The sequence below is a fragment of the Pteropus medius genome, unplaced genomic scaffold (assembly GCF_902729225.1).
Source record: "Pteropus medius unplaced genomic scaffold, Ma_sr-lr_union100, whole genome shotgun sequence".
Taxonomy (NCBI): domain Eukaryota; kingdom Metazoa; phylum Chordata; class Mammalia; order Chiroptera; family Pteropodidae; genus Pteropus; species Pteropus medius.
In genome coordinates, this window is record NW_024354875.1 from 43189921 (window position 1) to 43243518 (window position 53598).

The 53598-nt window shown below is 36.2% G+C and overlaps 1 protein-coding gene and 1 pseudogene across 3 annotated transcripts; both read left to right on the top strand.

Moving 5' to 3' along the window:
• Positions 1–1216: 1216 nt before the first annotated feature.
• ZMAT3 (zinc finger matrin-type 3) lies at positions 1217–34764 on the top strand. 3 transcript variants are annotated; one of them, XM_039856019.1, is made up of 7 exons: positions 1217–1402; positions 1547–1665; positions 4851–5176; positions 22471–22590; positions 25047–25213; positions 25334–25434; positions 27437–34764. In XM_039856019.1, the coding sequence occupies exons 3-7, from the start codon at positions 4907–4909 to the stop codon at positions 27646–27648; spliced, it is 870 nt and encodes a 289-aa protein (XP_039711953.1). In that variant the 5' UTR covers positions 1217–1402; positions 1547–1665; positions 4851–4906; the 3' UTR covers positions 27649–34764. The 3 variants fall into 3 exon arrangements, with proteins under 3 accessions (XP_039711953.1, XP_039711952.1, XP_039711954.1); XM_039856018.1 differs by lacking the exon at positions 1547–1665 and having other exon boundaries at positions 1218–1402; XM_039856020.1 differs by lacking the exon at positions 1547–1665 and having other exon boundaries at positions 1219–1402; positions 27440–34764.
• LOC120597273 (uncharacterized) lies at positions 8918–9036 on the top strand (annotated as a pseudogene).
• Positions 34765–53598: the final 18834 nt, after the last annotated feature.

Below are 53598 nucleotides of genomic sequence, written 5' to 3' on the forward strand. Positions count from 1 at the left end.
TACATAAACAGGAGAATCAATTCAGATAAATTGTTTTCAACTCAGGCACGACCTGTTATGCGCCCCAAATGGCCTGTGTACACTAGCTGTGTGTGTATGGTTGCTAAACAATCATTGTGTTTATGAAGTCATTTCTGGAAAACAGCCTACCTGTTTTTTTAGTAGTGGCATTGGATGGTGTTTTCAGCCAAACAGCTTTAATTTCCTGTAGTAGTTTGCCCATTACTAGGGCACATCTTGCTATATACTTAGATCTCCTTGACATTTTAACTAACGATTAAAAAATAAGCAGTTAAAAAATAAGCATACAATGTAAATGTACTTAATGACACTGAACCGTACACTTAAAATGATGAAAAGTGGTAAACATTTATATTTTACTATAATACCCCCTCCCTGAAAATTTTCCTATGGGAGAATTTACAAATTAATAGAATTTTAGAGCTGGAATTTCCTCAGCTTATCTCTCAATGTCAACCCTGAAGGTGTCAAAGTTGACTATAAGAGGATGTGACATTCTAGCGTTAGCCAATCTCTTTCTGGTTTTTCCTGTCTTGCACGTGAGGCTTCAGGAGTCAGGAAAATGTCTTCTCTATGTCTTTCCCATGTGAGTGTAGGGGATAGGGCAAAAGGGTGTGTGTGTGTGTGTGTGTGTATGTACGTGCGTGCGCGCGCACTAGTACGATTTGAGACCACTAAGCAGGTAGCCACACTCTGCTTCCTCCATCCTGGGGAAAAGTGCAGTTTAAAGGATCCTGGACATTTTGGGAGCGCCACTCAGCAACTTTAGCCGACAAACAGCAGACTGAGGGCGCGGCTGGAATGAAAAGGCTTTGGATCTCAATGACAGTAGATAAAAGTTGGAATAGCTCTGGCCAGGCTTCTGCTGTGAATCAACTTTCCAGGCTATATGACGAACAGCTCTCAGGACCTGTCCACTGGCGTTGGCGGTGGTGCATTCTCCTTTTGACTTGCACCTTTGTTTACCATTCCCGCCCAGCGCTGCTGAGCTCGCAGTGTCAGTACCTGTCCACCCGGCACCCGGCGCGCCAGGGATGCTGGAGCCTCTGGAGCCGCCGCCGCCGCCGCCGCCGCCGCTGCGCCGCAGAGCCAGCTCCGCCAAGCACATGCGCAGTGGCGACGCCGGGCAGGCGCCTTCAGTCTCTTCTTCCCCCGCCTCCTGGTTCCGCAGTCACTTCCTGCAGCTGTTTCCCTGTGGGTCGGGTTGGACTGACTTTTGAGTCAGCCTTCAGCTGCGGAGAGGGCTCGGCTGGGGCCAGCTGAGAAAGTTGCACCGAGGGAGGCGGGGTTGAGCCCGGCCGAGCCGGCGCGCAGGGCAGACAGCGGCGGGCGTCCCTGGCGGACGCGGCGCCCAGATCCCTGGTGCGTCCGCGGGGTTCCGGTAAGTGCGGGCGATCTGGAGCCTCGGGGCATTGAGGAAGAGCTAGGACCTGCGGGGACTAGCGGTTCCTTTCCGCTGCGATCTTTCCACCTGCCCTTCACGTGACAGGCTTGCGCTGCTTTTATTTATCTGTTTGTTTTTAAGACTTTCACGTGCTCCATTTGGATCATCTAGGCGGGCAGCTGCGTTGGCCCTCGCGCTGGCCGCCCCCCTCTCCTGGGAGACGGGATTCCATCTTTCGTGATGGCATCCTTGAGATTGAGGTGCGTGTGTGTGCGCGCTTGTGTGTATGCATGCACATTTTAGGAATGTAAGGTATATGTGGGCGATGCTGAAGTATGTGTAGCTTTCATTCAATATGTAAGCGAGGCCCTAGGGTTAGGCACCGTTGAGACTGGAAAACATTCGCCAGTTTAGCAAGGCCTCGTCTCCCCCAGATTCCGGCGTTCTTTAGAGTCTTCCTTATATGATATACCTTACCTCAGCTGATTATTTTTCTGTTTTTCTCTCATGCCTTCTGGCTGCGTTCTGATGGCCTCTGAATAATGCTCACCGTCTTTCCCTCATTTCCAAAATTTCCAATTACAGACTTACCTAGTTTGCTGGGGTGCCAGCAACCTTTTCCTTTACACTGTTCTTTTTGTAGATTTCTCCAGATGAGAAAGTGATTGTCTTAAACACAGTATGTGAAGGGTAGGCCCCAGTCCAACCACGAAAACTATGCTATGATCATTATTTTTCTTTAAACAGGGTACACCATGAAGCTTTGATTTTTCTTTATTGTCCCTTCAGACCTTTCCAAACCGGGACATTAGTCACCATAAATCCTTCATTTATGCCATGTGAAGCATCAAATAGATTGGTTTTTATGACCTGAAGAATATTTACATCAGCCGTCAAGTTAGTTTCTTTTAATCTAATGCAGTAGTGAAATGGATCTGAGTCACATATGCTTTGGTCTCTCTATATTCCACCATTCGTGCTTTCACTGAAGGTTTGGGTTTGTTTCTTTTAGATTTGTATTTTATGTTAACTTTTGTTTGCAAGCATACTAATACCTGATATAATTGTCATGCATTCTTTTTGGGAGTTGACATCATTTTGATTGTTGAATATTATAAGAATTTTGGAAGATTTAGCTGTACTTTAAAAATTATAAAGATAAATGCGATAATGGGTAAGTCTGTACCTGGTGAGAATTTTTTTCTTCAATTTGGGGGATTTTATCACCTCTGGAAGAGGGCTTCTTGTGAAGGGCCTTTGATGGAAATCTGTAGGCAACAATGGGAGACATACTAGAATTTCCTCAAGTGGGAGTGAGCTTTCATAAAACAAGTCCAGGCATGTCTAAACAATTGGTAGTGTTAGATTTTCAGTTTATATTAATGATTTCCTTTATCTAGATGTTTTGACACCCTCCTCTACCATTTCACTTCTGAACTGGCAGCTTATTTATGTCAATTTGGTATCAGAGTGTCTCTGTACAGGTAGAATGTGTAGTCTTTCAATAGTATGAATTATTATAATTCAGTAGTTAAACTTTTTGAAAAAAGTGGTCTTTGTCCTTTTAGTTTTCCTTCTAAAAATGTCCATAGATCTGTCTTTGCTTTCTGAATGTGTATGCTTGATTTAATTGAGAGGAATAATACGATTACAGACAACCTGACTTTTCAAATGTTCTAAATCTGTATTGCTTCTTTTTCTGTTCCCAGAGATATGGACAGCAGACTTCTCCTTAAGAATAAAATATTATTGTTTTTCTAAGTGTTATGATTAATATGAAGTATTGTTAAATACTCTGACTAATAATTATGTACTTTGCTCTTGAGTACATTATTTCCTTGTTGCATTGATATCCTCTGCTTCCCCCAAATCCTGAATTTAGTATAAAAGTTGTTACTTGACTGTAATTTCCAAGTGTGTGTACTTATTAAATGTGCTAAAAGAGACTTATAACTTTTCAAAATTTACTTGGTTAATTTTAGTCAATCTGTGCACATATTTCAGATGGCAAATTTCAGCAGCTTAAAATAGCTATATTCTCTTGACCAAGAAAAGAGGTTTTAATAGTATTGAGAGAGTGGAAGGAATATTGGATTTTGACATACAGATTTTAACTTGGGTTAATTAGAATCATGGTAACTCAAAGTGTGTACTGCGGTTCATTTTGAGATATTCCGGGTTAGAAGATGCCATCTGGGTGGGAGGCAGGAGAAATCATAGATAAAATTGAAGAGGGATTGGACTATATTGAGTCTTTTCTGAGGGAAACACAATAGAGACTATCAGTTTAATAAGAAAGGGAAAGGAAATAGCTGAAAGACAAGAACTGGAATTATATTGGGGCTGTGGTAGTGTGATCTATTTCCTCATTGGACATTTATGTGCTACATTATTTTGTACAGGTAATTTACCTTTAGAAGGAGAGGAAATCTGATTTTATAGTGGACCCATGAATATATTCTAAGGCTATAGGAGATGAGATCCTAAACTCAAGGGCCTACGGAGAGCAGAGAAGTAACACGAATACAGGCAGCAGGCTGAGTGGGGATTGAGGTGGCCTGGAGAAGTCAGGCTTGGCTCTCAGGGGCACTACCCTTAACCACTACCTAGCTAATTCTTGCCCATGTAGCACCATGTGCCAAGTGTGCCAGATCATCCTTTGATCAAGAGAAGACACGAATATCTTGATTTTTAAATGTTGATGACTAATTCAATTTAAAAAATGAAAGCAAAACAAAACACTGTATATTCTAAACAGAGCACATCTGTGGCTGCATGGCCTACAGGCTATTTGCTTGCAATGACTCTGCTGTGAGGAGTCATTGGCTCAACTATTTAAGTGTTACTCATTGATCAGAAGGTACACTTTAAAAAAAATTTTTGTCACAGGGTAACTCTGAGTTATTCCTAGAGTTCCTTGGTATTTTAGTTAGAAAGTGCTTTAAGGATTCTGAGAAGTGACACACTTTATTTCATTCTTTTTGATGTCATTTGGATAGAAAGACTAGTTTGGATGGAAAGGAGACATTTACTAAGGTTCTTAGCTGGTTGAATTTTGTCTATGCATGATTATCAAGAGTGTTTAAATGTAAGAGTGCCTGAGGGAAGGGGTCTGGACTAGGTGACCTTTGATGTCCATTTCGGCCATGTGACTTTTAGATTTAATTAGTCATGGATGCAGTACTATTAGTGTTCATGGGCTAGAGGGACCGTGGTTGGAGCTGTGCCAAGCATTATAAGCCAAAGCTATAAAGCAGCTCTCAGTGGAAGAGCGTTATGTCAACGTGGAGTAACAGATAGGGGAAGTCTGCTAGATGAGGCAAAAAGAAAAAAGTCCTAAAGATTGTTTGGGGAAGTAGAGGAAGGGGTAAGGTGGTGTGATCATTTACATGTTATATAGCTGAGGACATATTTTTAAGTGAGTGTATTTTTGCTGTTGATTCAGATCGAAGACCTGACTTCTGCTTGCCCATTGGATTATGTCCAAGGCTTTCGTACCCAATGATCCTCTTGCAACACGCCGGGCTTTCTCTGCCTAAGCGGCCCTCATCCTCTCCTCCTATGTCAGTGGCCACCAGGTCTACAGGAACCTTGCAGCATCCGCCCCAGAAGCCTTTTGGGCAGGAGGCTTCCTTACCTCTGGCAGGAGAAGAAGAGTTACCTAAGACAGGGGAGCAAGACTCTGCCCTGGAGGAGCTATGTAAGCCCCTGTACTGCAAACTCTGTAATGTCACCTTGAACTCAGCGCAGCAAGCCCAGGCTCATTATCAGGTAAGGAAAGAAAAGAAAATCAAGCATTTAGTGGGAGAACATTTTAGGACTTTGCCCATTTTGGAGTTGTCTCTCCAGACATGACTGATTGTGTCTGGAGTAATCAAGATGGCTTAGTGAACAACGAAGTATGAGTTTATTTGACTAAAAGCTTAATGTTCCTACTTTAGAAGAAAGCATCCTTTTTTTTTTTTTTTTATAGAATGTGGTCTTAACCTTCTATATAGTTAGCTGTATGGCATTTGATAGCTTACCTGTCATTATCTGTGTTGATGTACAAACCTGTGATCCTAAGGAGAACAGGTATTTAGAGCATGACATACTAAACTCAGTTCAATGTCAAGAGTGCTTAGAAGAATTAGTCTTATAAATATTCTCTTCTAGCTAATATAGTTTGCATCAGTTCAAGGTGATCTCTGTCTATGAATCTTATGCTTTTCTTTTTTTGATTTCTGACTCTCCTTAAATATCCTGTCACTGCTAAGGACAACACAGATATCTTTTTCTGTGTGAGAATAAAATGACATTGGAGTATTGAGAAATCAGTGTATACCTTTCACTTATAAGAAGTATACACTGATTTCTTTTAGTCTGTTAGTATGAGCTGATAATTATTTCTAAGATTTAAAGCTTTCATCTCTATGTAGAATAGCTAGTGGAAAAGACGATTTTAAAGAGTATTCCTACATTAGAACAAATAGAAAATTAAATTTTGGCTAGGAAGAGAGTACAGTATTTCTTTTAATTCTAGAGTGTTGTCTGTTTAAAATGATAACATTCCATTTTTGGGAGAAAAGAGACCTGAGAAGTAATCAAGGCCAAATGCCACCGAGTAAAAGGGTGTCTTCTGGGTCATCATTGATTTGACTGGTTATTCTCTCCAGGAATATCTGCAGTCATAAGTCAGTATGATAGGAAGATGACTTACACAGCTATTTCTTCTATCATGCCACTATAACTTTCTCCAGCTTCAACTTTTTACTTATTCTGGGTGTAAATTTTCTTTTCTTTTCTTTTTTTTTGTTATGTTTTGATCCTAAAGACTTCATAACTGTATATGTGAAGTATTTTGATGATATATTCTTATCTCTGGGATTTAAGAAAAGATATTGCTTCCCTGGAGTTCCTTTTGTTTGGGTTTGTTTTGCCTTCAGGTGCAAAGGGTTGAGTTACTTAGATCTCCCTGATCTTGGCACATGTCATCATTGTGCCATGTTATATACTGGTTTTGTTATTACATTTTCCCCAACTCCCACTCATTTCCTCTGTACCACTTCCCACCACAGTGGTTTGATACAAGGTCTTCCTATGCCAGTTTAACCATTTGAGGGGAGTCTGTTAGGATGATCCACCTCAAACCCAAAACTTTATGCTACCTTTCCTCTTTATTTATTACTGTGGAATGTTTAGTTTTATAGCCTAAGACTCACTGAAATATCAAACTTGGGTTTTAAAGTTTTGATTTTTAGCTATATAATGCCCCTAATAAATCATTAACTTGGGAGCAAACCTACTTGTGTGCCTTTTAAAGAAGAGTTGTCTACTTTTATGAGGGAAGACTCTTGGGCATTGTGTAATTTTAACATGTATGTGTGGATTATACCTATACCACCTGCCTTTTTTTTTTTCCTCCTGATATCATTTGTGTCTCTATAGACAGTGATGGCTGCTTCTGGTTATGCATAGAAAGAATACAGTTTGAGCAGAGTCATTGGAGTACAAGCCTTAAGGTAGATAAGAAACAGAATCAACATTTATTTAGATTTTTTTATCCTATGTTGTGCATGTGTACTCTGAATTTTTTAGTTGACAAGATTAGTAATTATACTTAATTTCAGCCCTGTTAGTCATACACAGTGAATATATAAATTAGAAAATATGAGAAAAGGGAAATAAAATTTTAGTAAATTTCTCAATAATCAGAATTATTAAGTGTAAAAGTTGGAGGAGAAGGAACAGACTGTCATAGGGGACAATTTAAGCAGTAAGAACTAGGGTAAAGATAGAGTAAAAAAGTAGCAAGTGGTATTAAGAAAGTAGAACCTAATAGAAAATGAAAAGTTTGAGTGTAATAATAGCATGCTTCTAAGATCTTAGAAGCAAAGATTTGAATGAAACCAATGTAATTGGTAATTCTTAAGGAAGGAGAAGTTTTTCATAGGAAGATAAGGCAAGCATTTAATGTATAAAAGTATAGAGTGATTTCATTAGGAGAACAGAGAAGAAAGCTAATCTTAGAAGTGAAATCTGGATTTCAACAAGATAGAAAATGGTCAAGATGAAAGAGTGTGGATCAAGAGTATCAGAATAATAAATAATCAGAGCATGAACATAACCTAGAGGTGAACCAACATAGAAGCAAAGCATAGAATGTTAGCCTGAAAGATGCATCAAAGGCTACATAGAGAGTATGTAAATAGGCAGTGATTCTTAAAGAAGTCCCTTTAACATTTCTTGTAATACTGGTTTGGTGGTAATGAACTTCAGTTTTTCTTTGTCTGGAAAGCTCTTTATTTGTCCTTTGGTTCTAAATGGTAGCTTTGCCAGGTAGAGTAATCTTAGTTGTAGGTCCTGGCTTTTCATTGCTTTGAATATTTCCTGCCAATCCTTCTGGCCTGCAAAGTTTCTGTTGAGAAATCCATTGACAGTTTTATGGGAGCTCCTTTGTAGGTAACTAACTGCTTTCCTCTTTCTGTTTTTAAGATTCTCTTTGGCTTTAACCTTTGGCATTTTAATTACGATGTGTCTTAGTATGGGCCTCTTTGGGTCCATTTTGTTTTGGGACTCTCTGTACTTCCTGGACTTGTATGTTTATTTCCTTTGCCAGGTTAGGGAAGTTTTTAGTCATTATTTCTTCATATAGGTTTTCAATCCCTTGCTCTCTCTCTTCTCCTTCTGGTACCTCTATAATACGAATGTTGTTATGCTTGATATTGTCCCAGAGTCCCCTTAAACTATCCTCATTTTTTTGGATTCTTTTTGCTGTTCTGATTGGGTGTTTTCTGTTACCTTGTCTTCCAAATTGCTGATTCAGTATCCTACTTCATCTAATCTGCTGTTGATTTTATTTAATGCATTCTTCATTTTAGTTATTGTATTCTTTATTTCTGACTGATTCTTTTAAAAAGAAGAAAAAATTAAAAGTATGAGTAAGAGATATCACAAAAACATTCTCACTGACTAAGGTGAACACATAATAAAAGCAGTGGATCAGCTAACACTGAAAGCTAGTACAAAGGTTAAAAGGCAAAAGTGTAGGGAGAGCATGTGTAATTACAACAGTAAATTAAGGGATAAACATAAAACACACAAAAGAAGTAAAAAATAATGCCAAAAACTTAAATGTGGAGGAATGAGTTAAAATGGTAGTGAAAATAGAATATGTTAGAACTTAAGCAACCGTCAACTTAAAATAGACTGCTAGAAACATAGCTTGGTATGTTTGAAGCACATGGTAATCACAAACCAAAAATTGACAAGAGATATACAAGAAATAAAGAGAAAGAAATCCAAACACAATACTAAAGTCATCAACATAGAAGACAGTAAGAGAGTAAGGAACAGAGGAGCTACAAAAGCATTCAGAAAACAGTTAATAAGATGGCAATAGCTATATATTTATCAATAATTACTTTAACTGTAAATGGATTAGGTGCTCCAATCAAAAGACGAATGGATAAAGAAAAAATAGTACATGTGAACAATGGAATATTACTTGGCCATAAAAAAGAATGAGGTCTTGTCTACGGCCATGCTACCCTAAACAAGCCCGATCCTGTCTGATCTCAGAAGCTAAGCAGGATCGGGCCTGGTTAGTACTTGGATGGGAGACCACCTAGGAAGACCAGGTGCTGTAGGCATAAAAAATAAAAGAAATAAGGGATCGTAAGCTGACAAGGTCCTTGCAATCTGTGAGGTCAACCAAGGGTTGCCTCGCCTTAAAAAAAAAAAAAAAAGAATGAGGTTTTACCATTCACAGCAACATGGATGGACCTAGAGGGTATTGTGCTAAGTGAAATAGGTCAGACAGAAAAAGACAAATACCATATGATTTCATTTCTGTGTAGAATCTGAAAAACAAGCAAGACAGAAGTAAACTCATGCACAGATAAAACTGATGGTTGCCAGGTGGGAATAGGGTTGAGGAATTGAGTAAAAAAGATGAAAGGATTAAGAAGTACAGATTGGCAGTTATAGAATAGTCATGGTGATGTAAAGTACAGTTTAGGAAGTATAGTCAATAATTTTGTAATAATGATACATGGTGTCAGGTGGGTACAAGAGTTACCCAGGGTATACTTTGTAAGTTATATAAATGTCTAACCACTATGCTGTACACCTGAAACTAATATAATATTGACTGTCAACTGTAATTGGAAAAAAAATTTTTTCTAATCAACTGACAAAAAAGGCAGTGACCTAAAAAGGCTACTAAAGACAAGGGTAAGAGAAATGAGTAAGACTTACCAAGACTCAGAAATAGGTAGAACAGCAAGGATTGTTGACTAATAAAGTGGTTGATGAGATGGTAAAAGTAAAGTTTTATTTCAACTCTAAAAACCTTCTTTGTAATTTTTAATTTAGAGTGATACCAAGATTGCAATTTATTATTTTAGTTATGTGTGAGATAAAAGGGATCAGTGGTAGCCTGTTTGTAAACTAGAAACATGTTTGTATGAAGTAATAAATCACTGTGATTACATTACTCAAAAAAAATGTTCTAGTTATTTGACACCATTGTTGAAATTGCAAAGTTTCAAATTGCCCGTGGTATTGTAAACAATTCTCAGTCTGGTTTGAGCAGTGTTACACTAGAGTCAGACTGTATCATGTTCCAGTAATCCAGGACACACAATGAAACTGCTCAATAAATGCTTCCCTTTAAAGCTCGCTACCATCTTTCCCTGACATCCTGATGTTCCCAAGCTGGTGCTGCCTGAGCAATACCCGTGTGTGTCTGTGGTCACCACAGACTTACTTTTATTCCCAAGATTGTTTAAACTGGTCAGTCTGCTTCAAAATACCCTTAGCTGTTCTTTTATTTTAAATGCAGTTGCCTGATTTTGCAGTCTCAAAATTATGGTTTTATTTATGTATAAATTTTAAAAAAAGCCTATGGAAGTAAAACATCTCTTCATTTTATTAAAATCTGCAAGCTTCAGGTTACTTAGGGCAAGCCTGGCATGGGGTTACACAACACTTAGCAGCATAAATGCCCAGAGGAAGAACCACTTTAGGATGGAAGGTCATTAACAGAATTTAAAAAAAGCAGAAAGCATAGATAAATTTTGCTAAGGCATCCACAGTTTAAAATAAAATCAACCAATTTATCTGCTAATTTACGTATTTGAAAAAGAACCAGCTACTCAAAGTGCATTTCCAAAATTTGTCATAAACATGGATTTCTATTTGTGATATTTAGTAGCCAAATAACAACCTACACTATTAGATTAATTAGAGAGACAGAACACATTTAAAAAAGTAGTCCTAGCATTATGATGCTGAATATAGGAATTTTTTTTTTTTTTTAAATTTATGTCTACAGCATCTAGTATTCCTAGGTGGTCTCCCATCTAAGTACTAACCAGGCCTGACCCTGCTTAGCTTCCGAGATCAGACAGCGGGCTTATTGAGGGTGGCATGGCCATAGACCATGGACCATGGCTCTCTACTGGGACGTGAACCCAGGATCTTCTACGTGTAAAGCAGACATGCTAACCGCTATACTATGGAACCACATCCTGAGTATAGGAATCTTAATTCATAATTCAAAGAGTGCAATTCGATGTTATGCCAAAATTTAAAGTACTGATTTTGGCACATACATTTGAACATTTATCATTTAGGTTTGGATGGCATGATCAGTAACTCTAATCTCAGCTAGTTTTTATGTTTTCAAAATTCTCTCATCTAGTTGTTTTCCCAATAAACTTGCAGTGAACTGAGATGGTCAAAATATACCTCCTTAAGGGACGGAAGCTCTCGATGACCCTGCTATTAGTAGGATCTCACCAGCTTCCTGCCTTCCCACCTGAGTCCACCTCTACTTTGTTTCTTCTTATTTCAGGATATCTCTTCTTCTATACAAGGCTTATTCTTCACCCTGTACTTTGGATTTCATCACGTGTCATCACTCTGTTCCTCCATCACATTAAAAGCATGCTTTCCATATAAATAAAAATAGCAACAGCAACCTTCCCTTTACTTTTAATCCCTCTTGTTAGCAACCTTTCCCTTCTCTCCTGTCCTTAGAGTTCTACCGGCTATAATTGTCCTCTTCACGTCTTTATTTCTAATTCATTCCTCTGCCCTCTGGTTTCCATTCCAATATTTTACTGAAATGGTCCTTTCCAAGGTCACCCATGATCAGCCAAAACTAGCTCTTTTTCACTTGACCTCTTTGTAGCATTGCCACTGGTACTTTGCTTCCTTAAAACATTTAAGATATTCTACTTAAAATAATGCCTATAGAACAAATGAAAAGCTAATGTCTTCTTGCTTCCTCACCCATCCCCTACCTTTTCTTCTCTATTCTCCTTTCCATCTTGAGTTGGCTATAGTTTTACTTTGACATCATCAAGGTTGATCACGTTTTTGTTTATAATCAAATTAAGTTTTCCATGCTCAATTTGCAGTTCGATTACAATTATTGAAAATCGACATTCAACTTTTGCATTCATAGCAGTAGGGGAATACTGTTCACTACAGAGCTGTTTCCTTCTCTATGTTTCCAGTGTCCTGATTCTGCTAAACAAAAGCTTTCACAGACAAAAGCTTTAGTAAAAGAGTTTATTGAGCCACATGCTAGCCAGGAAAAGGACCAGGTCCCAAGACATGCAGTCTAAACCACCAGCAGCAGGGCTAGGTGGACGAGACAATACATCTGCCATCCTGGGATTGATGGGACTTCTATACAATGAGTTTGGGAAAGAAAGATGTAAGTTGTTTTGAAAGAATTTACATTGGCTATAGATAAGAGGGGCAGGTGAAGGTGAAAGTGAAGAGGGGCTAGTTCTAGGATAGGTGCATAGTCCATAAGGAAGAAATGTTTGCTCTTTTTGGATTGGTGGTGGACATCAGTCCACAAAGTTCTCATGTAAGCAGGAAGTGGGGGTACCTGGTAGATGGTGATGCCTGGCTGTTCTCTTTATATAACTGAGGAAATAGCCACCGGGAAATTAATTCAAAGTTTCAGCATACATTTGGGAATGCAAGTTGTCTTTTGTTGGTTTTTGGCCTGCAGCTGTTAACCGATTAACTTCTCTTGTCTCTTCCTTCAATCCTCTGGCTTGCTGTAATTTAATGTAGGACATCTCAGAATTTTTTTCTTGTCAATTCTGTGCTACTCAAAAGAGATGTTGAAGTAGATAACCCGTTCTTGAATAGCAGCAGTTGCTCAAAATCATGTCCATTTTAGTTTGCTTCGTATGTGGATTATGACTTTAAAATAGACTTGTTTTTCTTTGAGTTTCTGACACTTGAAAAAAAAATAGAAGAATTTTATGCCTTTAAAAAGACCATCTACTAGCTTTTCTTTTTATTGGTTGCAATCCATTTCATTTATCTTCGTGAAACGTACTAATTCCCTGTTCTATTTTGGACTAGTTATTTCACATTTAGATGATGACTTAATTGTGTAGCTTTTTGTATTTCCTAGAGTTTTTCATTGCCTTTCTTCTTTTCCCTTCAATCTCTTATATCCTCATTTTCCCCTTCAAACTCAATCACATTATCTATTGTGTGGAACTCCCGTTTTATCATTAGTCCTTCTGCTTGCTCCATTTTCAACTTGTTGCCTTCTGGGTTTGCTGCATGGCTGTCAGTTTTGGACTTCTCTTCATTGTTCTCCCGCGTGGGCTACTATTTTCTAAATATGCGTGTATATTTATTTATTAACTTTAAATCTTGTTTGTCTTCACATTACTTGAAGGAAGAATATACATAAATGTATATTATAACATATCTCCCTCTTTAAAATAAAGTGAGAGAGTAACGGGAAATAAATTTTTCTGAGCCATTGTATGTCTAAAACTGTTTGCATCATACTTTCATATTTGACCGTTTTGTGGGTGACTTACTTTAATTTTAATTTTAAGCCTTTTTTTCTGGAAGCATTTAGTCTCCTTTTTATCCTTGGTATCTGAAATTTCACAATGTTGGATATGTCTAGGTCTGGGTCTTTTTGCATTTGTCCTTGTCAGCACTAGTATATCCTTTCAGTTTTCATACTCCTGTTTCTCTGGAGCTCTGGGGAATTTTCTTTTGATACTATTTCTTTGACAGTATTGTTCTCTATATATTTTTCTCTCTTTTCCTGGTAATTCTGTTAGCCCCATCTGGGACTAGCTGGATGAATTCTTTATATTGCTTATCTCTTCTCTTATCCTTCCTTTATTTCTTTATTTTAGTTTCTGAGAGGTATTCTTGATTTTAAAAAATTTTAACAGTGATATCTTTAATTTTAAGGATCTTTTGATTTCTTATTGTTACTTTTCCAATATCTGTTTTGTAGGGTATTAGTTAAGAACATGAAATCATGGACTTTGGGGTCAGACTAGTGTTCAAATCGTAGTCTTACTACTTACATGGTATATGATATTGGAAAGATTTCCTAACTTCTGTATGCCTCATGAAGCAGATGATGATGATGACAAGTTAATATGTATAAGATATTCAGAACAGTTTTGGTACCTGAGATATTTTTTAATATTGTAGAGTTTTCTTGGGGTGCACTGGAGCATGATGGCATGGGTTCTGGAACCAAATTGTCCCCAGCTCTGCCATTTACTTGTGGCTTTGGGCAAGATTTCTTTTTCTTTTCTTTTTAATTCGAATAACTTTTAACTTACCATCCAGTTCCAAAAATAGCACAAAAAATTCCTGCAGGCACCTCACCCAGATTCTCCAAATGTTAATATTTTACATAACACAGTGTAATTATCAAAATCAGGAAATTAATACTGATAACAATATTATCTAATCCACAAACTATTTACATTTCACCAGTTGTCAGCCGATGTCCTTTTTCTTGTTCCAGGATCCAATCCAGGATGAAGTTTTGCATGTACTTGTTATGTCTCTTTTAATCTGGGCAGGTTTTACTTTTTCTTTGCCTTTTTTTATGATCCTTGTAATTTTTGAAGAGCTGTTTTGTAGAATGTCCTAATTTGGGTTTGTTTGATTTTTTTGGTGTAATTAAGTTCAAGGTTTGTTTGTTTGTTTGTTTGTTTGGCAAGAATACCACAGAAGTGATATTGTGTCCTTCTCAATGTAACATATCAGGAAGGACATGATGTGAATTTTTTGCATCACTGGTGCTATTGATTTTGATCACCGATTAAGTTGGTTCTCTTTTGTAAAATTATCATTTTTCTTCTCATGCTTGATGAGTATTATGGGTAGTACTTCGAGACTCCGTGGATATTTTATGTCTCATCATGTTTTACCCAGTGATTTTAGCATTCATTGATGATTCTTTCCTGCAGTCCTGCAGTGATTATTATTGTGGTGTTTGCCAAATGGTGATTTTTTTTTCTGTTTTAATCATTCTTTCTACATTACTAGTTGGAATTTTACTTTAAAAAAGAACTTCCCCCTATCATCATCCATCCATCTATCTATGTCTCACTATGGAGTTATGGATTCTTATTTTAGTCTAGGGATATAATCTCTTACTGTCATTATTTATTTTGATGTTTAAATTGTCCCAGATTTGACCTCTGTGAATTCCTTCAAGTTAGTGCTTATGTCCTTTTGACATGTCCCTATAGTTTTGTTTTTGTTTTTTTTTTTTTGGCATACTTCCTTACTTCCTGGCAATATAAAATATTCCAGGATTTTTTTGCACTTTCCTCATGCCAGGCATTTCTTCAAGGAGCCATATTTCTTTTATTGCAGAATGGTATTTAGAAAACAAAATCTGAGTGCAAGGTATGCTCTTTGGTACTGAGTTGTCATTGTTTCTAGAGCCTCTCAGTGTCAGCTAGGAATATATATGTTTATAGATGCATAGTCTTAAGGAAGAGTGTTTGCTCTTTTTAGATTGGTAGTGGACATCAGTCCAGAAAGTTCTTGTGTATTTATCTGTGTACATATATTGAAAACTGAAATCAGACTGATACTTCCAATTTCAATATACCAAGAAAGTGTTCATTTTAACCTTCCATCTTTTCCTAATGTTTAACTCCATTCTTTGACAGGGAGAAACTGGGCTTTAGCTCTCCTCCCCTCCTGCCCCCCATAAAGTGTTTTGGGGATTTATAATCTATATCTCTGTGAAAAACAAATCTACTAACCAGAGGATAACATTTGTGTATTGTTCTTTTTGTCTTTAACATTGCAGTATATAGTCAAAATACTGTTTTACAGAGTTACTTAGGTTACAGAGATGTTGTTTGCCAGGTTTCTCATTTGTAAAGTTAATGTTGTAACGTGCGTGTGTGTGTGTGTGTGTGTGTGTGTGTGTGTGTGTAGTAAGTATCATGGAGGAGATGCTTTAAAACTATGTGAATATATGAAGTTTTTTCTCAGCTCTCTCTTCATTGTGGTTATGTTATTTATTTTTTCATACAGTTAGGTTTGTTTGTTTCTGTTTGTATTTCATTTTGGATCCTTTCTAATCCTTGTTGGCTTCTATTATTTTTTCTAAATCTGTGAAATGTTAATATAGTTCTAAAAGTCAGAACTATGTAAAAACACATACTCAGAAAAGTGTCACCCACCATCCCTTGCAGTCCATTTTCATTCCCCTATTATTTATACATTTTTTACATGGTTTTACTCCCCTGTTTGGTTATTTAATGTTTTACTTTCTGTTTTGTCAATTTTTAATGGTATCTCAGCTAGTGCATATTGTAGAATGATTGAGCTATTCTACTTTCCTCTTTCCTTTTTCTTTTTTTCTCCATTTTTTTGTTGCATTATTTCCATTGTATCATTAACATATAATATTTGAACATTAATCTTTCATCCTCCTCTTTACCTTTCATTTGGTCTTTGATCTACATTACACATATGAAAATATCATCAGCCCTTTTGCTGACATTTTCCCAGTCACTTCATGGTAAAATTAAGGGCCAAGAAATACACATGGAGTACTGAATTCTTTATAGGTTTTTATATTTAAAATATTTTTCGATAGTCTTGACACATGAAATACACATGGAGTACTGAATTCTTTATAGGTTTTTATATTTAAAATATTTTTCTATTTTAAATATTTTTCTATTTCATGGAGTACTATATTTAAAATATTTTTCTATAGTCTTGACACATGAAATACACATGGAGTACTGAATTCTTTATAGGTTTTTATATTTAAAATATTTTTCTAGAGTCTTGACACTTGATACAGGGATGATTGGCTGGATATAAAATTCTTGGTTCACACTTTTATTGTTTTTAAAAAATGCTGCTCCATTGTTGCTTTGTTTTGCAAATCGTGGATGCCATTCAAATTCTTTTGCCTTTTTAATTCCTTGTTCTTCTTGCCTGGAGAGCTTGAAGAGTGTTTTCCTTTTTCTTTGAATGCTTAAAGCTTTTAAAAGATAAACCCTACATTTGATTGTTCTTGGTTAAGTTTCCTGGATACTCGGTATGCCTTTTTTTGGTATTTAGATTCAGGCCTTCATTTACTTTTGGACAATTTTAGACAATTTTGGACAATTATATTTCAAATACAGTTCTGTTTGTTTCATTTTCATTCTTCAGGAACTCCAGTTTTATATGTTATTCCTTCTTGTCTTCTATTTCCATTGCTTCCTCTCTGACCTTTAAAATTTTTCATTATATCATTTTTTTCTTGATTGCTTTTCTGTCTTAAATGCCTCTTATTGCATTTTCATTTATGTCTATTCTCTTTTGGCACTTGTATTTACTCCTCATTTTTAACATAATTCTTTTTTTTCCCTGAGTTTAATTCTTTTCATTTCTCACTATGTTTTTTTTCCATTTTTCTTTGTACATTTTGAATTCCTGATTCAAGGTGATTTTTCATATCCCCAAGTTCTTGTTTGAATATATTTAATTCAATTTGGAATGTTTTCTTAATGTTTTTTTTCTTTTTCATGTTTTTTTTTTGAAGAGAGGGGGCACATTCATTTGATGTGTTGATTTTTTGGTAGTAACTTTGTATAGTTTTCCTCTGTTCATTTTGTGGATTTGGGGTAGTTTATGAGATTTTTAATTCATTGGAAACCTCTTCTGTCACTGCAGCGAAGTTCATTTCTTTAATAATTTTTTTTGGTGGTCAGGGGAAGGTTTGTATGTCCTCCGATTTTTGTTTTGTTTTGTTTTTATCTTGCAGACACCAGCTTTTCCTGTGTTGCTTCTTTTTCCATTCACCTTCCAGTTGCTTAATGGTGTCTCTCCCTTCTTTGCCTTTTTCTTCTCCAGAAGCCAGTTTGAAGATAGCCACTTCAGATCACGTATACATTCAAGCCCCTTTCTAGCAACTGGTGGTTGGATCATGTTTTAGTATTTTCAGACTTAGGAGACTTACTTTTTCTGGCAGTGGTTATAAAGCAATTTTAGGTCTTCTGCTTGCTAGCCCCCTCCTCTCTTCCCTGCAGTTTTTATCAGACTGTTATTGCTTATGGCAGGAGCATGAGTGATTGCTCACTGGGTTTGATGTTTTGTCTTTCTTACCTACCGTTACTTTGAAGTCTGGACATTCTGTGGTGTTTAGTTATGTGAAAGGCATGATTTTGTGTGTAGCTTTATTTGTTTTTCTTATCCTTCTGTATTGTTTGTAGAGGATATATGGGGAGATACAAATCTAGGAAACCTGGTACCCACCTATCTCAGGCAAGTTTTTAACTCTCTGAGCTTACTTTCCTCATATGTAAAATGGCAATAATAATTATACCTGCTAGATAGAGATTTCATGAAGTTTAAATGAGATGATATTTATGAATTATTTAGAATTGTCAGTCATACAAGTGCTCAAAAATTGTTAGTTGCCGTTTAGTACCATTATGTTATGGATGCAATATCTACTTGACTTCTGTGGATGCTGCTTTGAAAATAAAATACCTGATATTATTTATATTTGACCCATCTTAAAGTATTGTGTACCTCATCTTCTGCCTTTTCATGGACTGTGCTTCTGTGGCCGTGCTTCCTGCATCATCTATTTTGTTGCTTTTTTTTACTGACTTCTTCCTGTTGTCATGCAAAGTAGGCTAAGTAAAACCCATCTTAAAAAAAACTTTTACTGATCCATTTCCCCCTCTAACTCTATACCTTAAGATTTCTCTGCTCCCTGTCATAGTAGTACTCTTTTAAAAGGTTGCCTATACTGGTTGTCTCTATTTTCACGTTTCCTTAAGACACTCCACATACCTTTTACCGTCTACTATAATGAAATGGTTCTTACCAAGGTTACTCTTCACCTTTCTCTTTTCAGATCCAAGCATTACTTCTGTGTCCTGACTCCACAGTAGCATTTAATCTGGCAGACCACTCCCTTTTTTGTTGTTGTTGTTTTAAATTATTATAAAATCCTTCAGACTTAAAAAAAATACTGAAAATAATATAGTGAATTTGTGTACTTGCCATCTAGCTTAAAGAGTGAAAATTATCAATTCATTTGAAGCCCCTCATATTCCTTTCCAGCTATATCTTTTCCTGTGTACCCAGGAGTAGCCACTTTACTGGACTGATATTGTTCTCATACTGATTTTGTACTTTTGCTACATATGTGTTTTCTTATATAATATGTAGTTTTCTTATATAATATATAGTTTTGATAACCTCCATATTAAAGACAATTCTTAAATATCTTCTGCAACTTGTCCTTTTTATTCAACATTTTGCTGAGAATCATTCATGTTGCCATGCATGACTCTAGGTAGAATGTTTATTTTCACTACTGTGTATAGTGTTCCATTGTATAAATAGACTACAATTTATCCATTATCTTGTAGATAGCCACTTAAGTTGTTTCCACTTTTCAGCTGTTACAAATAGTCCTTCTAGGAACATTCTTAAAGATATCTCCTTAGATGTGTGTTTCTGTTTGGTAATGCTTAGAAATAGAGTTCCTGTGTTATAATACATCTAACTAGACCCTGCTTTTGAAACACCTTGTTCTAGGCTTCCATGAGACTACAATTGTCTGGTTTTCATCTTACTTCATAGGCCAGGCATTCTCAATCTAGTTTTCTGCATCCGCAGTCTGTATTTTAGTGTCCTAGGGTTTTGTCTCTGGCTGTCTTCTGTATATTCCCAGCTTCTAGCTTTAATTCACTCTAATTTATTCCTTATGCCGGTCCCTGGATGATCTTTATCAAATGCAATCCAATCATACCACTGCTTTGCTTAAAATCCTTCAGGGCTCCCTACTATCTCTAAAGTTCAAGTTCTGAATTGTGGATGAAACCATTAAGGATTGGTTCTCCTGCATATCTCAACTTCTACCTCTTCTCCAAAGGATCCTGAAGACTGTTTCTCCAGCATGCTGTGGGCCTTTGCTCAGACTATTTCCTTCGTTCACAATTTTCTTTCCCCTCACTCCTTAAATACCTGGAAAACTTTTGCTCATTTTAAAAGATGGCTCAAATGTCCCCTTTTCAGAGAAGCCTTCCTTAACACATTCAGGCAGAACTAAGACATTCCTTCTCAGTATTCTAACAGTTTGCTTATCTCCATTAAATTACTGGATTCATTTATCCAACAAATATTTACTGATTGCCTATATTCTAGAAACAGTTGTAGACATTAGGGATAGAACAGTAAACAAGACAGACGAGGTTCTTTTTTTCAAGGAATCTGCATTCCAGAGGATAGGAAAGAGAAAAACAAAGTAAATAAACATTATTATTTTAGATAGTGATAAGTGGTACTATGGTCAAGTAAAATCAGACAATGTGGTTATGTGATAGAGAGCGTGTATATGTTGGGGGGCAGGGGGAAAGTAATGGTTGTGACACTTCAGATTGAGTGAGATGCTGTTTGAATTGATACCTGAAAGATAAGAAGGAACCAGCCATGCAGCCACTTGAAAGAACATTCTAGGCCAAAGGAACAGCAAGTACAAAGGCCCTGCAGCTAGAATGAGTTTGGCTAGAATAAGGACCAGAAAGAAGGCCAGTGAGGTGGGAGCATAAAGAGCAGGGTGAAGAGGTGCTATATGAAATAAAATTTGAAAAGCGAATAGGGCCAGATCATGTAGGGCCTTATAGGTAAGATTTGTCGATTTTAAGTCTAGTGGGAAACCATTGGAAGATTTTATGTGAGAGAGTGACATGATCTGATTTATGTCTACAATTATTACTCTAATTGATATGAGAATTATAGGAGGATAAGAGTGAGAGCAGAGACCAGTTAGAAAGTGGTAAATGTTGGTAGCTTGGGTTACTGTGGCATTTGCTGTGTCCATGGAAAGAAATAGAATTATTTAGGATATATTTTGAAGGTAGGCTGATAGGACTGGCTGACAGATTAGATGTGTTGCTTTTACGGAGGGATGGAGTCAAGAAAAGGACCTCTTGGCTTTTCTTGAGTTACCTGGACATCATTTTCTGACATGTGGATGACTGGTGGTGGTAGCAGTAATGAGAAAGTTCTGTGGGGGAGGAATCAAAAATTATGTTTTAGATTTTTCAAGTTAAATATGTCTCTTAAGACTGCCAAGTATGTATGGCAGGAAGGCAGTTGGAGCGATGGCTCTGAAGGTCAGGGATCGTCTTAGTCTATTGAGACTGCTATAACAAATTATGAGACTGGATGGCTTAAACGGTGAAAATTTGTTTTTGCAGTTCTAGAGGCTGGAAGTCTGAGATCAGGGTCTGCATGGTTGGGTTCTGGTGAGGACCCTCTCCCATATTGCAGAGAACTGACTTCTTGTATTACCACATGGTGGAAAGAAGGTGAGGGGTACTTTTGGCCTCATTATGAAAGGACGCTAATTAGGCTCCACCCTCAAAAACTAATTACCTCCTAAAGGCCTCACCTCCTAATACCATCATATTGGGATTAGATTTCAACATATGATTTTGGCAGGACACAATCAGTCCATAACAGGGATGGAGATAGATAATTTTAAGAGTCACCAACTTATAGATTTTAAAGCTATGAGACTGGGTAAAATGACAGTTTGAGTGTAGGTAGCGAGAGAAGATTGCTGAGGGTAGAGCTTTAGACACCATAGCATTTAGAGAATGAGAGGCAGGGGTGTGAAAGGGAGTTATAGAAGACAATAGAAGCGGGGAGTATCAATTGTGTCATGCTGCTTAGAGTTAGAATATGATGAAGGCACAGAGGTGACCCTTAGATTTGATTCACCGGAGGTCACTGTGACTGTGGTAAGAGTACCTTTAGGGCATTCCAGTGGTCAGAAGGCAGAACTTAACCTAAATACTTTGATTAACTGCTTACATATCTGTGTCCTCCTCTAGAGCATGTACTAGTGCTATTTATTTCTAGGGATTAGCATGTAGTAGATGGTGATTAAATGTTTGCCTACAGGTTTGATTTTTACAATGCAGTTTAAAGAATAATATAATGTTTTACCCTCATTTAGAATGCTTTTAGACCACTGACCCTTCCCACTAGTCCGTATCACTTCAAGAGGATAGTCATGTGAATAACTTAAAGAAAACAGAATGAGAGAGGCAAATCCATTTTAATAGAGGTTCACTGCGTCCTGAAGCCATGCTGTAGTGAAATGGGGCCTTGCTTTGTATTTGGAGGGCTTGCCTCAAGGTCTGGACACTACTTAGCCCTGCTAAAGGTGTTGGTGGCAAGTCCCCCATACCCTCTGGATTATACTTCCTCAGCTGTCAGTGTGAATAATATGAACAAATTCGTCTTACAAGATTTTTGTGAGCAGCAAATGAGCTAAGGCACAAAGTAAAAAGATACTCTGCAAGTGCTATTTTTGTAAAAATAATTGAATTATCCATTTTATTACAGATTTGTAAAGTAGATTAAATGAGAGTGTCATGAAATTTATATTTAGGCAGTAGCATACGAATGGCAACAAGTTGGGGGAGGATACAAGTCACTGGAAAATGTAATACTTTTCTAGAAATATATAGGAAATTAATTTCTTTTGGCTTTGTTCCTTTATCTTTCCCACATAAATTTAATCATTCTGTTTGAACCGAGCAGGCTGTTTAAGATCAGGTAATCAAATCTAGTTAGTGGTCTGTTTACCCCAGTGTTGCATGTATCTGAAACAATAAAATGTAGTTAGTATTCTTCATGTTTTTTTACTTTTTCCATTTTTTTAGTGAATATATCAACTCCACAAATATTCCCCGTAGTGATTATCCATTTCATTTTACTTAAAGGGTAAAAATCATGGTAAGAAACTTCGAAATTACTATGCAGCAAACAGCTGTCCTCCTCCTGCCAGAATGAGCAATGCGGTGGAACCTGTGGCTACCCCAGCTGTTCCAGTCCCTCCACAGGTGAGACACATGTGTCAGGGTGGAAACTGTCCTTTGCGTAAATGGTCATGGATGAAATTTGTCATCCTTGTGCCCTTCAAGATACAGTTGAACAAATACTCTTGAAGGTCCCACTTGGTGCTTTTAAGTCGTTGAATTATAGTGCTGGATTTAATGCATGCCAGAAATCCATGAACCTTGAGATTTCCCATTGGCTTTGGTTGTGATGCATGAAATAATGATACAAATATTGTTTCATGAGTCTTTCTCTGTGTATTTCTCAAAATTCTGGGTTAAATGACCCTTAATGTCTGTGGTCAAGCTAGAATAAAAACCAACTAACCCTGAGAGTTAAACATTTATATCTTATTGCCTCATTCTAGTCCTGGATGCTGACTTCATGAAATGCTTGCAATAACTTAGAGGTATTGGCCTTATTACTCAAAGTCAATCTCATGTACTTTATATTTTGCCTTCCTGCAAGATCGGTTTCTTGAGATTGCTTCCTCTCCCCCCGCCCCGTTTTTTTATAACCTCTGCAGAAAACCTGTATAAACTCCTTTTGGTTGAGAGCAGAGTTTCTTTTACTCTTCGAAAAATTGAACAGGTGTTTCAAACAAAATAACCCCTGAAATATGGATTCTGCTTCTTACTCTGTCTTTGAAGTATTATTTGTCCATAGAAGAATACAGTGGTCAAAAATAATAACTCTAATTGAGTATTTACTATGGCAGACACTCTGCTAAGCACTTTTCATGCATTATTTCATTCAGGGCTGGGACTAGGGTGCAGAGAGGGATGCCCTTGACTTGGGCACAAAATTTAAGGAGGAGACAAAAAAATTAGTAGTCAAAGTAGATATTTAAAACATTCAAAATCAATGTAAAAAAATCAGTGGTCAAAAACTTAGACAGGATAAGTATTACTGATTTTTCTTTTGCCTCTGGTGGCAGTATGGGTTTGCATGGCACTGTAACTGATCCTGTCGTTATTTAAAATTTCGGTATTCTGTTCCTTTTTGATTTTTTTTTTTGCATTAGATTTGATTTGTAAAAATATTCCATTAAAATGTTATTTATCTTGATTGTCAAATTTTTGATGCTCCCTTAAATGTTGTGCCCATGGCAGGTACCTGCCTTGCCTCATTCTAGTCCTGGACCCTGACTTCAGGTAATGCTTGCATTAGAGGTATTGGCCTTATTACTCAAAGTGTAATCCATGGGGCCAGCAACCAATGCTGCTGGAAGTTTATTAGAAGCTCAGGTAAGCTAAGTAACTTGACCATGGAGTTACAAGTTTTGTAAGGTGGTGATGCAAGAACTTTTTTTGACTTTAGACTTCCACTCCTAACCACCATGGTATAATTTTACTTTTCTGTATGTCATTTTCCTAATACTTACAGTGTAGATAGCAATACCAGCTACCCTTCCATCCTCATGAATTCAAGGGTATAAATGAGATATGTTAAAAACAGAATCAGAGAAAAGGAAGATTTCCAGAGAGATCTTCAGGTAGTGTAGTTCTCACAGTACCAATTCCTGAAGGCTACTCCCTGTTGATGACTGTTTTTAGCCAGCTCCATGCTCCTGGATAAACAGCCTTAGCCTTCTTTCATAGCATAGCCTTTTGTGATTTTTGAAGACAGCTATCCTGTTCCTAGAAAATCTTTCCTTCCAGGTAAAATAGTGTTATTTCTTTCAGCTAGTCTTGATATGATATGCTTTTCAGACTTGTGTATTTTATTCTCCTCCAGACAAAAAAATCTAGTTTGTCATTCTTTGTTAACGCATCAATAATTATTGAGTGTATACTATCTTCCAGGCACTGTGTTAGGTTTCCTGTAACTCGTTTCCCAACCTGAATATAATTATCTGCATCTTCTGATTATTTTTCCCTAATTATATCTGTAGCTAATTTGTAGACTCTGAGGGCAGGTGCTCATTTTTAAATTTATGTCTGTATATAGCTTCTGCATTATGTAGCAAGTCCTAAAAACAGTAGGTTTTCAGTACATGCTTGTTGGTGGATTCTGGGAAGACTCTACTTTTTCTGGGTTTTTGAACTTTAAAAAAAGAAAATTTCTTCAGTGGGGATAGCAATGAGCCCATCATCAGTTTGGTACATTGTCGTACAAAAAACTATGATTAAGCATCTCCTAGTCTTTTTCTTTCTCCCTCCCTCTCCCTCCCTCCCTCTTTCTCTTTCTCTCTTTGTTTGTTTGTTTGTTTCTTTTCTCTTCTCTTCTCTTCTCTTCTCTTCTCTTCTCTTCTCTTCTCTTCTCTTCTTTTCTTTTTTCTTTTTCTTTTCTTTCTTTCTTTTCTTTTTTTCCCGGAATGAATTATTTCCTTTCCTTATTGAGCGTTTGTCCTCATGCCATAACCTTTGGTTGTTTTTCAACTCTTAGAAGGAACTTTGAGGAGAGGGAGGGAATAAGCTCCAGATTTTTTTAACCTTGTTTCTTGTGTCTTTGATGTCAGATGGGCTCCTTTAAGCCGGGAGGCCGAGTGATCCTGGCCACAGAGAACGATTACTGTAAGCTCTGTGATGCCTCCTTTAGTTCTCCGGCTGTGGCTCAGGCTCACTATCAAGGGAAGAATCATGCCAAGAGACTGCGGCTGGCGGAAGCTCAGAGTAACTCATTCTCGTAGGTATTGCCATTTTCTCTGAGGCCAAAGTCTTGCGTGAGACTGACTGTCTTTAGAGAGAAAGAGTTAAAAGAGTTCCCTGTTTAAATGCTCACCCTTTAAAATTTTCTTTTCTCCAGAGAATCCTCAGAGGCCGGTCAGCGGCGGACCCGGAAAGAAGGGAATGAATATAAGATGATGCCTAATAGGAGAAATATGTATACAGTGCAGAATAATTCAGGTATCCTCTGGATTTCTACATACTTTGGCTATGTTCTGCAGATGGTCTTCTTTATTTTTATTTCTTTTAATGGTAATAGATAGCCCTGAGAATTTGGGGTTAGTGATTGTTTTGTTTGAATTGGTCTAGTGGCTTTTCAAGCTGGTGTTTATTTCAGGTCTCATTTATTTATTTATTTTCCATTTAGTATGTTATTGATTTTGATTTTCAACTGTAGTTTATGTTGTAAGGTCTCTTAACATAGTCCATTTATATTACTTTTGGTATTTGCCAGCTGAGAAATGTAAAATGCATTATATGGGCTACTTAGGGAGCATTTGAGATCTTGCTTCCCAGCATATGTCATCAGTTTGGCTCAGATAAACTCTTATAAATTTTATTTTTGAATGGGCTATTTGGTTTAAAGTTGCACCATGTTAAATTCCTGTTGGGGAAAATAAAAAACATAATAGCAGTGATGTTTAACCAATATGGTGAATCAGAATTGCCTGGGGAGTTTTTATAAAATACACATGCCCGACTCATGACTTAGAGATTTTCAGTCAGTAAGTTTGGAGTAGGACCTAGACGTATGTGTGTTTTGAAAATGCTTCTTCAGCGATTCTGATATACACCTTCAGAAGTACTAGTTTATAGGAATGTTTTGTACATTTTCTGATTATCTTCAGTAGGGAAAGGAGGACCGAGTAGTCCCTCGTCGTCCCCTCTACCCCAGCCTCTAATGCATATACACATACTAGCACAGGTCATTCATATGAACGGTAAGATAAACAAAAACCAAAGTTAATTGGAAAGGTAAGAGATGCAAGGGACATATAGAAAGCACAAAGAAATGATTAATAAAAGTTTAAACATATATCAGTAATTATGATTAATGTAAATTTACTGAAGTCACAGTTAAAAAACAAAGAGCATAAAATTAGATTAAAAAATTTAGCCGAAATGAAGGAAGCTGAGATAGCTATATTGATAATAGATAAATAAACTTTAGGACAGAAGGCAGTTTAGACTATGTTCTCTGACCAGAGTCAAAAACAAAAATATAAGAATTTAAACCACAAAATTTTCATTCGTTTGGAAATTTAAAAACACTTCTAAATAACTCATGGGTCAAAGAAGAAATCATACTGATATTAAAATTTTTAGAACTATAAAAATATATCAAATTTGTAGGATGTAATGAAAATATTATTTTGAGAAAAGCCTTAAATATTTAGTAGAAAAGATAAGCAGAAATTAATAAGCTAGTGGTGCAGCTTAAGAAATTAGCTATGTAAAATGAAGAAAATAAATTTATCAATAATACCATCACCTTCTACCACCATTTTTGTATGTCATTCTAATCTTTCTCTGTATTATTTCTTTAAAATATAAATGTGATTATATTTTGTGATATTCTTATTTCACTTAATAGCATATTATAATCACATTTTCATGTAGTTAAAGAGTTATTATTTTTAATGACTGCATGGTTTTTCCATTGCAGTCATTTTCATAATTTTTCAAATTGTATTTTTATTTATCTTTTCTCCATAACCACCTCTCCAAAAAAAAAGCTTTTATAAATACTGATGAAATAAATGTCCTTGTTCATAAATCTCTATGCAGAAATTCTCAGTATTTTCTTAGGATAATTCTTAGAAATAAAATTTTTATATTAAAGAGTTAGCATAATTATAAAACTTTTTATATAATGCTTGGAAATTAAATTTTTAAAATTTGTATTCACTTTTTAGAGACATTATCATTTTGACTGTTGGCTTTACAGTAACCTTTTTTTTACAAAAGTTATAGGAATCATCCATTTTAGCTTTTAGATTGAACCTGTATAAAATAAATTATAACTTACAAGATGCATTAACTTCATTTTCATTTAAAGCTAGGAATCTGAATTTTATAATTTGAATTTAGAAATACAAATTACGGTGATCATTGATCAGACCGTTGTCATTCACTTGGTGAATATTGTGAAATGAAACATGACTTTTGTCTCTTGCTTTAGCAGGTCCGTATTTCAGTCGCCGCTCTCGGCAGAGAATTCCGCGGGATCTGGCTATGTGTGTTACTCCAAGTGGCCAGTTTTACTGCTCAATGTGTAATGTTGGGGCTGGCGAAGAAATGGAATTCCGGCAGCATTTAGAGAGCAAGCAACATAAAAGCAAGGTGTCTGAACAGCGATACAGGAATGAGATGGAGAATCTGGGCTATGTATAGTGATTGTTGTATTCAGAGAGAGCAGCTTGTCCTGCCTGTTGTTTGCCTTCTGTCAACATGCCCTGCTTTGTGGTCTTTTTGATATGAGTACATTCCTCTGCTTAACTTTAATACGTGTAACCTGCAGTGGTACCATGAGGTGTCAAACCTGAGGAAGGAAAAGAATGTGCTTCTTGGGTCATGATGCTTTTTCAGGTCCATTGTGTTGAGCTACTTAGAGCATGTGACCTGCCTACCCCACGAGAAATAATTTTTATCTTGACCAAGTTCTGGTCAATTAGTAGCTTGACCACTTAGAGCTTTAACTATTTAAAAATTTCATCTTCTTTTGCAATTTTAGTTTTAGGTACTATTAAGTAAATAATTTTATTGAGTTCTTACTTCAGATCATAGTAAAAGCATGTAAACAGAGATTTTAGTTTCCCAAGGCTTCTTTGGAACTACCATCTCGACTCGATGCCTTGTCAGTAGGATATACTATTACAAACTGTACTAAGGTCTCTCCCAGGACATTTTCCCATATATCATGTCCTCCTATTATTGAAATGTAGGTTTTCTTGGATTCATGCACTTCCAATGTGTTTGTGGACTTCCAAACAGTGAAACTTCATTTCTAGTTATGGATTTCACACATTTAAATGCCACCTACTTCCTTCCTTTTCCCCCCTCCTCCAGTTGAATTAGTTTGTCTAATAAGCTCATTTTAATGCCCCAGCTATATTGTGAGATTGCAAGGACCCACATTTGAATATTCAATGAATTTAAGATAGATATGATGTTTTTAAAAATATATTTTTCAGCTGGTTTTAGAAAATGTACAGATATGTTTGATTTTTCAATTTAGAGTTACTTCATTGATAATAACTTGTACTTATATGATGGTCTCAATCATAAGTTTAGATCTTTGGATATTTGGTTTGGTGGACTTTTTTAGATAAACCTATCCTTACATTTTATTTACATTTTTCTCTATCTTGCTAGTTTGCCAATTTGTCCTGAAAAATACCACTACCTTATTCTTTCATAGATAGAGAAGAATTTAAAAAAAAGTTAACCAAATTTCAGTATCATCATTTCTAGTAGGAAATACATGAACCTTGAATTTATTCTTCATAATTTAGCTTCCTTGAAGATAATAGAAGTACAATTTAGATTACTTGATATTTGATAATTGCAACAGTGTTATTATTTTTGTATTTTGTTTTAAAAATAAAGCTGTAGTGTATGTCTAGATTAATTAATGGAGTACTCCATGAACTTTCATTAACTGTATTTTATCTACTTGCTATATTTACATGAATAAGACCAGTACTCATCCATACTTCTTTTGAAGGGCCACATTGAAATTTATATAGTGCAGTATCTTTGCACTACAATCAATTCACGTTTGATTACTTATATTACTAATTAAAAAAAAACAACAGCCCTGTTTTTCCTTGAGAATTCTCTAGGCAAAGAGATGGGGAGAGGAAAATTATAATCATTATTTCTTTCCTTTAATACTTCTAAACAATTTTTGAACAAGCTAGATTCATATTTAAAATTCGATTTTGTGATTAACCTCTGGTACAGTATCAAGTTATTCTTCTGTTGAAGTGGTGGTTTTTGAAAAGTAGAACTTTTTAATAAATTTCATTTTGTCCTGGAACCAGAAGAATGAAATAATGTTCTGTTGAGATTCCATCTAGACCGGTGACTCTTAGTGTAATAACCTTTTATGCAGTAGTCTATAAAGTACAATTGATTAGTTTGGGTCAATTTAGAGCTTATTTTATTGGTCAATAGATAATTCATTTTGCTGCTAGTACAGTTTTTGGTAGATTTTAATATTACAGTGCTGGCCACTTGGTTCTATGATTATTTAAAAATCTAATTTTTCCTCTGTATATGTATTTCTATGCATATACACATATGCATATATAAAACTATATATATAGTTTTATGTGATACCATAGAGAAGATTTTATTGAATCCTTATTTCAGATCACAGTAGAGAATTGTGGATAAGAATTCACAATTTGTAAAAGTGGCATTCATCCACTTTCAGTTTGTCCTTTGCAAATAAAATAGAAGGAAAGCTTTCCCTCACTCCTCACTTAACAGTTTCCTTATACACATACAAAAAGCAGTGGATTTAAGGCCTTGATGTTTTTCCTGGCCTTGTGTATTCAGGTTTCCAGTCTCCCAGTGCCCTTAATGGATGTTGTGAATGCATAAACGCATTTTCTTTTAAAGAAAAAAGTTAGATTTATAGTGTTATTTCTTACTTGCTATATTTTTTTGCACTGAAAAAAAGAGCTATGTTTTTTTTATATGACACTTTAGATACCATATTGCCTACAATGACTCAGTTTGCTTCTTAATTTCCAAACTCTAGGAAGCCGATAACTTCCATGATTATTTATAGAGGTTGCATACACATTCCTCCCCCAACCCCCAAATCTCTATGACAGTGGGCTGTGTTTTGGGCTTGTTACCTTGCAATGTTCTTTTGTGTTCCAAAGGTAAAACAGAGGGTGACAGAAGTTGTCAGAAAGGAAATGCCTAAATAAATACATCTCTGCATGGTACAATTTCTCACACTTTTGCATTCCTTATAGACAGTTTTTTTCCCTGTCAAAGAAGTTGGTTGTTACTACTGCAGTCAGTAAAATAGATCTCCGTTGATTTCATTTTGTGAAGTCCAGTTCTGCTCTGTAATGTGCTTTAGAATTTGTACGCTTTGCTCCCGAGGAATCACGTTAGTATTTTTTATATGCTGTATACAAGGATGGACAGAGGCCTAAACTAAATGGAAAACCTTTAGTCAATTAAATTAAGTAGATTTCAGTAACCATCTGCAAGAACTCATTGCATCAAAGTCTTTTCTCTGTGAATATCTTTGTGTAAGTTATCATTCAAAATCAATGTTGGAAGATGACAATTAGAAACTCTTCTAAGATATTGAGGGCAAGGAGTTGTAAAGGAAAAGTTCCATGTTCCAATTAAAATATTGGATTGCATATGCCTTTGAAGTGTTTTTTTCCAAAAAGCTAAGCTATAAAACTGAGTGCCATGTAATCCCTTTGACTCCACACTGAACAGAAAACATTTTGTGGTCTCGTATTTGTATATCATGTTCTACAACTTGTAAATATGTGCATGTTGTTTATTACATTTGTCTGCCTGTCTCTTATTGCACTGAATTCTATAAGTGAATAATTTTTTTATATCATCCATTTTGGAAAAGTTCCTCCTCCAACTCTTCCTCGCTATTTCCCCTTCTAATGAGTTGATACACTTAGAAAATCATTTAAGATTTTTGAAACCCTGAGATTGAATGAAGAATCATGGTTATCTGAGGTCATTCTTGTGTCCCCCTGACTCAAATAGAAGGAGGCAGAAGCTCTTCCACTTTATTTTACAAAGCTGTCCTACGGCACTGGTATAGTTGCTATTGCTACCTAGCTGCACTTTGTACAAGGATAAAAAGATATATGTTGTTAAATCTTCCTCTGTAGATAGATTTTAAGGATTAGCTGTGGGATTATGATTCCTTCACTCCTGAATTGGCTGGGACTATGAGCAACAGCAGTTTGAGAACTGTCCAGTGACCTATGTAAAATGAGTTTGCTTGTGTCGGGGGAGACGTGTAACTGTTCGACATAGTATCTTCTATAGAAAGGCCTAAAAATGCTAGATTTGGAACCTACTCTATATTTTGTTTCCTAAATGTCAGAATTTAGGCTGGAAGTACTCTGTAAAGAAGTTGGTGAGGCATATGCCAAGGACAATAGTGCTGCTTTAGAAATAGAGAAATGTTTTGTCAGTATAGACAAAAGTTTAATGCAAGCTGTTGAAGAGATGTTTAAAAAATACTCTACCAACTTTTTTTTTTCTTTACCAGCCAAATCACTGTTCAGGAGTTTCATACATAATGAGTGTTTTCTTGCTGCTTTTTTTTTTTTTTTTGGCAATGGATCCCTCGCATTGTGAGTTATTACTATCAATCTAACTGAATGGACAAATAGCTGTGTAAATAACTTCTCATATGACATTTCTACTGATAGCTGTTTGACTTTTTCTTACCATTATGAATGGGAGGCTCATTTCTAAACTCCCCTTTCTGGGTAGCTACCAAAAAAATACAGGCTTATGGTCCCGTGTGACCCTGTCTCCGTTAAGCCCAGGATATGAGTGCCTTTAGCAAGTTTTAGCATTTCACAGAGAGAATAGATGATAGAATTATTGCTGTTAATCAAATTCATTAAGCAAGAGCTTGGAATAGCAAAGGTTTATGTGAATTCTGTGTTCCACATATTTTTTTTTTAATTCAATCTCTGTTTGTTATCGAGTAAAACTATTACCATCATCGATCGGGAAGATACACCCCGAAAATGAATCCAGTTGTCCCAGACTGGTAACAGTCATTATTTTTCATCTTTATCTGTATTATATTTGTATTTAGTGAGTGGTTGTGTGGTGGATTGGGAGGAGCTTGACACTGATATTTGGAAAAACTTCATCCCACTGGTCTTTTTCAGACTTTTCTGTAGAGAGGAGAGTATTATATAGTTGCAAATGAAGTGTGAGAAGAAATTGTCATGCACCGTAATAATTGTGTTACTTCGTCTACATTTAAAAAAAAAGCGTCTTCATAAATCGGGTTTGAGGCCTTTTGAAGCAAAATTTTCCCTATTTCAAATAATTTTTAAAATTCTAAATTGCTAAGTACTTTAGGTCTTTAAAACATACTAAGTTAATTTTATTGTAGAAATATTAATATTTTACTTAACATTTTATTATGAAAATTTTCAAACATATCGGAGTTGAAAAGTTTTGCAATCTACCTACCACTAGATTCTACAATCAATATTTTACTATATTTGTATTACCACACATTAGTTCATCCCTCTATTAATCCATCAATCCATAGTTTTAAAAAAAAATACTCATTTCAGTGTAAATTTCAGACACTATATTTCCCTTAAATACTTCGATATAGGTGTCATTAACTATAGTTTAATATTTGTTTAAATATCTTTTAAACAAATTTCTTGAACTCATGAAGTTGGTAATCTGAGCCAATTAATGTATATATTTTTTCTCCTGTGGGCGTTAGCCTTCTATTTTTTTTTTTTTTTCCTTTTTGTGCTCAGAGTGAAGGATGACAACTTTTCAAACTAAAGTTTTCTGGTGTTGGTCATTTCAAATGCTTAGCTGTCATAAATTTTAAAGTTTCATGATAAGATTTTTTTCCCTTTGTCTCTTGTTATGATGTATTTTTGCTGAACTATGCAGCTTCTTTAAAAAACTGTAAATTACTGATTGGGGTTTATTAAATCAGCTTATACCTCATTTCAATCTACTGCTGCTTTTTTCCATGTTATCACAATTCCTTTTACTACTCTCACTTGTTCTGCCAGAAAGTCTAGAGGAGCCAAATCCATAGATGATTAGCTGTTTTAAACAACTCTAGAAGAGCAGATTAAGTAGTTTAGGAAGTTAAAACCATTAATTTACCTAAAGCCTTTGAATTCCCTGAGAATGGTAATTGCCCATGCTTCCTCTAGCCATAATTAGCAGGATTGAAAATGATTGTACTGTACAATGAGTTGTCAAAATTGTGAGCCTTAGTGACCATCTTTAGCTTTATTCTAGTACTGTTTAGAAAAAGTTTTTTGACATATGCCTTTATTATGCCAATTTTTTGTGAACAAAGAATTTAAATGACTTTCTCCAGGGCATGAAAGTGCAACGAAGATGTCAGAATCAAAACTTCAGTGTTCTTGATTCATATTCTTGTGTTAGTTTCTTAAGATTCGTGGCCTCTAAAATAACTGAACACTTCCTTCGGGGCCCTTAAAATGAATATGTGTATTTTTACTAATTAGGCGCTCATTTCCAGGCATTTCATGTTTTTTTTTTTTTTAAACGTAAAGATTTTTTTCATAGTTATAGTTCCTCATTAAGCCGATGCAATTGCTAAAAATCTCACTTCACTGTTGAATACTAACTAATAATGCAGGTTTTACCAGATTTGTTTTTGCATTTCAATGACCTTTATGATTCATTCATTACTCTTTCTTTGTAAGTGACCCCCTTACTAATGAAAATAAACGTTCTATATCACCAATTTTATGTTTATTCTCTGCATGATATATTTTTTTAAGGAAAAGTAACCCCATGTGTCAGGATGAATGATATTATCCTAGGCCAAAGCATATATAAAGTTTATTTCTACCCTGCAAATCTGGCGTTTATGGGAACAAAACTCTGTAGGGTGGCTGGTTATTGTTTGCCTTCTTTTGGTACTTGAGCACCTTTTTGTGGTTTTGTAAATCCATGTCATTTTGTAAGAATATGTTGATTCTGTGTTAATTGGTGTTCACCTTGTGGTATCCTCAGCTGTCTATAATAATTATTTAGTTTGGGTGTGGTGTGTTTGCATTGAAATGCCTTAGGAAAGTATGTCAGAATCTGCTCTAAAGTGTTCCATGTATCCTCTAGGACAATAAGGTGCCTCTCTTGGTAGTACTCTCTAGATCCAGAAGCAAAACTGATTTTGCTTTCACTGTTATGGTTGCATTTTAGCGCAGTTATTGTTTTAAATTAGAGAATACAATCCTGGGAAACCAAGGGAGTCTTTAGAACCCTTCATTTAATGGCATGGCAAACTTTTAAGATAGGTTTTGCTATTTTACTAGAACAGTGTCTCTGGTAAAAGGATATGGTTAAAAAATGCCAGCCAAAATTGTATGAAGTTGGGGTTGTTTCCTAAAACTTTTTCTAAATGTCCTACAGGGGTTTAACATCTGTGTATGCGATTGGGGCTAAATTCCAGTCAATGCTTTGGAAATCTGTTTCTGTTCTGGGACTATAGAAATGACAAAAGTGTCATGGGATTAAAACCAATCGACTGTGAATTGTGAAATTGAAATTGCTCTTTTGGTTTTATTTTCTGCATATTGAATATAGAAATTCAAAAGTTATTTAAAATTTACACTGCTTATGTTAATGGCTCATCTTGGCTGTGTATACTCAATTATGTACTGATTTCTGATAAAGGCTTGACATTATTATAACAGGCATTTTGTGTTCAATTTAATAAAATGATTTCCGAGTCTTGTCTGCAAATTGTTTGGTTATGAGTTGGAGATCAAGGAGAAAAGCTACATCATCGACATGGAGGTGTTATTTTTAATGCCAATGCTCGATGGCTGTGGGTTCATTCATCGGTCTGCACATAATCTGCCAAGGACTTCTGAAGTCATGCAGAGTATTGTCAGCTCCTGGGCTTGCAGTAGAATTGACTTAGCTGCCCATATTACCTTACCCGCTCCCTACAATGGAGTTAGCCTGGAACTGCAGTTCTCAATTTTGTTGCTATATTTTAAATTTATCTTCTGATCTAATTCTGAGAAAGGTTAAGCTTAGCAGGACCACAACCATTGCTTCTAGAAATTAACACATGTTAACAGGCATATACCCATTAATCGTTTGGGTATTTCACATATAAAATACTAATAATTAGCTTATATATACAATATATTATTGGGGATTGGTCATTTAAGTACTGTAGCTTACTGTATGCAATGTGCTTTTGAATCTAAATGCTCATTTTAAAAAATAGATGGTAGACCTAAAAGGTACTGTTATGATTTGTTTAATTGGGATGCAAGACACATACACTTAACTGTCGTGGGAAAAATTCTTGTGCCTGCACAAAAAATAATGTTTCTGAATGAGGCAAATAGGTCACACTGACTCTGTGTTTTAAAATACTCAAGGCGTCAGCACATTTTATTAAATCATCTCCAAGAGGTTTTTAGCTTAATAGCCATGTAAATGAGCGACAACAACAACAAAAGTCTTAAACCACTATAGTTCTTCAGCTTTTTTTTTGAGCATTTTTGAGGCTTATTTACTAAAAAAAAATCTATTCAAGATCAAGCACTGGTGTTATCCTTTAAAACTGCCTGTCTGTAAAAGACTAGCAATGAACTTTCCCAACCTATTATAATTGATACAAGATTGCAAAGAGATCAGAAATAAATCTCTTCGTGATGAGTTTTAAGATTTTTATCTATGAGTTGAGATTTAGCCCACCAAGTTGTATGCTTATTTTAGTGGGATATTCATAAACTGTGGGAAATTGGGAACTTAGATGAAGATAGGCAACTATTGTGACATGTAAATATTATTTAATAAGGATATGATTATGATTCCTTACCCAAAAAAATCACCTAAAAATACACTCTATGGCGTGTTTGTGTTCACGTGTGAGAAATGTGAAGGGAGGGATATTGAGGTATGTGTATTAGAAGGGAGTATAGGTAAACATGTTTTAAGATGATCAAATGTTTGTAATGAAGTATGTCCAAAGGAGCAGATGTAAATTTGCCAGTGGAAGAAATATGTTCCACCACAGGCAGTCTATAACTTCTGCCTGGTAATTTTGGATGTCTTTTAAGTATGTAATTGGAACTTCAAATGTGTTCTGGCTTGCAACTGATCTAGAAAGGAACAAGATGTCTTTAATACTAGCTTCAACTTTTAATCTTTGCTGATGCCAGAGGCTCTTCTCTATCTCTGCCTTCTAGAAATAGCTTATTAGGTTAAAGACTTTGACCAAAGGTATCTAGTGCCACCCTGTGGACTCTCTAAATCTTGCAGTTAGCAGTTTGAATGTGATTGGTACACTACCTTTGAATCAGAATCTTTGGCTAAAAACCACCTAGTGGAGGAGAGAAGTTTTTATCCTCAAAGCAAAGGCAGATGTCATGTCTTTAGGAGGTATCAAGGTATCGGCTGCTGAAGTATGCAGAGCGGGAAAAGTGGTGGATTGGGAATCAGGATACATAAATGTATATGTATGTATATATATGCATGTGTGTTTATGATTTTTGTGATGTTTTAAAAATGTCCATTTTGCTTTAAAAATCCATTATTCATACATTTTCGGGTATGTGAACAACAGAAAATGTGGAAACTAAATTAAAATAATGGTCAACAAAAGCCCCAAACTGGAAGGAAAGGACTAGAAAAATCTTTCATCAAAGAGGATTATCGAACATTTAAAAAATTATTTACGGGGGTTAATGTTACCAGACATATAGAAATCATGCTGACAAATATAAAAACTAAACCACAAAATACTAAAGTTTTCCCAAACATAATTTGTTTGGGGGAAGGACATAAAGACTCTGCTTTTACAATAAGCTGGTAGTACAGAAGGAGACATATTTTTAAGTCTTGTATTAACTATTGCAAATATGTAGAAAAAGTACATACTGGGATAATTTGTGCCAGTTCTGTCACCTGTGTGCTCTTGGGCATGTCACTTAACCTCTCTGAAATTCGGTTACTCAGAATTGGGGTATTAGGTGTGAATTCCAGTTATTTTTACCCCAGTCAGTAGTATGAATAATTTAGAGAATCGGTCTTTTAAGACAAATCAGTTGAGTTTTTTGAATAATTATGTTCTGAACTCACTCCTGAACTTATGCTCCTGTTTTCCTCCCCAGAGGTGATCACGGTTTCCAGTTTCTTAGGTATTTTCCTAGAGATATTCTATGCAATATAAATGATGACAGTCCATATACATTTTTTTCTCAGTGACCAGTGTACCTCGGCAATCATTCTATACCAGCACTTGCAGACTTATCTCATTCTTTTTGACTATGTGGTATTCCCTTGTATGATTTTCAAAGTTTATTGATCCTCTATTGATGGATATATGTGTGTGTACATACACACACACACACACACACACACACACATATAGATATAATAATTTTTAAAAATTAAAAACAAATATGGTAAATATATAATGGTAAATATATATAACATTAAATTTATCATTTTAACTTTTTAAGTGTACAGTTCAATGGCATTAAGTACATTCATATTGTGGTGCAACTATCACCACTTTCCATCTCTAGAACTTTTTTCATCTTCCCAAACCGAAACTCCATAACTCATTAAACAATGATACTCCATTCCTCCCTCCTCTCTGTCCCTGGCAGCCACCATTCTCCCTGTCTCTGAATTTGATTACTCTAAGTACCTCGTGTAAGTGGAATCACACAGTATTTGTCCTTTTGTGACCGTCTTATTTCATTTAGAATAATGTCCTCAAGGTTCATCCATGTTATACATATCAGAATCTCCTTTCTTTTTAGGCTGAATGATATTCCATTGTGTGTATATACTAGGTTTTTTTTATTCATCTGTCAATGGACATTGGGATGGCTTCCACCTTTTGGCTATTGTGAATAATGCTGCTATGGACATGGGTATACAAAAATTAAAAACTTTAAAAATTATAAATTATTTTATAAATGCAAAGTATAGAGGATAACCAAACAGACATACAAGTAATCATCACTGAGCTCCCAGCACTATCAAATTCTAATATTTTGATGTATATTATTGTGATATATTTAGAAGAATAAAACATGACCAATTCAGTTGAAGCCCACTGTGCTCCCCTCCAATCTAATCCTTTGATAGGTAAACCCACAATCTTAAATTTGGTATTTATTATTTCCACATATATTATTATATTAATACTATATGTATCTATAAATAGTAGATAGTATTGTTTATGCTTTTAAAATTACTATAAATGGTATGGTAACATACAAATGTCACCATATTTTTCTTTTTTTCTCAACATTGTTCTTGAGATTTACCTATGATGGTATGCTTAGCCATAATTTATTCATTTTAAAGGCCATATAGTGTTTCAATGTTTGAATATAGAACAATTAATTCGTCCTTTTGTTGATGGACATTTAGGTGGTTTTTCAATATTTTCTTATTACAAACAATAATATGGAGAACTTTCAAAACATATCTCTATAGAGTCTACAAACTAGATTCTTGCTACATCGCCCTGGAGCTTGTTAGAAATGCAGCATCCCAGGCCCCACTCCAGACTCCAGACCTACTGAATTAGAGCCTATCTTTATGCAAGATCCCCAGGTGATTCATACCTGGGTCATGGCCCCAGAGATTTTGATTTAATTGCTCTAGTGTGTGCCTGGGTCTCCAGGGATTTTTAAGAGCGCCTTAAGTGATTCTAATATATAGTCAAAATTTAGAATGATTGCTTGGACCCAAATAACTGTGTCTGCGTTTTGTGTGTCACTTGTCTTTCACTGGGATGCCTCTCCAGAAAGGGCAAATTTACCCACAAGGGGATAGAGCTCCTTCTAATCCAGTAAATTATCAAAACACTTGAGCAAATCCACTATCCTACTTTAAGTTCAACTAGTTCTTAGTCCACAGAGTTTAATTTACTTAACAAACACTTGTAAGGCACTAACTGTATATCAGGTAGTCTTCTAAAAAGCACTTTTTAAAGATTATCTTAATATTTGTTGGAAAGTTTCCTTTCCACTTGAGAAAGCTTTGAAATTTTGAGTGAAATAGTGCAGTTTATCAGAAAGAATACCTAGTAATAAGAAAGGACGCGCTGCAGGATGGTGAGGTTCCTGCTTTGTGCTCAGCAAGATGGTTCAGCCCCCCGTGTCAGCGTCAGTCAAGGACTCTTCCTAGGGGAAGCTGCCACCCACTCACCCAACAAGGCCTGGGCTGTGAGTGCACAAAGCTACTGCTTCTCAAAGAAAGAGAATTCGGTACTTTGTTCATTTAGCGATATGGGCTTTTCTGCCCAACTCCACAATGTTATTGTAGTCAAAACTGGGAAAATTCTTGATCTTCAAGTGGCATCCTGGGGCAAATTATTCATCTACCCAGTCACTGCATTTTTTCAAGTAAGTCGTGGAACAGAGCACTTAAATCACAACTGGATCAGTTATTTCAAAGTATGGTTATGTGACTTGAAGGAATTTTCTTGGAGAGAGGAAATTTTTTTCTGTTACTTAAATTCATATCCAATCACATAAGTAGACTTAATATACATTTTCACTGTCAAATATTCAAACACTTTTGAAAAAGGGAAATACTTCTTAACCTCTCCATTTACTCCTTCTCAGAGATAACTGGTATTATTAACATAATGTGTATCCTTCCAAACCTTTTCCTATTTATTTCTAAAATGTGGTTTTTATGTTTTACTGGAGAAGAATTTCTACACCCTCTACTTTAAATACCTATTGTAAGTGGTTCTTATTTAACCATATCTCCTCATCTGTCTCCCAGATTTGCTAAATTCTTTCTTGTGTCATACTAGCTATGAATTAATTCACCCAGGGTCCAGCTTAAAAATACTCTCTAGAGAATTAAAACGAATGACCGAAGTTGCAGAGTTCACTATCAGAATTATATTTTAAAAGGCAAACAGTGACACCTTAGTTATACGTGTCCTGCTTTAGATAGATAAAACTGGAAGGGCAAAGACTTTCCTGGGGAGAAGAAATGTGTCTTGGTTTTTCATTAGGGCTTCCTTTTCTCTAGTACCGGTGACTCATGCAGTCAGTAGCCTGGGGGATTTTCATTTGCTGAATGTGATGCTCTTTTTCCTCTGTTCCTTTCCTCCACTCATGCAGGAGGATTGATCAGTTTTGTTCCCTAGGAATTCTCTATGGTTGTTGGCAGGACAGTATTCAGCCAGTGGGTTTGCATTATCAGCAAGGGCCTCAGGAAATATTCACTGTGTTCTGCAGATGGGCACTCTCAGAACTGCTGTTGCCTAACACCATTATACATTACATCAACATGCCCTCCTGCCAGGTGTTTTTTTGTGGATCGAGGAGAGAGAATGAGTAGCATCATGTTTCTTTACATGTGATGACCATTTTATCACTTGGTAGCTGGCAAGGAAAATAGGAATTCAGATTTAGGGTCAAGGATTTTGCAAAGTCACTACCAGTTAGAAAAACTGTGGCCTGTACTGGATTTCAGGAGAGATTTGTGTGCTACCTTATAATTGCCCTATTACAAGTGGTTGCCACTTTGGAATTTAAGGGCTGATGGGCTGAAGACAAAAAGCCAAGCATTTGAAGAAGGGATATATTTCAAAGTAAAAGCTGGGCATTACGTTCTTTTGCTTAAAAACTTTCACTGGTTCCCCATGGCCAAAAATTTTAATTCTATTCTTTTAGAATTAAATCAAAGCCTTCTTAAAGCAGAGGCCATAAACTAGCAGCCTAGGACCGAATTTGGCAGATGCTTTGTCTGGCCCCACAGTGTTTTAGAAAAAATATAATTAGCTACCAAGAGACCAAGGTCGAGGGATTTAACATAAAAATATGGATTTCTGGCAATATTGGCCAGCATTTCTGTATAAATTAGATGAAAATGAGTGTGGCTGCACTATTGAGATAGGATACATGTTATGCTAATACCAGTTACCTCTGAGAAGGTGGAAATAGGGAGGTTAAGAAGTATTTCCCCTTTTCAAAAGTGTTTAAATATTTGACAGTGAAAATGTATGTCACTTTGCAACTATCTCTCCAGTATTGGCCCCCCCGGGGCTACTGTTATTGTACATCTTGCCTTCTGTCCCAAAGTAGAGTAGGAAAGAATTCGCTAACCCTTCTGACACAGGTGCAGATCTAAGTGTGAAGTCAGTCCTACTGTATGGGACAACTCCTGAGTATTGAGGATCAAGAGCTCATTGATAAATATGCCCCACATTTATGTCTCAGGTGGGTAATTCTGACGTGTATTCTACACAGTTTTTCTATATAGCTCCTCAAGAATCTCCAGTGGAAAAGGGCAGCTGTTTTCCACAGCAGTATCTGAATCCACAGTAATCCTTGGATCAGCTTTCTCTTCTCGTTTTCACCCTTTCCAGTCCCTCACTCTTCTTGGGAACACCTCCTAAAATCAGCTGCCCATGCTTAAGCCCCTCGTTGTGGGCTCTGCTTTTAGGTAGGAGCCAAGGCTAAGACCTTCTCCATTCCTGAATTCTTAAACAGCTACCTGACTCATTCAGTTTGCCTTCCTGTTTCCACAGGCATTTGAGGTTGTGACCCTGCCTTAGAGACTGATCTGGAGGAATTCACTCAGGCATTCTGTGCGACTATCTGCACAACTCCTCAGGCACTCCATGCAATACCAAAGCTATTTGCAACTGCTGTTTCTTTTGCTTGAAATCCCACTCTGCATCTCCCCATCCATTCTCCGCTACCTTTCCCCCATCAAGCAAATTCCTACTCAGCCTCCAGCTTCAGTTTAGCTTCTTCTGTGGACTCTTCTTTAATGCCTCCACACTCATGCATCTTTAGAGTCTAAGGAGAGGGAACTGGGGGAGAGGAACAGATTGGAGATAGAGAAAGAAGATGCTGATGGGGCCAGCTCTTGTTGGAGATTATGAAAATGGCATCGCAGGCACAGGTGCAGGAATTTACCTCTAAAGGAGAAGGACTCTTCATTCTCTGAGATTGGAATAATGATAGCAAATGCTGATATATACCTACTACGTGCCAGGCACTGTTCTGAGTGCTTTCAAAATATTTAGGAAATGTTAGCCTTTCTTTTTTGCAAGGACTCTGTGAGGTATGTATTAATAGCACCTCCATTTTACAGATTATAAAATTGAGGCACAGAGAGGTTAAATAACTGCCTGAGATCACACAGTTGGTAGATAGTCAGGTACTCTGAATTTAGCCTTCATGCTCTTGACCACTATGTCTTACCACGTCTTAAGGGAAGCTAAGGTAGAAAATATACACACGGGGAAAGGAAAGCTGAGATAGTTTATGTCCATTGGCCTAAATTTTCTTGATTGTAGGAGGTAGTGACCCTGTTCGAATTTGACTAGGGAGTGGGAAAAAGAAGCAGAGGGAAGTAAATTGGTTGTGGTCTTGTTTTCCAAAAGCTACTAAGATATCACTAACACTGGGCCTGCCTCTTTGCACATTGTTAAGCACTTGGCAACCAAACTTCTGCTTTTGCCAATTGGCACCATTCCTCTTCTGTTGATTTTCCTTGTGGCACTTCCAGAAACCACAGTGCCTGAGGCTCTGACATGTTTTGGAAATGACAGTTACAGGAATGGCTCTCAGATTGTCCAGAAGCCTCAGTCTGGAGGGAACATGCTTCTGGAAAAAAGAACCCTTGTTTTTCCCAGCATTGCTGCAAACACCTAGGAAGGATTTGGAAGTGGTTGGTAGTCAAGCATAGCTTGAAGTCAGGCATCATATCTCCAATAAAATGGAAAAGAAGGTGTCTCACGCCTAGCAAATTCTCCTCTGCAGAAGGGTGGATTATCCACAGTAGTGCATCTCCCTGTGCAATGTGGGGGGACCTGGGAGGTTTTGCTTCTATTTGTGTTATTGCTGGCTTTATATAACCATCTTCTAAGTTTTCATATTCTCTTCCAGTGAAGAAACTTTATATCTTTGATGTCTATGGGAATCTTTTAGTCATCTCATGACCATCCTGCGGGGGCACACACCACAACTGACCACAAAATGGGCAAGAATATAGCTGCATGGAGTGATGGAAGGACAGTATGCCTGATTCAGGGATATAATACTCAAACTTACTACACGTAACAAATTTAATTGGGAGCCTAAATGGAAGCCGACCAACCAACCAACCAATCAATTAACCAACTGTATGGATATGTATGTGGGTAAAATAATGGAAAAGAAAACGTGGGAAAGGGAAATTACATTTTCCCATTTCCCACTGTGGCTGGTCTTTCATATTTAGTTTTGTAAAAAACTTGTTTGCCATAATATTATTACATCATCCTTGCTTTTTGGAGCAAAACTAAAAGCCCTTCAGTTATGGGAATTACCTTTCACTCAGGTGTTGGTAACAAAGGATAGAACAAGAATGAATAAAAGGTAACATTCTAAAAACGGTCAGAGGGTTCTTTGGGCTTCCTGGCTTCTTGCGATGGAGCCTGTAGTTCTCAAGCTTCAGAGAGTAGCAGAATACCCAAGATGCTCTTTCTTTAGCCTCGCCCTCAATGATTTGGATTAAGTAAACTGGGCTTGAACCAGAAACCTGATGAAGGGGTCCACACTGATTTAGAGGGAATGTGTATGTTTCGTTTCCAAAGATAAGAAAATGAAAAGAAGGTCTTGTTTTAATGATTTTATTAACGTATAGCTAGGATTTTTAAAATGAGTAGCCTGGCAAAATCTTGATACTTTTGGTGAATTGTTGTAGTTTGTGTTTTTCCGGGTAATGGTCCGGTTTGTCTAAGTTTTCAATGTCTATTATGTGTGTAGAGTTATTTATAGTGTTCTTTATTATCCTTTTTTGGGGCTGCAGTGATATCCTCATTTTAGTCCTAATATTGGTAATTTGTCTTCTCTCTTTTTGTCTTTGTAAATCTTGCTAAAGTTTCGTCAATTTTATTGATCTTTTCAGAAACTAGTTCTGTGTTTCATTGATTTTTGTCTATTGTTTTTGTTTTCAATTTCATTGATTTCTTATTTAATTTTTTATTTCATTCCTTAGGCTTGCTCTGGATTTATTTTGCTTTTCTTTTTCTAGATTGTTGAGGTAAGACCTTAGGTTATAAATTTGAGATTTTTCCTTTTTTCTAATGTATGCATTTAGTGCTATAAATTTCACTCAGCACAGCTTTAGGGGTGTCTAACACATTATGTTATGTTTTATTTTGAATTTGTTCAGTTTAATATGTATATATATACAATTTTTCCATTTCACTTGAGACTTCCTCTTTGACTCATGGATTATTTAAGAATGAAGAGTTTATTGCTTAACTTCCAGGTATTTGGAGATTTTCTTATTATTTTTCTGTTACTGATTTTGATTCTATTATAGTCAAAGAACACACACTGTGTCTGATTTCAATTCTTTTAAATTTGTTGAGGTTTGTTTTATGGCCCAGAATATGGCCTAACTTGGTAAATGTTCTGTAGGAATTTGAAGAGAATGTGTATTCTGCTGTTGAGTGGGAATATTCTATAAACGTTGATTATCTCATATGTTTTTGAGTTCTGTATCCTTGCTAATATTTTTTCCTAGTTGTTCTAGTAATTGTTGAGTGAGGAGTGTTGAGATCTCCAACTGTAATTGTAGATTTGTCTATTTCCCTTTCAATTTTATCAGTTTTTAAATCACATAATTCGCAGCTTTATTGATTGGTGTATTTACATTTAGGACTGCTATATCTTCTTGATGAGTTCATTCCTTTATCATTATATAATACCTCTCTGTCTCTAGGGATTTTTTCTGCTTTTAAGTCTTCTTTGAATGATATTCATATAGCTACTACTGATTTTTTTACTGATTAATGTTTTCGTGGTATATCTTTTTTCCATCCTTTTACTTTCTATGTGCTTATATCGCTATATTTAAGGTGAGTTTCTTGGCAACAACATATAGTTAGGTCATGATATTTTTTCTTTTTCTTTTATTATTATTATTTTTTCTCTGTGCTGTGGTAGCTCTTATGCATAGATCCCACACTCAGACGTGCTTGTGTGCAGGTCGAGTGTTTTTTGTTGAGTTTTAGATGTTCGGTTTATTGTTGTTTCAAGGGGAGAGATCTGGGGACATCTCTCACTCCGCTATGTTTCTAATGTCACCCCTGTTTCTGGCAGGTCATGATTTTTAATCAACTCTGCTAATTGTTGTATTTAGACATTTTCCATTTAATGTAATTATTGATATTTTGGGCTTAAATCTATTGTTTTATTTTTTTTGTTTTCTATTCTCTCTGCTTTTTGTTTCTGTTTTCTTTTTCCTACCCTTCTTTGGGTTACTTGAACATTGTTTAGATTTCATTTTGATTTCTCTATAACGTTTTGGCGATATCTCTTTGTATAACATTTTTAGTAGCTGCTTTAGGTATTACATTATATATACCTAACTTACCACAGTTTACTAGCATTATCCTTTTACTAGTTCAAGTGAAGTATAAAAACCTTACCCACCGTTACATTCCTTTACCCTCCCTCATTTATAATTGTCTTAACTATTTCCTCCATGTACGTTTTGAACTATATCAGGTAGTATTATAATTTTTGCTTTAATCCTCAAACAATATAAAAACTAAAGGGCAAAAGGATTCTATAGTACATAGTCATATTTTTGATTCTTGTGTTTTTTTCCCCTCCTGATAGCTCAAGCTTCTTACTTTTATCATTTCCTTTTTGTTTACAGAATGTTCTTTGGCTATTCTTTCAGGGCAGGTCTGTCAGTGACCAATTCTCTTAGTTTTCCTTAATCTGGGAATGTCTTGGTTTTTCTCTTTCTTCCTTGTTATTTTTGCTGGAAAAAAAATCTGAGTTGAGAGTTCTTTCTTTCAACACTTGAAACGCATGCCACTTCCTTCTGGCTTCTATGATTTCCAGGGAGAAATATACTATAATTCAAATTGTTTGCTCCTATTGGTAACTTGCCATTTCTCTGTCACTGCTTTCAAAAGATTTTCTTTGTCTTTCATTTTTAAAAGTTTGACTATGATTTGTTTTGGTGTGGATTTATTTGGATTTCCTTATTTGGGATTTTTTCTCAGGATCTTGAATCTGTAGGTTTATGTCTTTTCTAACTTTGGGAAGTTTTCAGCCATTATTTCTTTGAGTACTTTTCAGCCCCATCTTTCCTCCTACCTTTTCAGAATTCTGGACACAAATCTTTGCTCTGTTGTAATAGTCCCACATCTCCCTGAAATGGATGATAGTCTGGGCTCCTTGCTTGGCCTTCTTAGATACAACCCTGGCAGGGTGTTGGATGCCTTTTTAGAGCCTGGTGAGGGTGAGAGTCCAGGCTCCTCACTCAGCCTGTGTTGGCTAGGGTGTGGTTGGGTCCACAGTTTTTCTGTGGTGTTTGTCTGGAGTAAAGTAGTTATTGTCTAAAAGTTTTTACCTTATTTGGCTCCCCATTTCCTGGTCCTTTGGCTAGAGAAAGCAGGCTTCTGTTGGGGCTTTTAAAAAATCTACTCTTGTCAGTGTTTACTGGGTGACTTGCTTCCTTGTACAAGTCTGGGATATATGAAACAAGCAGAAAAAGACCATATCATTACTTTGGTCTTGAGGTGTCTGGCCATTCCACTTTCTTTTCTTCAGCACTCTAATTATTTTTAAGTTTGTTTTACATATAATGTTCAGGGATTTTAGTTGTGCTTAGCAAGAGGAATAGGGAAAAGTACATCTACTCCATCTTCCCAGAAGCAGAAGTCCAGAGCATTTTAAATACATATCTCCACAAAATGAATACTAGCTATAGGTATAATTGCTATTTCTACTTAACATATTATTATTGGGATTCTTTTTAGGTTATAAAAAATGCCACTTTTATTTGTTAGATAATATAGTGTGGCTTTGAGGGGCCTTAAGTTTTTCAACTAATCCTTTATTTTTTTTATATTGAGGCTATTTTCAGTTTTTTACTAGTGTAGATAACACTAAATAAATATTCCTTTCATAATAATTGTCCAATCTTCTGGTTATTTTCCTAGTATATATTTCTAGATGGGGAGTTATTAGATAAGAGGATACAAAACATTAATAGGCCCTTGATACATAGTTGTTTCCAGAATGGTTGTGTTGATATTGACTCTTAAAAGCAGTATATGAGAATACCTGATTTACCATACTCTGAAGTTGAATATTATCAGTTAAAAAACTTTGCAGATTTAAAGGAAAAAAAGAGTATTTAAAATTTTTAAATAGAATTTCTTTGATTAATACTGAAGTTGAACTTCGCTACAATGTTAATTCAATAATTTCATCAACAATATGGAAGTTTAAAAAATAACACCATATTCAGGAGTTTTAAAGCTTGATAATGTTATCATGATATTATCTCATGGTATCATAATAATATATCATGATAATATATCCTGAATCTATATATGTGATAAAATTACATAGAACTATGCACACACAGAAACACAAATGAGTGCACATAAAACAGGTAAAATCTGAATAAGGTTTGTGGACTATACCAATGTTAATTTCTTGATTTTGATATTGTACTATAGTTGTATAAATTGTTACCATTGGAGAAAACTGGTTGATGGGTATGTGGGATCTCTCTGAATGGTCAGAAACAGTTGTACAGTGTTACAATCAGCCACAGAAGCTGTGCTGGAAGACAGGACCCAATCTTTCCCCACATCGGACAAAGCAGTATTAGACATGAACTGGCATGTGACTGGGCCCAAAGAAAGACCACCATCTCATATCCCCCAGCTACAACTCTAGTTAGTCATCAGAGGAGAGATGTAAATCCCACATGCAAGAACTCACATGCAAGAACCCTTGTCCCCAATGTCAAATGGGATGAGGATGCAAGAGTTATATTTAAAGGGAAACCCTATGTAAGCTGTTAACAGAGTTCAAAGGGACAGGCATTACCCCTGTTCTCCATCTTCCAAAGGGGCTCACTTTCCCAGCTTCTTCATCTGTTCATCAATGTTGGCAAAATTCTCCTCAACTGTGGACAGATTTTCATGTGTCGTTGTCTGCACCTGGGTCAAGAGGGTGGTGGTGTCCTTGAGCTATCATTTGCTGTGTGGTATCCAAGTGTGTCAGGAGGTGACGGAACTGCATTTACTGAAAAAAATCTGTTTATAAGTGGACTTAGGCAGTTCAAACCTGTATTGTTCAAGGTTCAACTATATTTGGTTTGAAGAAGAACAGCATGGAGAGCAACTGATGACTGTCTTTATTTTACAATACCTGTCATGGAGACTTATTCTCACTACTCCAGAAGTCTTAGGATCAGTAATTTTGTGTAATATGGTGGCAGATTTCAGCCTAATATAAAAAGAATTTTTTTTTCTTTTAAATTAGCATTAAAAAATGTAACACTGCCTTGGAAGTCACCTTCTGGACACTGGATATTTTTAGTCAAAAGGTATAAAAACTTGTTGAGTGAAATAAAGGTCTGTATCTCCAAAAGGTTTTCTAAGAATCTCTAATCCTATGCGACTTGATTAGATCTTCTGCCTTTAGAAAAAATATATGTTCCAAAATCTTCAGAATTTATATCTACCCTTGTTAATTGTTAAGCCATAGTAACCAGTGTGTTATCGCTTTCTGTTTTGAGGTGCTTTTTTAGATGAGTTCTGAATCCCTTTCGATATGTCAAGCCTCCTTCTCGACCCCATAGGTCTATCAAAAGCTGATTTAGAGACGTTTCCAGGCACCACAGTGTTATTGATGCCTATTACCTTTCTGCTTCTTAAATGACAGCCCAGCTTGGCAGAAAATTGTCACTGACAAGCCTCATCTTTCCTCTCCATTTTGTAATCACACAAACTCTCTGAACCTTTTAGCCCTCTACTTTAAAAAGTGTCTGTAGTTATTTCTACCTACTCTTTCATTTTGCTGAGATGATTTTGAATTTGTTGTTTTGGGTAAATATCTCAGGGCTCCGGGATTACTCTTGGACTGCTCGAGTGACTACTGGGAACTTAGTGAAACTCTTACCCATTCCATCTATGTCCATGAAGCTTGCCAGTGAGTCCTGGGTCAAGATGGTGTATATGCACTCACACGCTGTGTGTGTGTGTGTGTGTGGGGGGGATGGGTATGTGATAGAGAACTGATTGATAACAATGAGCCCTATAAGCCTCTCCTTTTAGGAGTCCTAGAAAATGGGGCTAAGGATATAGCAAGAGAAGGAAGCTGTACTTTTCAAGTTAATACTATTAATATTTATCAGAACGGCAAATTATGGAAAGGAGAGTCCACATTCAGCCAGTGTCTTCAAAAAAGAATTGATACTTCTAAGCGGAAGAAAGTATGCATGTTCCCTAATAGGAGGATCTTTTTCCTGGCAGGTGACATGCTTTAGCTTTGTGTAGAAATGACTAAATGTTTCTGTTATTAACCGGTTTTACCACCGACAATTCTGACACCAAATGCATAGGTTTTCCACACCAGGTAATTCTCTAATTGTCTTTGAATACCAACTGGCTGTCTTAGATTTGAATTCAGTTCTGACACTAACTATCCAGAGTTAGAGACCTCAGCAGTTAAGGACTCAGTCCCCCAAGACTGCCCCCCTACTTCAGATGCCAGTTGCAATTAGCGGGTCCCCAAGTAACCCACACTTCTGTCTGACTTGGCTACAAGTTGGAGGCTCCCTAGAGCCCTTCCTCAGGTTCTATAATTGATAATTTGCTATAACAGCTCACAGGACTCAGGAAAATGCTTTACTTACCATTCCCATTTTATTATGAAGGATATTAAAAAGGATACAAATGAACAGCCAGATAAAGTAGTACATGCGGTGAGATCTGGAAGGGTCCAGAGTGCTGGAGCTTCTGTCCTGTGGAGTTGGGAGTATGCCACCTTCCCGGCACATGAACACATCTACCAACCTGGAAGATCTCTAAACCATGTCCTTTAGGGTTTTTATGGAGTTTCATTGTATAGACATGATTGATCAAATCACTGGCCACTGGTGATTAACTCAATTTCCAGCCCTTGTGACTGACTTATAGGTTGGAGGTAAGGCTGAGAGTTCTAATCATGTGATTGGTTCCTCTGGCAACCAGCCCCCATCCTGAAGTTTTTGAGAATCCCATCAAGAGTCAACTCACTAGCACATGAGGTTTTTATGTATAACAAAAAACATTCCTCTCAACTTTGTCACTCAGGAAATGACAAGTGTTTTAAGAGCTCTGTGCCAGGTACCAGAAATGAAGACCAAATATATATTTCTTATTATATCGCAATACCACAGTCCCATTTATTCTTGTTTCATTTAAATTTTCCCTTTCGTAAAAGTAGTGTAAATAATAGCAATGATTACTTACCACGAGGGAAGGTGATTAACTAATGAAGTTAAACTTATCTCAAGTTCTTGGAGAAAATTGCTTTGAAAGAGAAAGCCATATTAGTTAAAACTATTAATTATTCCTTTTCTAATAATGGGTTTTCCCCTAGATAATCATAAGTAAATTCTAGGACTCGAATCTCTCTGCCCCCATTTTAAAAATTAAATACTGTATCCAAGTCTCTTGTGTAGAGCTACTGATTTTGGAGTCCTTGGGGTCACTCACTGGGAGTTGCCTCTTGTCATTATGTTTGACATTGTAGAGCACTTCACAGTCCAGCAAGTGTGTTCACAGAGGTGTCTCCTTGGATCTTATAGCAGCCTAGTGAAGAAGACTGAGGATTAGGTGTCTGTGACTTTGAGGTTTGCGGCTCAGTGACGCTGCTGTCCTGACTTAGCTTGTTTGGGTTTTTGCAGCCTTCCCCACTCTGTATCTACCTGTGGAGAGGGACACTGTCTACTAGACATCATTACCTTCTCCACCCTAACTCCTCTTATCAATGGTAACTGAGTCTGCCACAGAGGTGTCCTCTCATTTGAATTATAGCATCTAAAAGTTCTATGTGACTATTTTGAAGAGGCTCTCAATGATGTGTTTGGAATCTTTTTCTTCTTCCTATACCCTCTTCTTTTCATTTCCTATAGGGTAAATGAAAAGAAATAAAAATCTCATCGATTGATTATTTTTATCATATTCTAAGAGTGTGTGGCACATGGTAGATGGTCAATGAGTAGCTGATGAATAGATGGATGAATAATGATACTTCACAGCCATAGGGAAGGTGGTATGTGTAGATGTAGAGTGTGAGTTCTGGAACCAGACTACCTGGGTTGGAATCTCAGAGATTCCACTTAGTAGCTGGGAGACCTTAGGCAAGTTACTCTATTTTTCTGTTTCAGTTTTCTTATCTGTAAAATAGCCTTTATAAAGTTGTGAGGATTAAATAAGCTAATAGATAATAAGGGCTCAGGATAGTATTAAAGTGTGTTTTCATATATAATCTCATTTTATCCTAACAGCCACTTGATATAACAGAAAAAGATATTTCTGGATCTCATGTTTGAGGAATCTCAAGTTCACAGGACTGGTAAGTAGTAGAAAGGTGTCTAAAATTTGATTCTGATTCCAAAGTCTAAATTTCTAGATTAGAGTTATTTGTTTAGTTTGGAAGATGCTTAAAAGACAAAATAAATAAATAAATAAAAAATAAAATAAAATAAAATAAAATAAATAAAATAAAAAAATAAAAAAATAAAAAAGATTAAAAAAATTAAAAAAAAAGAAAGCGGTTAGCTTTGATTTCAGTAAAGGTTATAGGTTTTGCATAAGGACAAAGTCCCTTTCTGTTGTTGAATGAGATGAAAAGGGTTGTATGAAGTAACAAAGGTGAGAACTTGTGCTGCAAATACATAGTGAACCCTTATCAAAATAACTCAGTTGCTCTGGGGAAGAGGGATAGAAGCAGTAGAATAACTGAAGAAAAGAATCAATCAATCCAATATAAAACTGAATAATACCTTCTTTATTCTTTAGTGTCAGCACTGAGCTTTTGCTGAAAAATTGCTTTGCTCTAAAATGGCCCAATTTTGGCTTTTAATTTGCATTTCCTTCCTGCCCAGATGCAACTGGCAGCAGCCCAGGGGTAGTTCCACTAGAACAACTGTGCTCCAGCACCTCGATTTCGATCTCAGAACTGTTCTTTAACATGTGTTTCTTTGCATAATTTGTCAAACTTTGCCAGTTGCACACCAAAATTCTTCCAACAAAAAACGGGAAGTTTGGGCCATCCTTCTGGATTTACTGTTATCTTACCGTTTTTGTTTGTTTGTTTGTTTGTAACTGCATTCAAGCCCTGGTGAAAATATGAACACATTAGCTATTTGGAATCGTGCTCAAGGCTTCTGAGCAATGAATATGAAAAAACTGAGCAACAAGGAAATTTGGGCACATTATTTATACATTTGGTGAGCTCATTCACTCACCCAGGGAAGGCAGGCGAACAGCCGCCAGCCCAAGGTTAATTTATTTTCTTCTCAGCCAGGAACAGGGTGTGCTGTTACACAGAGAGAGGGATGAGGACTTTTTAATTGGCAGACAGGAACTTCTGCTGTGTAAGGAGATATTTCAATTGCTGGAGGTCAATAGAAGTACTTTAGGATTTTTAAAATCCTGCTGTGTTCACAGTTTAAATATGAAGTCCTCCAAATGGCTAGGATTCTAAGAAACCTGCATTAACTGTTTCAAAACAGAAGAGGGCATCTTGTCATGCCTTATGTTGCATTTATTTATTTATTTTTTAAGAATGAAAAAGAAGCTTGTCTTTGAATGAAAATGAACAGCGTTTCCTTTTTGAAATGAATGAATGAAAATATTCTGTTAATGTTTTCAAAAGCTTAAACATGACTAAAATGCTGTATTTTCAAGAGATCTCAGAGTTTTAGTTGGGGATTAGCTATAATAAGCTTTATTATATTATAAACGGGCCATCAAATACAATGCATGTAGATTTTAAGCAAAGTACCACATGGAAACCTGTCTCCCCCACTGGCTAGGTAAACCCCCAACCCCCTTACTTCTCATGTTCAAATCTCAGTTTTTCTCAAAATTCAATCTTTCTGAGTGTCTGTGAATCTTCTGAAATTATATACAAAATGTGTGTTTGTATATTTTTCTAGAGGATGTTTAAAGTTTTAAACATATCATCTATCCTTTCTCAGAATAAACCCGTAGGAAGTTTCCATGTTTAATTTACCTTATACTAATTGGTTCTTTACTACATATTCTGTGTATATTTAAAGACTCCGTTTGTGATAACTTGAACATAGCCTGATACAATAAATACCACTGGATTAAAAATCTTAGGGCTTGCCTAGTCATTTAAACCACACTTGTTACGGAATTCAGCAACAGGCCTTTTTAAAGTCTGGCATTCTTTTTATTAAGTTCAAGTCAGGGCCAAAAGGGAACTTTTCAATCTAATCTAGCTACTTCATTTGCTGGTCCCAGAGAACAGCAGTGTTCTATGCAGGCTTACACAGGCAGTGAGCATCAGTGTTCGGGATCACAGTCCAGTCTTTGACCTTCTAGTCCATGGTTCATTTACCTCAGTCTTGTGCGGCCCATAGCTTGCAGTGGTCCAAAAACACATGGGATCCTTATACTGCTCTTATTAAGCATATGTGTGTGCGTGTTTATAGTTTTGTGGATAGTTTTATTTTCTAAGTTACTACTTTATTTATTTAAAAAAATTTTTATGGTGACATTGGTTAACGAAA

Bases quoted from the DNA above. Each gene is read 5' to 3' on its own strand.
- ZMAT3 (XM_039856019.1), top strand. From the start codon at position 4,907: ATGATCCTCTTGCAACACGCCGGGCTTTCTCTGCCTAAGCGGCCCTCA. The intron at 25,214-25,333 runs GTAGGTATTGCC...TCTTTTCTCCAG, and splicing joins GCTCAGAGTAACTCATTCTC to AGAATCCTCAGAGGCCGGTC. The intron at 25,435-27,436 runs GTATCCTCTGGA...CTCTTGCTTTAG, and splicing joins TACAGTGCAGAATAATTCAG to CAGGTCCGTATTTCAGTCGC.